Here is a 59,597-nt window from a genome sequence, read left to right as displayed (position 1 = left end):
GGATTGTTATGCATGTATTTGACAGCTCGGTGTTCTTCGAATGTGCATCCTCTGTTTTGACAGTCTATCAGTTTTGCCAATTTTAATGCATGTGTACTTTTTAATTAAATATATTTATTCTTGTATTTTATTTTTATTTATGTTAATTATATTCAAATTAAAAATTATATGGCCTGGCTAAAATACATAATAAATATCATTTTCAAATTTTGAACTACTTCTCCGGTCCTATTTATAAGGCACTTCCAGCATATTTCACACAGACCAAGAAAAACCTTAAACTTTATTAACTCTCATTTAAAATTTAATGACTTTCTAACTTTATACCTATTTAATATACATTATACCTGATAAAAACAAAGTCAACACAATAATAAATGAGGGGTAAAATTGTACATCTATATAAAAAATTTCTCTCAATGCCCTATAAATAGGACAAAAAAATATCTTCTCTCTCTATCCTATAAATAGGATCAGAGGAGTACTATTTATTTTTCACTTTTTGGTCAGCCACACCGACTACACCCAGCTCAAAGCAAAGTCTAACTACTCTCTATGAAATCATTACTTCAAAAGTATTGACGGCAAAGGGGCCCTCACAATTTAGTTGCTACGTTCATAAGAAATCTGAACCTTTGGCGTAACCACTTATTTATATGAGAAGAGTCCTTGCTCTATACTGACGCCAATCTAAATTGATTGTTGTTTTCTGTTTTGATGAAAACATTGTTATTCAAAATTTTTGTATTCAATCAGTCGATTATATATATTACAAACGGTCCTTACTGTAATAATCATTTTATGAGTTAATTAACTCCTATGTTATTTGTTGTAGCTTGTAACTGAAAAGAACTGAGTTAAGTGGTGTAGATGGCTGTTGATGTCGTCAAAATTTCGAACCCCGTCTTGGGCAAAAGGAGGATTTTTCTTCTATTCATGCAATGAAGTTGCTATAATGCCCTTTTTAGCAGTTCAAATTTCCTTTATCAATATTCCCCGAATAAGGTTTCTAAAGCTGTTTTGTTATCTCCGCAACAGTGGCATCTCTTTCTTATTTATTTACTTGAATTCGCAGCTCAAATAATTAAATCATCAAGAGATAATTAATATGCAAGTCCTTATAGTTTCAACTAGTTTTTAATTAGCTCCCTATGATTTGTTTTCTTTTTATTAGGTTCTTATCATTTCATATATTTTTAATCAGGTCCTTATAATTTTTTATCTTTTTATCAGGTCCTTATTGTTTTACCTTATTTTTAATTAGGTCCTTGTAGTTTTTATTTTTTATTCTATAAATAATAATATTCTATGAATAATAAATTATTATAATAATCTTATGTTAATATTCTTTTAAATTTTTAGTTAAACATATATATTATTTATTTTTCAATTTTAATTTTTATAATTATGAAATTCAAATTATAATAATAAAATTTTCTAAAATTAGAATATAATTATAATTTATAGTTAAGTATAGTCGATTATTCTGATTAATTATTAATTACTAAATGATTATACTAATTATTTTGTCTAATTATATAATTATTAATTTAAAAATAAAATTAATTTTAAAGAATAAAGTTAATAAATAATTTTTAAAAAAACTACAAAGACCTAATTAAAAAATAAGTGAGACTATAAGGACCTGATAAAAAGAAAAAAAATGGAGGGGCCTAATTAAAACTACGTGAAAGTAAAAAGATCTTATAAAAAGAAAAAATTTTATAAGGACCTAATTAAAAGTCAGATAAAACTATAATGAGCCAGAGATTAATTATCCTAACCATCAATAATAGATCATTTTTGGCATTCAGTAGAAGTTGACCTACTGCTCCTGTTGATTCTTGAAGCTCACCTGGGACAAGAAGCTTTATTTTTGGACTGTTTCCAGTTGATGCAAGTATTTGACTACTTTTGGGCATTGCAGTAGAGTCGCTCCACGTACCCTATAGGCAAGATTCCGACTACTTTTATTATTTTGAAATATATGTATATGCATATTGTTAGGGAGTGGAGCTCCTTATGAAATGTGCAGGTTGTTGTGGGATTTTCGGGAAGCCCACTTTGTAGAGAAGATTCTACCAAAATTTTCACAACAGGCCTACTATTTTGATTAAAGAAATACGTTATATGTATATATCTATTTATTCGAGCCACAAAAGTATTTATATGTTTTATGCTATAGGTTGCTATGAATGTCATAATTGTATTTTTAGGCTTTAGGAATATGTGTTTTGTTCATATTCCATCTCGGTCAGCCCTAAGTTCAAGGCGTGACACTTAATAAAAAATTAGTTTAGTTAGTTATTTGTAATAAATATGTGTTAGCTTGCTTAAAGTATCTTCTTTAATCATATGAATTGGAACCATCTTTTGGTAGAAAGCTTTTACAATCGATGATGATATTTTCAGGAAAAAATTATAAATTTAGGGGGATGCACAATTGGACCACCAACGCTTTTCTATCAATAAAACAAAAAATTATGCAAGTTAGCTACTTTACAATACAAAACAAATGAATTATATATATGCGGCCTTTTGAATATTCATACATATTTTCATGTGGAGTGAAAGAGGTTCATTTGCATTCTAAAGATCCACCATCAAAATCATCTAATTTTTCCTCCCTCCAGTGCAACATCTTTTGAAGTAAGTTTATACTTTATTGCCTTATTTGGATTGACTAATGATAGACGTTAAGATAGCTTGAAAACACATGCATGTGAATTCATCATGTTTTTGAATTCCCGGGTAACATTTGCACCCAAAAAAGCTTGCAGGTACTTATCGCTCATACGTAAAAACTTTCAGGACGAATCTGCATATTATCTTTTTTTATTTATTTATAGAGTAATTTTTTACTCGCCAAGTTTGGATTCCCCTGAGCATGCAAACTGGATCCGTTTTCTTTTCTAGCCAATTTGAAGAATACCTCATTGCTGGCTTGACTGTTAGAACTGTTGTTTAAATATCTTTTCTCAAGTTTAATCGGTACATTATTTTGCTTCAATTTCAAAGGTCTCTTCTGCCCCAAATAAACACCTAGAGTCCGATGGCCCTCTCCCAACTCAGACCACTCTAATCGAAGAAATCAAGGACGAGAAGAGGCTGAACGGCTTACCTCGGTTAGGATCTAGCGTTGCATGTGGAATCCGGCCACTCTTCTCTCCTCCGTCGCACACTCTGATTCTTCTTCTCTCAATCTCTCTCTTTCCTCCCCATCTATGTCGCACTCAGTCTCCCTGCCTCCATTAATATACTCCCTTAGGCTTCTTGGATGCGATTCTTGTTAAACAAGAAGAGAAGCGTGTTGAAGAAGATCTGATGCAAGAGAAGAGGTGGCTGAAGGTGGATCCAGTTTGCATGCTCAGCGGAATGTGCTCAACACTTAAATGCGGCGTTTAACTTACTTCCCTCAACATTTGCCCCCTTCTCCCCACCCAGACCCCTCATGTCTCCTGAAGGCTGAATGAATCATTAATCTTCTTTCCTACCTCATCCAGCCATTCCACTACCTCCAACGTCGGCGTCTTCCCCGTCGTCAACCTCACATATATACCTCACTGCCATCAACGTCGCTACTCCTTCCTTCATCATCCGATGCCGCGGTCGAGTTCCCCCTGTGCCTCTTTGTCTCTCTCTTGGATCTAGGTCGGCCCCCTCTCAATTGTCGAACATCTCTATCATTTGGGTTTGTTGAAGCTCGCTGTCATCAGAGGTTAACCAGGAAGAATCCGACACTCATTTTGACGATTTGACCAGTCTAGTTCCTCGCGAAGCTCTCTCTGCGAAAGCTTTGCTCAATGATAATGTCACTAATGTATTCACAAAGATACGACTATGATTTCCTATTGTTAATACACCTAAATCCGACTATGATTTCCTACCTTTACCAATGCTTTACCTCAGATGCACTCTCCGAATGCATTTCAATTCCAGACTCGGTTTTACGAACTTTTTTCACCATTTATTGTTATCATTGTTGCCTTCGTGACAAGACATTGTGCACCTTCTTCATCCATCTTTACATTGGCTCATCCCGGCATCAGGCTCTGACACGCCTGAGTTTGGTAGGGGAACTAGCGGAGAGAAAACGGCGTCTTGATGAGAAGCTCTGCTGGAGACTGGACAAGTAAGTTGAACGGAGCAAGGGGCAGAAAGAGACTGTGCCTAAAGGGACTTTGCGCGGAGGCAATTTCCTAATTACGCAAAAGCCAGAGAAGAAGAGGATCGACGGCCAGGATCATTCCTAGCTTTAATGAAACGGTGCGTAGCGATGATGAACTTCTTGTGCTCAACAGGCCGCTGCGCACCGAAACTCGTTCCGGCTGAAGGCAGGGAAAGGGAGGCAGAGAACGTGACCCGGAGGGAAGGATTTGGGAATGAGATAGCTGATGCCATTGAAGGGAAAGACACGCATAACTTTTTTTTTTTTTGGGGGGGAGTCAAAAGGCTATTTATCTCAACTCTTCCTTTTTTTTTGAACTTTTACTTTAATCCTAAATAATTTTCAAAATTAATTCTCAACATTTTATATGAATTTTCTTTTTTATATAGCTTCCTTAGCCCACCAAATAACTTTCTTAAAATTTGCAGGCTAAAAATTAACCTATAACTATTTTGCTTGAATTTCTCAAGAAAATAAGCCTTTAATTTAGAAAATTAGATTTTAAATTATCTCTATCCTTTATATTCTTCCATAAACACATTTATCTCCCAAAATAATTATCCATAATTTTTCTCAGTTATTTTGGGCCATTATATATTTTTAATAATTATTCCTTCTTAATTTTCTTATATTTCTTACTCAAAAATAGTCTTTTATAGAATATTTATTTTTCTGAGGCCTTGACTAAATATTTATGCCCCTCAAACGTCTTATAAGTTTATAGCTTCAAAATTTGGGATGTTACATTATCAATGCGACTGTTAGAAAAATAGGCGGTCTGAAACTGTGATGAACTGGAGCATATAGTGATGGAGGAGGTAGATAGTCATCATTATATGAATGCCCACTCTATCTTTCCCAATTTACACACCATTCAAATCCAGTTATGTGACGAGTTGGAATATGTGTTTCCAGCTTCACATTCTACAAACCTTGTGCTCTTGGAATCTATTGATATCCGGAGGACTGGAGAGTCGAAATATGTGTTTGGAAAATCTTGTGGTGATGATAAGTCACCTCAACAGAATCAGAATATTATGATTCATGTCGCCGCTCTCAACACACTATGCCTTCAAGAGGCACCAAAATGGTCAGCATGTGCCCTGAAAACTATTCTGCTGAAGCATCATCTCTAAAAGGTATCACTTTGAATGCATGTCCAAAACTTCCTATAAGCTCTTTTATAGACGTATCAGTCGAGAGGCATAAAGGACATGAACAACTCGCAAGAAAAAAGGTAATTAATTATTTTCCAACAGTTAGTTTATGGCTATTGATTTTTTGCTTTTTTTCTTTGATAATACTCCTATGATCTTTAATATAAGACCTATTTAACTAATTTGATTAGATTAAGGAAGTTAGGTAAGTTAGTTAATTATAAGAAACATGACATTTTTTCCTAAAACACCATAATCATCTTCTTTAATATCCTCTCTCCCTCTTCTACTTGATTATCATTGAGGGAATATGTAAAGAAGTAATTTAGAAAAAATTGATAAATATGAGAAATATGTCTTATATTTAGGACTAGAATCAACTCTATAATTAGGTCATATATTAAGGATCGGAGTAGTAAGATATACTACCTCCAATTCTTAATATAAAAGCTTAGTTGACTTTTATTTTGATTTTAAATATAAGACCCCAATCTACTTTATTTCTCATATTTATTCAATTTTTTCAAGATAATTCTTGTAGTAATAGTAGTCCTAGGTAATACATTTGATTAGCAAGGATATTTTAGAAAAAATAATAACTATTTATTATGAATAACTAACTTAACTAGGTTTCTTGATCTACCCAAATTAGTTTACTGACTCTTATATTTTTGAGGACCAAATGTAGCATATATTATGATATGATCCAGTTGATTGGGATAGACTTGTGCAATTTGAAGCATCTTTCTTTGGCATCCTTCAACATGGAAACAATTTATGATCTTGAAAGACTTCAAATTGCAAGTCCTGTGAATTCAAGCTTGAAAATCCTGATTTTACAAAGATTGGATGGGCTAAGAAGCATATGTGTGGGACCAAAGAATCTTCATCTCAGCTTTCAAAATATTTTCAAGCTAACAAAAAGTAGATGCAATCAGCTGAAATTTATTTTGCCTGCGTCTATCTCGAAAAGACATCCATGTTTAAGACACCCAGAGGTATCAAATTGTGAAGAGCTAGAGCACGTTATTGAGGATGATGATGAAGAATGTTGCTTCCCAAATCTCCATTGGACTATGGTGAATAATTGTGAGAGGTTGAAAAGCCTATTCTCTATCCCCACACGTGGTAGCTTTCCACAGCTCTCAGTGTTGGTTATATTTGATGCCCTAGAGCTGGAGCAAGTATTTGGAAGGAAGCAAAGCACAACACAAGAGTTGCACATCAACCATGTGTTTCCAAACCTATTTGTGATAGATCTTCACTATCTTCCAAAACTTCATGCCATTTGGCCTGCAGTTGATTCCTAGGCCATGATATACCGCCAAGTCGAGGATCGTCCCAATATTTCTTCAACATCAACTGATAATGAGCCCCGAGACAGTAAGCACATCTGAAAGAATTAATTAATTATTTAAAATAATTGCTTTATACTTGCTATGATTTTTCTCATTTTAATATATATTTGGAATTGTTTGTTTGGTCAGGATATGCGCGATGGTTTGGAGAATCCGAGAGGAACAAGGGCAACATGGATTACGATGATCTTTATGAACGGTGTATTAATGTATGTATCAAAGTAAAATGGGTCAATCTAGAGAAAGAGAAAGCATGGGAACACAGGACAATGAACGAAGCACACAACAAATTAATAAACTTAATGGGCCTGCTGTTGTCGAACCAATAGGCTATCATTACACCTTTTTTATTCTTAGTTTAAATGTTTTATCATCTTTTCAAATTCACCGCGCATTGTTTGGGACAAACTGTTTTTATGCTGGCCCTTCCATCCTTAATATAAAAATTAGTTTAATATTTTTAAATAGATTAAACAAATTAATTAAGTTAATTATTTATAATATATAGATGTTGTCTTCTCTAAACTACTCTTGTTAATCATGTATATTAGTTACAATTACTATTTGATAAAACATTTAATATGTGCAACTACTACAAGAACTACTTTAGAGAAAAATGGATAAATATAAGAGACAAAGTGGATTGGGATCATATATTTAGGACCAAATTGAGTGTCAAACTAACCCTTATATTAAGGGCCGGAGGTACCTCTAGTCTTTAATATAGGACCTAATTAATTAATTTGAGTAGATTAAGAATGTTAGTAAAATTAGTTAATATTATGTGTTTTTTCTAAAATACCATAAACATCCTCTTTAATTTCCTCCTTCCTTATCCTACTTGATTATTATTGGAAGAATATCAATAAGGTTAATTTGAAAAAAATTAATAAATACATGAAATAGGTCTTATATATAAGACCAACATCAACTCCCTAATCAGCTCTTACATTAAGGACTGGAGGAGTATTTTTTTAATCAATTCTATAAAAATTTTGAATAAACAATTTGTCCGTTTGATTTAAATAGTAATCATAATAGAAAATCGTGTTTATAAAATTATCTTTATTACAGTACATTTTAATTCATAATAGTTCGTTGACAGAATTTTTTTTATCCACAAAATGTTCACTAAATCCACGTAATGATGAAGTAAACAATATGTTGATAAGTTGAATTGCATCATTTTTAAGTCAAATTGGTAAACATTTTTTTAGTACCTAGATCTCTGATTTTTTTACCTGCACCATTTCCTGCTCCTTCACAAATTGAATCGCCACAGGTAAGATTATCATATTAGACTTTAAAACAGCTTGAAAACACACATTATGAATTCGTCATACCTTACATTTTCCTAAAATAAAACAGTCTTACATAGACATTTATCAAACAGTACAGTTCCTCTCTCTACCATAATTCTATGGCGCTTCTTGCATATTTATGTTGATTTAGGGTTGAAAGGATCGCATTGTGGGCGAGGGCAAGAGAATCACACTTGAGCAACAAGCACTACAAGAACACGCTATGCGTCTTGGTGACTCACAGGTTAATTGACAATCTACAGCCAATTATATGTATTCCAATGCTTTATTATCACAAAAACAAGAAACTAATGTCATTCAATACTATGCAGAATATTGAAGCAAGTGTTGGGGGAGACATCAAATACAATTGCAATGGCAATTCCATCCCCTACGACTGAAACAAGCTCTCCACTGGTAAATAATTACTCTTCTCATTTACCCTTATTTGATTTTTGCACTATTGGTACTTTACTAACTTGCTTTGACTTTAATTTTTCTGATTTAGGATCCCTTAAATCTCTACTCCCAACAAGCCTCAAATAGCAACTTCAAATAGTATTCAAGAGCAATCAGAGAGCTCACAATCAAACCATTTAGATATTTACATTACTGAATCTGCATAAATTTGTTTATGGTCTATTCATTGCTTTTTGGGCAATAAATTTGTGTTGATTGCCATTTGGAACTCCAGTTTATTCATTAGAGTCCTATATGTTTCAGGAAAAAAAATATCATATTCTCTTATTGGATATTATTAGTAATATCCAATATGATATTATAGTAACATGAAAAATATATCTCTAACAATGTTCGCATTGAAAAGAAGCAGTCACGACTCTTCTGTATGAAATCCACAAGAAGCAAAATTCTATGGTTGAGGCTCAAACAAGGGGAGCAAAGTTGAAGGAGCAAACCTCTAAGTTGCAGGCTAAACAATATGACAAAAGAAAAGAAATCGAAGGGTTTGAGATCAAATTGTCGTCTCTACAAGAACAAAAGAAGAAGTGTGTTTTAGACATCGTTCAATTCACAAAGGAGTTGGAAGCAATGAAGAAAGAGAGGTCTTGCATAGTGGAAAATTTAAGAGAAAAGAAAAGGGGAGGAGAGAAAATGGAGGAAAGATAGAACTTAAGAGAAAATGTTATTACCTATTCTACTTCGATGAACAAGAGAAAATAGGGAGAAAAGAAAATGAGTAACTATATGAATGACTAGAGTACCATTCTATGTAAAAATATATTGTATTTAAAATAAAATTAAATACTACAATAAAAAATCATATTAACATTAGCATCATCGAATAATTTAAAATTAATTTGATAGAGATATATTTTTCATCTTAATATATCTTAAATAATTTAGAGAAAAATGTTATTTTTCAAGGTAAAAAAATAAAGAGTGGATAATTTTTTGAAATTATATATAATAAAAGGAAATAAATGAATTACATATTATTCAGTGTTATCAACAAATTCCAAAAATATAATATCAAAATGAAAGATGGAAGGCATGAAAGAAAAATGAGTTTATTTTCTCCTAATTTTCTCTCCATATGTGGAGAGAAAAATTAGGGGGGAAAACACAGCAGGTCTCACACCCCATTTTCTCTCTAACTTTTTTCTTCCACCTTTTCTTTCCTATCAAAACGAGAAAAAAATCATTTCTTCTTCTATCTTTCTCTCTAGTTTTTTTCCTCCCTTATTTTCTCTCCATCCAAACGAGGTAACTGAAATTAGATTAGATGCTAGCATAATTTATATATAGAGGTAATTTGATTGACACAAAATTTGCTGACTTTATTATAGGAAGTAAAGGAGTTATTTATTTTCCCATAAAAGAGCGGCTGCTTTTATGTGGAGTCAAAGGTCAGCTTGCATATTAATTGCAAGTTCATTTTGATCACAAAGTTATATAAATAAAGCATCAATGTGGAATTGCCTGACATCATTACTGTCAAAATTGTGAGTTAACTTTCTGAGTTTAATATTTTTACATTTTCAATTTATAAAATCGTGTTGTCACTCTTAAACATGTGTTATTTGCAAACTCTGTTAAATTCATGAGTTTACTAATTGAGTAGAGTTTTCATATTTTTAGTTTACAGAATCATGTCAACTTGCTCTTAAACTTGTATTAAATTTTTTGGATTTAATTATGATTAGTGACTTTATATATGAATTAAAAAAAAATTTCTCTGTTGAGTATGATAAACTATATGTGCTGATGGATTTAATTTCATTATTTAGATTTGAGATGTATTTAAATAAAGTTATTATCATTTTCTCATTTTAATTATTTAATTATATATTTTTAATAGTTATTTATTGGTAAAAACAAACTGTTGCGACTTTAGATTTGAGTTTAATAGTCGAGTTTATATATATATATATATATATATATATATATCCTTATTAGGAGTTTACTTGAACTTATAAGTTTGACAACCTCGAGATGGTAGGTACCGTGACTCCTTAATTATAGGCATTGGATTTAATTAATTGCTAGGCATGAAAAAGATTTCTAACTACTGCGACCCGCTTCAAATTAAAGAATTTAAATCGGATCGGATCGAATTAGTCGGGTTTCTAATAATAGGGTAATACAAAATTCACCTCTGCTATCCTCGATCTTTGACAATCTCTATTGTCAATCCTTTTCATTCCACTTGCATTATGTTTAAGGTCTTCTAGGATTTTAGCTGACCAACTTTTTATTGTTTTCAAGATCTTTTATTTTGTATCTCTCGGGTTCCTAGATGAATCCATGTCACTTTCATTAGTTACATTGATAGCCCGTTGGTTACGCTGAAAATTTTGAGAAGGAAAAGGAAAATCATGATTTTCCATTGGGAAAATACGTTTGGCAGCAAAATCTTCCTAGAAGCAATTTTTCGGCGACGGAAAATTTTATGTTGCTGAACTATGAGTGAACTATGGGGGAGGAAGATTATTGCGTTACCCAACTCATCAACAACGACAAGGTGTTCAATGTTGCTGGGTTGGTGGCTATATCCTTGCCTGTGCTATAAATGAGCAAATTCAAATTTGATGCTTACTTCTTTTCTTGTCATATCTTAAATTTTATTAGACATAACTTTCTCAATTTAACTTCAAATTGGGCAAATGACCTATCATTGGAAAAATCTGAGTCTAGTTTCTACTGAAATAAAACCTATTCAGAAATGTTTATATTTTTAAAACTATGAATAAAATAGTGAAAAAAGGTCATAAACGTTTTAGATATGAAATTTGTTGAATTTTATTACAATGTCTCACAAATTATAAATATTTTCGAAGTGAAACTTGCTATATATAAATATAGACTCAATAAGCTTTTCAATAACATCTACTTCAGCTGGTAAAAAAAAAAAATCTACTTCAATAAAAAATGCTTTCATATGAAATAGATATGATTTTTCAAATCTAGTAAGAAAAACATTTCTGACTCTTGTTCACTATTTTGATTATAACTTTAGATATAAGTAAAAAAATTAATCTGGGTTTGCTGATTACTTTTTTTAATGTGATTTTCACAGTCTTACCTAAACCATTTTGTTTAAAAAATTTAAATTATTTATATAACTCTCAAACTTACATCATTTAAATTATATGATAAAAATGCATTTAAAATTTTTTTTAGCCATTTAAAGAAACCTAAATAAATAGATTTGAATTGATGTGATAGAAAATTAAAATTATAAAATTTTATAATTTAATCAAAATTCATAAATTTTATGACATATTAAATAATTGTTTAATAAATACATCATTTAATAATTGTTTGTTGTATAAAAAAGTAGTTTTTTTAACAAAAATTTATGTTTGGCATAAAAACAAATACAAATGTTTAAATAATTCTTATGTTAATGTAAGGTATTTTAGTAAAAATAAAATTTCGAGAGTCAAAGAAATGGAATCCCAAATGGATAAGGAATATTTGAGTAACATATATTTTACTTTTAAGGGAGGTCAATATAAGTTTTCAAAATAGAGGAAAAATTTTATAATTCAGATAAAACAGAGGGGTGTTAGAGTACTTTACTCAAAAATAAATATCTTGATAGGAAATAGATTTAATTTTATGTTTGTCAAATTTTTCTTGTAGGGTAGAGTTTAATTGGAAGCATATTACACCTTTCTATATAAATAATATTTTCTATATCCAAACATCAATATTTTTGAACATTTGAATCAAAAAATATATTTTTTAATTATCAACAACAAATGTGTATGAGGTAAGTAAAATATCTTTTTAACAATCTTTAGTCTAACTTTTTACACCAATTATAATTAGTTGAATGTATAAAATATTTTTGTTCTGGCCGGTTAAAATTTTAACTGATGTAGAACTCTCACACCAAAAATGTTACCGGTTATATTTTTTACCTTGTCTTCGCAACAATCACTATATTATTAGTCTCGCTGTAGAAATATTATTTTGCACTAATCTAAATCTATGAGTATTAGAAAATCCATACACTTTTATGGTAATACATTGTTTTCGTTGTAGCAAATACCCATGTATGTTGTTCTCACTGTCCAAAAACGTCCGGCTTTTTTACCGTTACATCTTTGTGTGTGTGTGAGGGGGATTATTAGTTCCTGATTTATTTATGCTTCAATTTTTAATACTACCTCTGGTCCTATTTATAAGAGCTAGTTGACTAATTTGAGGAGATTAAGGAAAGAAGTTAAGTTAGTTGTTTGTAATAAATATATATTGTCTTTCCTAAAATATCCTTACTAATTAAGTATATTGGCTAGAATTATTATTGTTAAAAGGATTAGCTTGGAAAAAATATATAAATATGAGAGACAAAGTGGATTGGGGTTTTATATTTAAGACCAAAATAAAAATCAAACAAGGTTTTATATTAAGGACTGAAGGTAGTATTATGTTTAAATTGAGAGAAAATCAAGGGACAAATTGTCATGTAAGTCAGATATATAATTCTGAATCAGCCTCAAAGCTTCCTGTGAGTCACTCTTAAGCAGAATTTTCCGAAAACCTCCATCCCAAGCCCTCTTTAGCCCCACATGACAGCCCCATGATTCCGAAGTAAGGGCGTCTCCATTTTGTAGGCGTAGCTGGAAGCCTTCCAAAATGTTGTCAAGACTATTGAGTAAGATACCTCCACAAGCTGCATTCTGAGTAACATAAGAGAAAGCCCCGTCCACTTCAAGGCATGCGTCATAGCTATCAGAGGGAGAGCCGTTCATTGTGTGAACACCCTTGCGATTGTTAATGTTTACACTTTTCAACTTTTCATGGGCATTTATGATGCTACCCATAATAGCCTCTCGTTTCTACGTACCCCTCCCAATTAGCCAGCAAAGAATGGTGAAGAGACCTTTCCAGTGCCCACTTCTAGTGGACACTTTGTGTCTCATATTCAACTGAAACCAATTCGACATGTAGCGTGATACGATGGTTTAAGCCATTCCCTGCCAACTTGCATTTATTTTTGTGACTACTTATTTTTGGTGTGACCAATGCCTAATGGTTATCCGTTCTCAATATAAAATGTCAAATGATGGGCCTTGTGAAATGTGCTACTTTGAAACTGCGTAGTATTAGCACTAATTAATTATAATCCGGCTTCAGATGTCATATGGAGATAAAATAATAAATAATAAAGGCACAGCCTGTCATGGGGTGGCATGATAAAAGATCTATATATATATATATATATTAATGAATCCGAAAGAAAACAAAGATGAAAACATATAAACAGAGAATTTAGAGCTTACGTCGCTTTTAATACGTAATAACAAGAGACTTATAATCAAATTAATTAATGCTTGCTACTTATATATGCCAATGCCCCCTCTACTATTGACCAAACTAGCTGGTTTATCTGCGCTTCTTCTCTCTGCAATTTCTGTGCTCTTCTTGGCTTCTCACTTTCCTTTCTCTCTTCAATCACAAAAAGCTTTTGAGTTCTAGCTGGCTTCTGTTTGGGAGTTTGTCTACCTTATTTCCTTACATTTGAATATATCCTTCGTTTGCTTTGCTCTCCTTAATTTGTTGCCCTTTTCTCTCCATCTTTGTGTGCTCTTCTACCTGTCTTCTTGCTTTTAGTTTTTCCTTGCCGTCGTCACTTTTTCTACTTCTTCCTCTTTCAAAGCAAAAACAAAATTCCTTATCAAATCATTAAAGCAGTTCGGACTTTTTGGTTCTTTGTATCTTTAAATCTTTCCTTTAGATCTTCTCTTCATTGATCATCGTTGTTACTGTTTTTCTTCTAAAAAAACGAAAAAGCAAAAAATAATTTGTGTGCCCAACTTGGCTTCTTGCTTTGTCTTTCGTTTTCTTCTTGCTGCACATTTCTCTCCAGTCACTATATAGTTTCTATATATTTACTTTATCTTCTTGTGTTTAATTTTTTTTTTTCTTTTACTCTCATCTCTCTTTATGGTGTTGTTATTGTTGTTCTTCTCCTTCTTGTTTAGAGAAAACTAAAAAAAAAAAAATTGTTAAAATCTTCTTTCTGCCTACTGCTTTACACCTTTTTCTTTGTATTTAAGTTTTTCATTTGACTTTTCTTTTCACTATTGTTGTTCTCATAATTCCTTCTCTCGAGAAACCAAAAAAAAAAAAACCAAGAAAAAAAAAAGGATTTTATATCAAAGACATTGAAGCCGTGTTGCATATAGATATCTTTGAGAGGTAAAAATTTCTACTCCATGATACTGATGAATTATGTTTACATCTTCTTATATGTGTGTGTTATCTCTTATAACTTTCTTTAACTTATTTTTATTTCTCAGATCTCAGATCTTGGTTGGCCACGTGAAACATACTTGAAGATTCCGATTCCTATTTCCAGGTTAGTATATATTTGGTTTTAATAGTAAATTTCATTTATTCATGGAAACTGTTTTAGGTTTCTTAAATTATATATGAACCAGGATGGGTTATGTATATGCTACCTGAGGTCCTTAATATAAAAATCAGTTTATTAATTTAAAGAAATTAAGAAAGTTATTAAAGGCTTGTTTGGATTTTTGTTTTGGAAACAATTTTCTGTTTTTAAAAATAAAAAAAACATGTTTGGTAATTTATTTTGGTTGGTTGTTCTTAAAAAAAAACAGTAATATGTTTTTAAAAACTACAAAACCAAAACAATTTTTAGATTTTTTTTGTTTTTGCTTTTGTATTTTGTATTTTATGTTTTGAAAATTGAAGGAGTCTTCTTTTCTTCTTACTCAACCGCTTGACAAGTGTAAACTTTTTCTTTGAATGTGATTTTTTTAAAATAATTATCTAAACTTTTTTTTGTTTTTATATTCTCAAAACTTGTTTTGAGAAACAGTGTTATAAAATTGTTTTGAGAACAAGGAAAAAAAATAGAACTAAACAAGCCCTAAATTACTTGATGCCTGATCTCCCTAAACTCTTATGTGTATCATTAAATTATATATCAATTTGACCAAAAAAATTATAGATCAATTTATAAGTGAAGTAAGTTAGTTTGAAAAAAAATGATAAATGTACATACTTTAAGATAATTTAATAATTTTCTCGATATCCTCAAATTAGTCAACTAGCTCTTATATTAATGACATAAACAATTAACTGTATTTTCTACAGCATTTGAACAGTGTGGCTCTCTATTTTCAATATCTGATATGAATGTTTATTCTTCCTATATAGAGAAAGTATATATATTCACATGAATTGAAGTTTGAAATTAGTTGTATTCTCCGCAATACCTGCTCGCCCTGTACTTTTACAGTTTTACTACACTAGCGCGTTGATTGTGATTATCTCCAAATAAAATTTCATTCCCCAAGAAAATTGTTAAAATTAACTTTGATTGGTTACTTTTCTCACTAAGAATAAGATAATTGTATTATCATGGTTTAATTTGTAAACGCTAACCCGACCGGCTGGGTTGGCTCAAGAATTGGCGCTATAGGCACTTATTAGCCAGACCATCCAAGTTTATTGATACAAAATTAACTAAACATGCACAAAACTCATCCTTTGATGAGACGAATTTTGCATCATGTACAAAACTGAAACTAAATAAAATAATTAACAATTTCAAAATGGGTTAAGCGTCATTATCATTTATCACTTTGAATTATTTTCCCAATGACACTCGGTATGATAAACTAATTCTTGATACATTTTACATTATAAAACATATTTTATATTAAAAATTGGTTAACTAGTAGTTAAGGTATCGAAGTATTTTTTAAGTAGCACTTAATAGCGTAAATTAAATTTTTTGTGCATATGATGACACCATGGAAGGTATTGTTATATTGGAGTCGGGGTGATGGGAGAGAGAGGGTTTGCAGCCCGTGAAATATACTCCTGCCACCATTTTTATTAGAAACTAAAAAAAAAAAAACAATGATGCATCATGTTTATTCAAAATCACACCGATCAAGAACCATTTTTTTATCGTAATATTTAATAATTTTCATTGTGTAATATAGTGGTAATACTTTTTTATACAATTTTGCTTAAAAAACATCTTGGGGGAGTAAGAAATAATAAGTTGCAGTAATGCACACTACTCCCTCCCATCCTATTTAAAAGACCCAAACTAACTAATTAGGAGCGAAATTTAGGTTATATTTCCAGATTATAGATAATTCTTGCAGGAATATAATAGGGAAAAAATATCTCATGTTGATGATGAGTAATTATTCATATGTATTGTTGTGTACTTTATATATATATTTGATTGACCTTGACACTCTCAAATATAAATGTTGGGTTACTCGTGTGATTGAATTTGGAAAAAAAAATTCTAACCTTAATCTTTACATTCTGGCTTAATCGCAGTAACCTTTCTTTTATTTTAGAAGCATACAATTAAGTTCAAATGGTTAACTCCGTCAAGAATATTTCAAAAAGATTCTTTTTTTTAATTATAATTTGTATTAAAAAAATTTACTTACTATTTTACCTTGCATCATACCAAATCCCTAATTTTGACTAAAAATTATTTTGAAGAATATTTCAAAGTTTACTCTTTTCCTTAATTATATTTTTTATTTTTAACACTATTTATTTTTATAATGTTTTCTGGGACAAAAGCTTAAACAACTTAATTAATGTAGACCTAAAAAATTTGATTAAGTAAATATGTTTATAAATGTTCGTAAAAAAACATTTTGTTTAAAAATTTTAAATATCAAATTTTAAATTATTCATATGACTCTCAAACTTACATCATTTAAATTATATGATAAAAATGCATTTAAAATATTTTTAGCCATTTAAAAGAAACCTAAATAAATAGATTTGAATTGATGTGATGGAAAATTAAAATTTTATAATTTTATAATTTAATCAAAATTGATAAATAAAATTAAAATTTTATAATTTTATAATTTAATCAAAATTGATAAATTTTATGACATATTATAAGGTTTGAAAATATATGTATTAAAATAATTTTTGCTGCATAAAAAAGTAGTTTGTTTAGCAAAAATCTATGTTTGGCATAAAAACAAATATAAATGTTGAAATAATTCTTATGTTAATGAAAGGCATTTTAGTAAAAATATAAGTTTAAGAGTCAAACTTAACAATCAACTAACATTTATATGGATAGAAATGGAATCCCAGATATCCAAGGGAGGTTTGGGTAACATATGTCTTAGTTTTAAGAGAGGTCAATATACGTTTTCAAAATAGAAAAAAATTTATAATTTAGGTAAAACAAAGGGGTGGATATTTTACTCAAAAATAAATGTCTTTATAGGAGACAGATTTAATTATATGTTTGTCAATTTTTTCTTGTAGGGTAGAGTTTAATTGGAAGCATATTACCCCTTTCTATATAAATAATATTTTCTATATCCAAATATCAGTCTTTTTTGAACATTTGAATCAAAATATATTTTTTTAATTATGAACAACAGACGTGTATGAGGTAAATAAAATATCTTTTTTACAATCTTTATTTTGACTTTTTACACCAATTATAATTTTAGTTGAATGTATAAAATATTTTTATTCTGGCCGGTTAAAATTTTAACTGATGTAGAATTCTCACACCAAAAATGTCACCGGTTATATTTTTTAACTTGTCTTCGCAACAATCACTATATTATTAGTGTCGCTGTAGAAATGTTATTTTTGCACTAATTTAAATTTATGAGTAATAGAAAATCCATACACTTTTATACTGTTGTTCTCACCGTCTAAAAACGTCCACGTTTGTTACCGTTACATCTTTGTGTTTGTGTGAAAGAGATTATTGGTTCCTCATTTATTTATGCTTCAATTTGTTGGAATTGAGAGAAAATCAATGGACAAAAAAATAGAGGGGAGAAAAAATAGGGAGAGGAAAAAAGTGAAGAGATAACATTCCTCCTTGTGTTTGGATAGGTGTTTGGATAGATGAGGAAAAATGGAGAGAAAAGCAAATGCATGACATTTATAATGACAATAATACTTTTATTTAATTTTAACCAATTTTTTTTCAAGTAATGGTATGAAAAATGAATTCAAAATATTTTATTTCAAAATTTAAATATTTAGTTAAATATATTTCTTCACGAGTTAAATTAATAAAAAGAGAGTTAAAGCAAAAATAAAGATGTAAGAATGACAATATTATACTTTTTTTTACATTTCAAGCTTACAAAGTTGTATTAACTCATTTTTAAACTCGTGTTAGATACAAATTCAATTGGTGCAAATTCAATTGAACTGACGAGTTTATCATTTCTATGTTTTAGCTCACAAAATTGTGTTAACTCATTTATAAACTCGTACTAAATTTTTTAAATTTGGTTATGATTAGTTATTTCATATATAAATTTATAAAAATTTCTCTGTTGTTGGGTTCTTGATAGATTTAATTTTATTATTTGGATTTAAAATAAAAATAAATAAAATTGTCATCATTTTTTATAATTTAGATTTAATTATATGCTTTTAATAGCTATTTATTAGTAAAAACAAACTCTTTTATGTATAATTTTCAAGTTTATGATTTGAGTTTACATCCCTATTAGGAGTTTATTAATTAAAGGCATTGGTCTTAATTAATTGCTAGGCATGAAAAAAAATTCCCCACTAGGAAACTTCCACTCTCTTCAAAGGATTTAAATTGGATGGGACTGAATTAGTCGGGTTCATGATAATAGTGTAATACTAAATTTATACAAAATTTCCCTAAATTTAACACTATACACAACTAATTTTCTTAGCATTTAAAACTTAATAATAAAATAGACCGCCATACACTTTTAAGTCTGTGCACCCTTTTAAATTTTACTTTCGTGTACATATAATCCCGACAAAGTTTGGGTTATATTCAACCCTCTCAACCTTTAAATTATGTATAGATAAATTATATAATAGTGGAGGAGTTATCTTCGTAAATGTAAAAGTTTAGGGAGATTTATTATAAAATTTTCAAATATGAGAAAAATTTTCAAAGGTTTATTGTAACGTAAGGTACGATGGGCAAGGTGCGAAGAAATCAGCGAAGAGTAAATAAGGTACTAGGAATGAGGAAACAATAACATTTTCTTTTTATCGATCCTTTTCATGCCATTTGCCTTATGTTTATTCGGTGAACTCATTTTGTTAGAGTGACCAAGGCCTAATGATTATGGCTTCGGATATAAAATGTAAAAGTATTATTAGTGGTCCAAAAAGTAAACATAGTATATGGTATTATTAATTAGCACTAATTAAAGTATAATCAGGCATTAGATGTGTCACATCGAGATCATAGAATAACAAATGTAATAAAGGCACAGAGTGTCATTGGAGGTTACAGAAAAGATTAATTAATAATCAAATTAATTGTTGCTAATTATTTAATGCCAGTACCCCCTTCATTATTGAACACACCAGCTGGTTTCTGCAAATTTTGTCCTCTTCTTCGATCGGTTCTGGCTTTCATTTCTCTCTTCGATCACAAAAAGCCTTTGATGGTTGTTTTCGTTCTTCCCCAACAAAAAAAAAAGACCTGTTTATTTTTGTTTTCTTGATCTCAAAACAATTTCATAAAATTGGTTTTTGGAACCAGTTTTAAAAAACCAAAAACAAAAGAATTTGTTTGGATAATAATTTTAAAAAATCACGTTTAAAAATAATTATAAAAAATTACATTTGACAAGTAATAGTTGTCACTGGTAGTGATATATGGTGGATAATAGGTGAGAAAAGAAAAAAATTTCAAAATTTTTCAAAAAAAAATTAAAATAAGAACAAGAAAACATGTAAAAGATGTTTTTGTTTTTATTTTTTAAAAACATGTTACTGTTTTTTTTTTAAAACAATCAAGTAAAAACAAATTACTAAACAATTTTTTTTATTTTTCTGTTTTTTAAAAATAAAAAATTATTTTCAAAACAAGAAACCAAATAAACCTTTAGAGTTTTGACTTTTGTTTCGGAGTTTCTCTCTGTAGAGGGAACCTTTCTTTCTAGTTTCTTGTATTTAAATTTTGTTTTAACTCTCACCTCATCTCTGTTGATCATTATTCCTCCCCTTCTTCTTTAGAGAACCCCCAAAAAATAAAAAGTTGTGTTCAAATCTTCTTCACTTTCTACGTTTTTCCCTTTGTATTTAATTTCCTCATTTGATTTTTCTCTCTATCATATTACTGTTTCTCATGGTTCCTTTTCTTAAAAAAATCCACAAAAGGGGAGAAAAAACAAAAATAAATTTTTATATCAAAAGCATTATTGCAGCCGTATTCCGAGAGGTAAGGATTTATACTCCCTGCACTCACATTTCGTTCTCTTAAACTTTTTGTAACTTATTTTTATTTCTTTACAAATCGGTTGGTCGCTTGAAGCATGCTTAGCTTGAAATTTTCAATTCCTGTTTTCAGGTTAGTATAAGCATAGTTTTAATTGTGAATTTGATTTATTTATAGAAACTTTGACAGCTTTCTTAAATTATAAACCAAAGTGGGCTAATTATGTATATTTGCAGAGTATAAAACTAACAACATTATATTATTTATAATTTGTGAGCAATATGACTCTTATATTTTCTATATTTCATATGAATGTTGATATGAATATGGTCTAGCTTTTATATCTAGAAAATTTCTTGTTAATTTATATCACTGTGTAAACAAGAATTACGTGCATGTTTTTAGATTTCTTTTTATCAATGGTTTAGGTAAGGCTCTAAATACGATTATATTTAAAAGTTTTTTTCAACAAAGCTGGCCAGATATGCTTACTTCCATTCACATATTTAACTCGTACAACACAAAATTACTTAAAATAAGTTAATAAAATGCCCACTATAACTTATTTTAAATAGCCACTAAAAAAGAACTAATTTTTTTTAAAAAATTTTATTTTTTATATAAAAGTTTTAATAAACTATAAAGCATTGAAAATAAAGACTATGAAGATTCATTAATGATCAGCAAAGATACACAAGAGATTAACCAAATCCCTTTTTAAAAGATAACTAACAACTTAAAACTATTAGGATTAAGGAGGGAGAGATAGGTTATCATTCCTCCCCCCGCACAAAAATAAAGAAAAGATTGCCATTACCTGTTTTTCATATCTTACTTTAATTATAATTTAAGGAAGGCCTTGTATATGTGTATTTACATGCAGTTTTAAATTAGTTGTATTTTCCGTAATATTGCCCTCACTATGCTTTTACTAAACTAGTGTTTTGATTGTGATTATCTCCGAATAAAAATTTATTGTTGCCAAAGTTTATTAAATATAGTTCTAACTGGTTGCCTTTTTTTGCCACCAATGATAATCGGTTGCTTTTCTCTATTAGAGTAGCAATATATTTCGTGCCGCGATGGCTTTGTAAATTCATATCAAACAATTTCAAATCCTCGTTCTGTGAAAATTTTATTCTTCCTATGTTCTTTTAACTTTTTAAAATTAAAAAATCTGTTCTTATTTTTTCTAAAATACTTTAAATTTAAAATATATTTGTCAATTGTATTTAATGTATATTTATATCTTATAAACATTGTAAAAAATAAAATATTTAATTTTGACGGTGTGCAATTATTCATATATATATATATTTATTGAACGCGGCAGTATTAAATATAAATATTGGCTTGCTCTTGTTCTTGAATTTGAAAGAGGAAGTAAATATCTTTATATGAAATAGACTTAATGGTACATCTGTTAATTTTTCATACAGCTATGTGCATCGCAATTATGCACAATCTAATTTCACCTTAGTTAAGCAGCTATCAGAGGGTGAATATTAGTAGCAGAAAAATCGAGCTTAACCAACAGCAACGCTAGTAACTTTAATGAACGGCAAACAATTAAAGGCACTTTAGGAATGCTACTCCCCTTAAAACAATAGAATTAATTTCTTTTTGAAGTAGTCAAGTCGAGCCTTTTTAAATTAGGTAGAAACGTCTTTTGATGCACTCAAACTATGTCAAACTCTCTATGATCAATTGCAACAATTGTGATGTTACGATTTAGAATTACCTTTTATTTGGTAATGGATTGTTATAGTTGATTTTAGAATGCATTCTTTAAAACGTTACACACACATGGGTTACTTAGAGAGATGCCATTCTTTCTATAATCTCTCCCTACAATTAATAATATGGTTTAGATTAGTATATTGTAATCTTAGGCATATATAGTTGGCATGTACATAGATATTATAATCTTGTAACCGTAATCTCATATGCATGTTAGATGGATATCGGTAGCAGTGTTGCAACAACAGTTATCCCCTGCCTGGCATGTAAAGCATGGGAAGAACTTCGGTACCTGCGTAAATACAAGAGTTATGTTCGAGACTTTAGAAATGAACAAGGAAAGTTGTCAGCTGAAATGAAAAGAGTAAAGCTGAAGATAGATGAAGCCAGCAAAAGAAATGAGACTCTAGTTGATCCTAGAGTTGAAGACTGGCTTAAAAGAGCCAATCAACTTTTACAACAAGACACTAAACCAACTAAATGCTTTGGCTTGTGTGTGAATTGCTGCTCGCAAACTGCACGAGCAAAGGAGCTGGAAAGTTTGATCAAAGAGGTAATTCCAAAATTGATCACTGAAGTTCAAGAATTTGATGCATTTGCACATGCAGTTGGAGTGCCAGGCATGGAATTCCATTCACAAAACTTCATGTCCTTTAAGAGTAGAAAGGCGAAATTTGAGGAACTCAAGAAGGAATTAGAAGATGACAATAACTATATGGTAGGATTGCAAGGGTTTGGAGGAACGGGGAAATCCACAATGGCAATAGAAGTCGGGAAACAAGTTGAAAACACAAATTCCTTTGATAGAGTCATGTTCATTAGTGTGTCTACCCCTGTGGACAAGAAAAGGATTCAAGATGACATTGCAAAGAAATTGGAATTGCAGTTAGAAGAAGAGAAGCTATTGACCCACGCAGAACAAATATGGAACAGGATTGCTTATGCAAGAAAGGTGCTCATAATACTTGATGATGTCTGGGAAAAGCTTGATCTTAAGAATTTGGGGATTCAGCCAGGCTTCCATAGAAAGGGTCGTTGCACTGTTTTGCTAACCACACGTTATGTGAATGTTTGTACTGACATGGAATGCCAAAAGAAGATTAAACTAGAGGAGTTAGATGAGAACGATGCATTGAATCTTTTCCTTTATCATGTTGGTCAGGATTGCCGCGATGATTTGAAGAAGGTGGTAGTGGGTATTGTGAACGAGTGTGGAAGATTACCAGTTATAGTTGTCGCAATGGCAAAGTCCTTAAAAGACTGGCCTAAAAAAGATTGGCACCGTGCTTTGATAGCATTGAGAAGTGCGAATGAACCCTCAAGTCGTGGGATTGTTGATGAAAATATGACGAAGTTTTATAATTCTTTGAAGTTAAGCTATAATTATCTGAAAGATGAACAAGCCCAAGTTCTCTTCCTGCTGTGCTCTGTATTCCCAAAAGCTTATGAAATACCCATAGAGCTTTTAAGCAGGATTGCTATAGGATTAGGGCTATTTGGAGAAACTGAATATGATGCAACAAGAAGTCAAGTGTGTGTGAAGAAAAACAAGCTCATAAATTCCTCTTTATTGTTGAAGGCTGGTGAAGAATGTGTAAAGATGCATGATTTGATTCGTGAAGTGGCCATGGAGATAGCAAATGAAGAGATTCAAGTGATCATGAAATCTAATATGAATTTGAAGGAGAATATGAAATATTCATCTTGGATCACAAATGGCTTTCCCAATTGTTTTAATGGTAGCAAACTTAAGGTTCTCTTAGTATGGATAAATGCAAATGGTTCTTTAGAAGTTCCAAATACAGTCTTTGCAGGGATGAAGAGTCTTAGAGTTCTGCTTTTGTATTCAAAAATTGAGTTTGGCAGAACTTTAGCCCTCTCACTACCCAAATCAATTCAATCATTGAAAGATATTCGAACACTGTGTCTAACAAATTGGGAGTTAGGTGATATATCTATGTTGATAAGAAACTTAAAAGATCTTGAGTCTCTAGAATTGACCAATTGTTCAATTCTTGATTTGCCAAATGGAATTAGTGAGCTAGGCATATTGAGATTTCTATGCTTGATGCGTTGTTTGCTTGAAAAGAACAATCCATTTGAAGTGATTGCAAGTTGCTCAAAACTGGAAGAGTTGTATTATATCTCGAATGATGATCATATGCCCATCGACACACAGGTTCCTCAAATAAATATACCCCTTCCTCAATATCAAATATATCATATAGATGGTAGTGGGTTCTCTGCATTTGATTCTTGTCAGTTGGACGCTTCAATAAAAACGAGTTTCAAGCCAGCCAAGTTACAAAGAATGTTCTCCAGAGAAATAATTAAATCCTTGGCAGCAAGAGCAGAGATTTTGGAGTTAGAAGGAGATGATGAATCTAGCTGGGGCAATCTTATTCCTGATGTTGTTTCAATTGAAGATGAAGCTACGAGAGACTTAATCAAGCTTTCATTGAAGAAATGGTCAAAGATGAACTGTTTGATACATACTAAACTTCTTCAACTTACACCTGGTATGGCTATCTTCAGGAAGTTAGCTGAACTGCAACTTGTTGGAGTGGCTGTGAGAGAAATATGTAGTGGTCCTTATCCTGATGGCTTTCTCAAGCAACTTGAGAAGTTAGAGTTAAGGGATTGTGAAGAGTTGGAAAGCACATTATTTAAAGGCAAGCTAGAGCTAGGTAATCTTAAGTCCATAGAAGTAAAGGATTGTTCAATGTCGTGCCTTTTTCATCCATCCACTGCCCAAAGTCTAAGAAAGCTAGAAACTTTGAAGATTACTAGATGTTCTAATCTGAAATACATAATAAGGGATGAGGGATTATCAGGAAAGGTGAAAGCGGATGATAAAGATCCCAATCCAAGGAGTCATGACTCAATGTTTCAAAAATTGAAACTCTTCAGTATTAAAGGATGTGACGAATTGGAATTCATGTTGCCAATTTGTTTTTGTGATGACCTTCCTACACTTGAAAGTGCGAAGATTTCTGAGTGTGAAAATCTAAAATACATGTTTGGGCAATATCCAGAAGAGAGAGGGTTGCATCAAATGCAAAAAGAAAACATACTCTGTTCGTTGAAAGTGCTGTCTATTCTAAAAGTTCCTTCATTCGTCAACATATATCCAGATTGTCATCTCCCACAAAAATCAGAAGCAAATACAACTGAAGGGTCAAAGGCAAAAGACAAGAGTCCAGGTCGCAATGTCTCTTGTGGTTCTTTATGTTGTTTTATGCCAAAATCAAAAGCTACAAATGAAGATGAGTCATCCACTTCCAAGGCAACTCAGCCGGACCACACTAGCCCACAGGTACATATATATGTTCCTCCCTCGCACTTTTTATCAGTGCTACAAATGGTTATTTGCATTGAGGGAATTAAATAGAGTTGCGTTAATTTAAAAAAGAGAATTGTTAGAATAAATAATTACTCATTACGTTCAAAAATTGTGTTGATCAAATTTGTTATAATGCTTAGGACAAAATAATATTAAAAAAAACCCAACATTTAAGTCATTTATAGATGACCTCCGTATAGCAATTCAAATTTTAAAGTTAACCTCCCTATATTTTTTTTTATCTTTTCACATAGTCTAGAGAAAAATTCGGGAAAAGTCTCCCATTAAAAAATTTATTGGTGAGGAGGATGGACATAGAATTTGGATATTTTGTATGTATAAATTTTACAGAGTATTAAAAGCTTTTGTATATAAAAGTTTATCAAATACTTCTCACCAATAAAATGAAGGGTCGTTGCCTTTTTTGATAAATTCCTTTGTCTACTTTACACTGAATATAGAGTATTTCTTTCTTCCAAAAAAATCATAGTCAGCAATAACACCAAAATTTCTAGGTTTGTATGTGCTTGTGACTTTTATGCCACAATTGTTGGTTTTTTTAACTGAGAAATAGGTCGGTAATATAAGGAGGGGTTTTCTGGGTATTTTACTTCTGGTGGAAAGAATACTTTTGCAGGTTTAATCTAAAAAAAAAAATCTCATTTGTTGAGGATAGTTCGGGACTGAATATGGGGAAAGTTTTTTGTGCGAAAACGGCATGAACTATTTATATCAAATATATATATTGTTGTAGTATTTGTGGCTTTTGCCAAAAGTATTTGTCTATTTTTTTTTTATACAATTCAGAGACTTGCCAAGCCACTTTGAACTTGAGTCTTCTCGCGATTTGAACTTATGTTCTTCTTCTTACGAGGCTTAGACTATTTACCATAACAATCAATAGCTTGTTGGTAAAGTATGTCTCTTTATTCATGTTGCAATCTATATAATTTTATTCTCAACCTCACGGTTGATATCTATTTAGTACACATATAAATCAAATTACAAAAATTTGTCCACGTACATGCCACAGGGTGCAGGGCATTCACAGCAAATTACTTATCCACATCAAATTTACAATGGCTTTTTTTTTAAACAATCAACCTTTTAAATTTTGCTTCATTGTTTCATTAATTAATTGATTCAGAAGAATTTAGAACGTGAAAAATTAAAATTTTTAATAATTTGTAACATATTGGCTGAGATGTAGTAAAGATTAAGTTAGATAAGATGTGAAAAAAAATCTTTGGTTATACTTATTTATTTAAAAAAAAAAATTGAACCCGCTTTCCCGTCCATTCTCTGAATTGGCGCTACAACTCTAAGAAGATGAACCAAATTGATGTATTTGTTTGAAAGGCAGGATACATATGTTGGCAATGGAGCAAATGGAATTTTTACGCCACCGTTGTACCCGGTCAATTTGAGAGAGATGAAAATCAACAGAATTTCAAACTTAAGGTCACTATTTTCTGTATCCATCGCCTCATCAATGTTAATGTTAGAAAAATTGGAAGTCGTCCTCTGTGATGAGCTAGAGCATATAGTAATGGAGGAGGTAGACGGTCATCATCATCATATGAGTTCCAACTCTATCTTTCCCAATTTGCGCACCATTGAAATCATCGAATGTCACAAATTGAAATATGTATTTCCTCTTTCTTGTTCTACAAACCTTGTGCTCTTGGAATCTATGCATATCCGGGGGGCTGGAGAGTTGAACTATGTATTTGGAAAATCTTGTGGTGATGATAAGTTACTTCAACAAAATCATAATACTAAGATTCATCTCCCAGCCCTCAACAAACTAAGCCTTAGTGAAGTACCAAATATGGTTATGTGCCCTAAAAACTATTATGTGGAAGCATCATCTCTAGAAGGCATCACTTTGAGTGAATGTCTGCAACTTCCTATAAACTCTTTTATAGAAGTATCAGTGGAGGGGCATACAGGACAAGAACAAGTCTCGAGAAAAAAGGTAATTAATTATTTTTCAATAGTCAGTTTATGATTATTGATGTATTGCTTTGTTCTTTGATAATTATATGTGTGTTTGTTATGACATTATATAGGTAATTGGGATGCGCTTGTGCAATTTGAGACATCTGTCTTTGGCATTCTTGGACATGGAAACAATTTATGATCTGGAAAGACTTCAAATTGCATGTCATGTGAATTCAAGCTTGAAAACCCTGATTTTGGAAAACTTGGATGGGTTAAGAAACATATGTGTGGGACCAAAAAATCACCTCAGCTTTCAATATCTTTTCAAGCTAAAAATCGACGGGTGCGATCAGCTGGAATTCATTTTGCCTACATCTATCTCGAGAAGCCTGCCATGTTTGAGACACCTACAGGTATCACAGTGTGGAGAGCTAGAGCGCATCATTGAGGATGACGATGATGAAGAATATTCTTTCCCAAATCTCCATAGGATTATTGTGCAAGACTGCAAGAGGCTGAAATGCCTATTCTCTATCCCCACACGTGGCAGCTTTCCACAGCTCTCGATTTTGCGCATATCAGATGCCCCAGTGCTAGAGCAAGTATTTGGAGGGAAGCAGGGCGCAACACGAGAGTTGCACATCAAGGTTGTGTTCCCAGAGCTATTTGTGATATACCTTGGAGATGTACCAAAACTTCATACCATCTGCCCTGCAATTGATTTCCAGACCGTGATATGCCGTCTAGTCGAGGGTTGTCCCAAGCTCTCTTTAACTTCAACTGATAATGTTGACTTCATTAATAGTAAGTATCCAAAAGATTATTTAATTATATATTTACGATTCCTATTAATTGCTATGACTTTTCTCATTATAATATATTTTTGGAATTGCTTTGTTTGGTTAGGTTATACGAATTGGTTCCAAGAATCTGAGAGTAAGAAGGGCAACATGGATGAGGATGATCTTTTTGAACAACTTATTAATGTAAGTATCAAAATAAAATGGGTCAATCTAAGGAAAGAGAAAGCAGGGGGAGACCGGACAACAAACGATGCATATACCAAACTTAAATAAACTTGATGGGCCTCTTCTTCTTGAACCAATGGCCTATCATTACACCATTTTTATTTTTAGTTTCAATGTTTTATTATCTTTTCAAATTCACCATGCATTGTCTGGGACAAATTGTTTTTATATTTTTTTAATCAGTTCTATAAAAAAAATTAAATAAACAACATGTCATTTCATTCAACCCATGGAATGGTGATCGAAATAGACCATATTTTAGCTTGGAAAAAAATTGCTTATAAGTCTCATCAAGAAAATTAAATATACAAATGTCTCTAAAAATTTATATTTTACAGATCTGACTTGTATATTCACAAATTAAATTTAATCATTTATGTTTACAGATCAAACTTTTATTTTTACAAGTTGAATTGCATCATTTTTAAGTCAAATTGGACAAAAAATTATAGCATCTATATATCTGAGATTAATTTAATTAAATGAAAGCCTAAGGTTATTTTGTTAATGGAAATATTTAAAAAAAAGAGTAAAGATGCAATTTTGCCCTTAAATTTATTTCTCAAGTACACCACGCACTCTGTTTCTTTTGTAAAAGTGCTAAACAAAAGATTATTGATAAAATTATACCTACGATAGGGGGTAAATTTCAATCTTTTTTACCCTTTCAAAAATGGCTCATCTCATATACTATCTAACCATGTTCACGGATATGTTCCAGAGGGTAAGAGAAGTAGTAGAGAAGGTTACAAAGAGAGATCGACCAGCAGCACAACAAACCAATGGTTCATCAAATGTATGTGTACTGCACTTTCCTATAATCTACCACACCTAAGAAGCCACCAACTATATTCTTCTCTTACTTATTGCCTTTCTTATTGCTTATAAATTTTTGGCGCAATATGAACAAATTAAATCCATAACTTTTTTATAAATTTTTGGTGCAATATTAACAAATTAAATCGAGAACTTTTTAATTCCTTTGTGGTCTCCTATATGTTGCAGATTAAGGAAATAACAAAGGCAAGTGTTGAAGACGGTCCAAAAGCAGAGGAGGCTGCAGAAGCTGATGAAGGGAAGGATTCAGAACAAACTAGCAACAACCCTGCTCCTTCACAAGTAACATTATCATATTTTTAAAATACGATACCATTTGATTTTTCCTCCAACACAGCATCTTCTCAACTAAGTTCATACTTTATTATATTACCTTATTTTCAGTGACTAATGTTAGAAAACACTCATTGTAAATTCATCATACTTCACACTTTTCTAAAATAAAATAGTTTTACATAGACATCAAACAGTACCACATTTTATTAACATACTGTAAGTTCAGATAAACCAAAGCAGTGAAAAATGAAATTGTTAAACAAGCTCTTCTCTCTGATATAGCAGCAAAAACAACACCATTCTCTAATTCAGATATTTTAAGAGAAAATGCCCACAAACACCTTCACTTGTTTTTATATATTGTAAAATTTAATTAGCTAGTAAAGAATATTGTTGATGAAGAGATGACCAACATGTTTATAAGTTGAATTGCATCATTTTTAAGTGAAATTGGCAAAGCTTTTTCAGCACCTAGCTCTCTGATTGATTTTATTAATTGAAGCCTAAGGCTGATTTTTTTAAAAAAAGAAATATTTAAAAAACATCTCATCTAATATAGCATCTAACCCATGTTCACGGATATATTCAATTATTGTACAGAGGTTAAAAGAAGTAGCAGAGAAGCTTATAAAGAGAGACCAACCAGTAGCAGAACAAAACAATGGTTCATCGAATGTATGTATACTATACTTTTACCTTTCTTATTGCTTATAAATTTTTGGTGCAGTTTTAACAAATTAAATCCAGAAGTTTTTAATTTCTATGTGGTCTCCTATGTTACAGATTAAGGAAATGACAGGGGCAAGTGTTGAGGACAGTCTAAAACCAGAGGAGGCTGCACCGTTTGCTGCCCCTTCACAAATTGAATCTCCACGAGTAAGATTATCAGTTTCAAAACCATTTGATTTTTCCTCCAACACAGCATCTTTTCAATGAAGTTTATACTTTATTGCCTTATTTTGAGTGACTAATGTTAGATTTTAAAACTAATTGAAAACACACATTATAAATTCATCATACTTCACCCTTTCCTAAAATAAAATAGTCTTGCGTAAACACCAAACTGTTCCACTCTTTAGTAACATATTGTAAGTTCATGGAGTACCAAAGCAACAATAAATGAAATTGTTCAACAAGTTCTTATTTCTGATATACCAGCGAGAACAACACCATCCTCTAATTAAACACCTTCACTTGGTTATGTATTATAAAATTTAGTTAGCTAGACAAGAATATTACTGCTGAAGATATGGCATTAGAACTCACTGCAGGCTAAATAAGTTCTTTGTGCTGTGCAACAAATTATAAAGGAAACATTGAAGTCAACCTCTCAAGAAGGTTCTAAATCAGATGAAGTTGTCAGAGCATATCAAATCATGAGTCCAGAATCAAGCAAGCCATCCCCAAAGGCATTTGTTGTTCCTTTAGAAAAAGAGCATCCACATGTAAGAATATAGTCCTTCCTGATGTATATAAGTTAAATTTTTGGTAAATGATACAATTTTAGGGTGCTTTCTCCATATTTATGTTCATTTAGGATAATAAGAATCGCATTTTGGGTGAGGGCAAGAGAATCACACATGATGCACTAAAAAAAACAGAACGGAATACACATCTTAGTGATTCACAAAAAGTTAATTAACGCTCTGGATGATTTTTTTCCTCACTAATCGTGGAAGATAATTCATGAGTTTTTAAAAACCACTCTAGGATTCAAATTAACTTGATTTAGAATAGCGATAAAAGTTTTTAAATTTTTTAGAAAATACTAAAGTTATTCTTATTTTTAGTTAGCCACAAGGAGTAGTGGCGTTTTAGCTACTTGTTTGGATGACAAGAGTCGTCTTACTCTATAGCGATGCTAATGTAAATTAATTTTTATTTTCTATTTTGAGGAAAACATATATTCAAAATTTTTGTATTCAATTAGTCAAATTATATATATATTGCTTATATTTGGTATGCATTGCAAATCAGAAGCACACTAAACTCTGATTCAGATATGCAAAAGACATCAACAAATATATTTCTCTCTCACTTACTGCCTTCTTGATTGCTTCCAAATTTTGGTACAGCATCACTGCCTTCTTGATTGCTTCCAAATTTTGGTACAGCATCATTAAATTAAGTCCAGAACTTTTTAATTTCTTTGCGGTCTCCCGTAATGTTACAGATTAAGGAAACAGCAGAGGTAAGTGATGAAGACACTCCACAACCAGAGGAGGCTACAGAAAGTGGCTCAGAACAAACCAACAAACCTGCACCATTTGCTGCTCCTTCACAAATTGAATCTCCACAAGTAAGATTATCATATTTTACAATACAAAACGAATAAATTAAATATATGCAGCTTTTTCAATATTCATAAATATGTATATTTTCATATAGAGTGAAAGAGGACTACATTCGCATTCTAAAGATCCCCAATCAGAACCATCTGAACTTTCCTCCAATATAGCATCTTCTGAAGTAAGTCTGCACTTTATTGCATTATTTTGAGTGATTAATATTAGACTTTAACAGCTTGAAAACACATGCATTGTAAGTTCACCATACTTTGAAATTTCCTAAAATTAATAGACTTGCCCAAACATCAAATAGTACTTCTCTCCATTACCATATTGTAAGTTCATGGACTACCATAGCAAGCAAATAAAATTGTTAAACAAGATCCTATTTCTGATGTACCAGTGACAACAACACCAGCGTCTAATTCAAATATTTTAAGGGAAAATTCCCAAAAATACTCCTTCACTTGGTCATGTATTGTACAATTTAATTAGCTAGTAAAGAATATTGTTGATGAAGAGATAGTGTAGAACTCAAAGCAAGCTAATTACTTTTTTAATTTGTGCTATGCAACAAATTATAAAGGAAACATTGAAATCAACCTCTCAAGAAGGTTCTAAATTAGATGAAGCTCTCGGAACAATGCAAATCACGAGTCCAAAATCAAGCAAGCCATCACCAACAACATTTGTTGTTCCTTCTTGATATAAGATGAATTATTATGTTAACTGATATAATCTTATGGTGCTTTTGCCATATTTATGTTCATTTAGGACAATATGGATCGCATTGAGGATGAGGGCAAGAAAATCACACTTGATCAACAAGCACTACCAAAAACAGACCCCGATATGCATCTTGATGATTCACAAAAGGTTAATTAACAATCTACAAAAGAATATACTACCTCCGGTCTTATTTATAAGACCTCATTTGTAGACTACAAACGGTGTCTTATTATTAGGACCAGAGGTAGTATATACGTATTCTAATGCTTTACTGTCACAAAAACAAGAAACTGATGTCATTCGATGCCACGCAGAATGCTAAAGCAAATGTTGAAGAAACATCAGATAAAGTTGCAATGTCAATTCCATCAACTACTGCAACTGAAACAAGCTCTCCATTGGTAAATAACTACTCCTTTCATTTACCCTTATGTGATTGTTACACTATTGGTACTTTACTCTCATTGGTTGAAATTAATTTTTCTATCTTTCTGGTTTTAGATCCCTTCAATCTCTACTCCCATGAAGCCTCAAATAGCAACTTCAAGTACTGAAACAAAAGCAGAGAGCTCACAATCAGACCATTTAGATATTTCCATTACTGAATCTGCACAAGTACGTTTATAGTTTATTGCCCTGCTTTTTGGGTATAATGTTTTCCCTTTAAAACAATTAATAATGAATATTGTGTTGATTACCATTTATAACTCCGCTTTAAGAATTCAATGTGTTTAGAAAAAATATCATATTTTGTTACTGGATTCTATTAGTAAGAATAATATTTGTCCATTATCCATTTCAGGATGAAAATAAGGTCACTCAAGCAGGGACTTGCATGCCTCATGTATCTAAACAGCTTGAAAATGATGATCTAATGATATTATTCCAAATAATGGAGGAAGTTGCTGACATCGAAGTTCACATGCCCTATGCATCCCAAGTTATTGCTTATGAAGATGATAGTGAGGTAGCTAAGGCTCTTGGTGACTTGGAAGCCTCAATGAAGATGGGTTTGGAGGAAATTGCTAGCTCTGAAGAAAGCAAGCTTTGCCTTGAGAATGCTCTTAACACCTTGTCGTCTCATTGTTCTGATGATGGCCTTAAAGCTATAATACACTCTTTGCAACAAGAAATCCAAAATGTTCTATCTTCCTTCAAGCTTCAACAAAAACAGAAGCTAATGACTGAGCAATGTTTGCAACGAAAAGGAGCAGCCATGAGTCTTTTATCTGAAATTCAAAAGACTCAGAATTCTATGGTTGAGGCTCAAAAAAAGGCAGCAGAGTTGAAGGAGCAAATCTTTAAGTTGCAGACTGAACTAGATAGCAAAGAAAATGAAATCAAAGAGTGTGACAACAAATTGTTGTCTCTTGAAAAGCAAAAGAAGGAGAGTGTTTCTGACACCATTGGATTCATAAAGGAATTGGAAGCAGTGAAGAAAAAGAGGTCTCAGCTGGAGAATATGGATTTTAAGTGGTCTTCTTGTTTAGCCAACTTGAAGAAAACTTCGTTGCTGTTAGGAGTTCATCTTAAGCAAAAACTTTGACCATGTGAGACTGCCATTTAAATTTCCAAAAAAATTATTTAAAAAAAAAAAAGTTCATTATGGAAGTTGGGTTGTAATGTATCTATCCCGTGTTTTATGTACTGTCATTGTGGTTCGTTCTCAATGTTGACTGTGATGATTGTTTCTCCTATTCATTCTCACAAGAAGACCTACTTTAGTTAATAAATAAATCATGTTATTTATCCTCTTTTTTGGCCAGCATGTTATTTATCCTTTTATATCATAATATTAGTTTAAATTAAATATGTTGACAGTCAATAAGTTTTCCCAATTTAAATGTGTGTATACTTTTTTTCGGCTAAAAAAAAATGTGTGCTCTTTTTAATTGAATATATTGAAGCTAACCCTCAGGACCTTTTTTTTTGTTCCCGGGAAGATAATTCACCTTTTTTTAAAAAATCACTTTAAGGTCCGAATTAACTTGATTAAAAATAGCAATAAAGTATTTTAAATTTTTTAGAACATATTAAAGTTATTATTGATCTGTCAATAATTTCACTTGAACAACCATTGCTTCAAAATTTGTGTTTATTTTTTTATATTATTAAATTTTGAAATATTATTTTCTTTTTTTTTTGGTGAGCCACAAGGAGTATACCTCGCTCACCATCACAGCAGTGTCGAATCACCCCTGAAGTATTGAGGGCAATGGGCACTCACAATTTAGTTGTTATGTCCATATGCATTGAAATTCAAGCCTAGTTTAACATAACTACTTGTTTAGATGATGTGAGTCCTTAATTTATAACTCCAATCTAAATTGATTTTCATTTTCTATTTTGATGAAAACACATTGTCATTCAAAATTTTGTATTCAATTAGTCAATTATATATATAAATATATATTTTTTCGGTCTTTAATATAAAACCCATTTAACTAATTTGATTAGATTAAAGAAGGTAAGTAAGTTAGTTAATTATAAGAAATATGACACATTTTTCTTAAAACATCATAATCAACTTTCTTAATACCACATCTCGCTTTTCTACTTGATTATAGTTGAGGGAATATCTATAAGGGTATTTTAGAGAAAATTGATAAATATGAGGTATTGATTATTGACTATTGATTTGGTATTGATTGAATATCAGAATCGCACTAACCAATGGTCTCATGTTCGAGTCCTGAATATGTAGCCGTGATCATTACTTAGAGGTAGCAAGGTAACCCCCCATAGTGGCCACTGCTCCCGCAAACTAGATTATTTGGTTACTCGGATACTTAGTAATAAGATTCAGAAAAGGAACCGGATACCAATTGATAATAATTAAAAAAATTTGCAGACAAACTTCCTAATAAATAATTGAGGACTTGTTTGGTTTTTTGTTTTTAAAACAATTTTTTGTTTTTAAAAACAAAAAATAAAAATACTTGTTTGGCAATTTATTTTTAGTTAATTGTTTTAAAAAAAAATATGTTTTTAAAAACTGGAAAACCAAAACAACTTTTACATGTTTTCTTATTTTTGCTTTTGTGTTTTTTATTTTTTTTTTGTTTTGAAAAATCAGAGAAACCTTCTTCTCTTCTCCTCTACTACCTACTATTTATCACTATTAGTGATAACTATCACTTGTCAAAGTGTAATTTTTTACATTTTTTTCAAATGTGATCTTTTAAAAATTATTTTTCAAACAATTTTTTTTGTTTTTTGTTTTCAAAACTTGTTCTTAAAAACAATTTTATAAAATTATTTTGAAAATAAGAAAACAAAGAACAAAAACAAACAGGCCTTGAGATTCTTTTGCACAGAGTGAAACCCCACTCTCATACCCAATTTTGGAAATCAAAGCACTGTTTTATGGAAATATACCTGTTTGCTTTTGTTCTTAGTTTTTTGTTCTCAAAACAATTTTGTAAAATTGTTTCTTAGAACTATTTTTGAAAACAAAAAACAAAAGAATTTGTTGGGATAATAATTTTAAAAAATAATGTTTACAAGAAAAAATGATAAAAAATTACACTTGGTAAGTGATAGTTGTCGTTGGTATTGATAAGTAGTAGATAGTAAGTGAGAAGAGAAGAAAATTTTTCAAAATTTTTTAATCAAAAAATAAAAAACACAAAAACAAAAACAAAAAAATATGTAAAAGTTATTTTGGTTTTTCAGTTTTTAAAAACAAATTACTGTTTTTTTTGTTTTTTTAAAACACTCAACTAAAAACAAGTTACCAAATAAGTTTTTTTGTTTTTCTGTTTTTAAAAACAAAAAATTATTTTTAAAACAAAAAGCCAAACAAGCTCCTTATTGCTTCTGTCTTCACTTTACCCACACAAGCCAACCATAAAAATATGGAAACATTGCTCAGACATACTGACACACCCTCTTGACCCAGAAATTAGGGTTTCACCACTGCGGGAAGCCATTATTATTGGCGTTGTTACACACAGCTAGAACGCATGCAACAAATATGGAAATTAAAGGCCAAAAAAACCATTAATATTTGAATCTGATAAGGGACAATGACAAAAAAAAGAGGTTGGAATTTTGTAAATACTAAATAAGGAATGTCAACAAAAATTTGTTGTTATCTGTAAATTCAGACTTGTCAATACTAAATAAAGTTGTGTTATCAAACCTAATTTAAGATCTGCAATTTTCAACTTCTTTTTTTTGCCGTTCTTCCATCTGATTTTGGATGATGTTAATTAATTAGTGAAAAAAGGGGAGCAAAAGATCATAATTAAGGAATAGTTGTAGAAAATAAAGCTGATAAACCCCAATTACTGCATATAACTCTGGGTTAATTAAAAGGCCATCGATCGATATCTTCCAACCAGAAGCTTTTACATGCTCCATATACATTATTTCTTCACATGCACAGATCACTAGAGAAGTTTTTCTTTTCTTTCCTTTTCTTTTCTTTTTCCTGAAGTGAAGGAGACAAGCGAGAAAAGGCGAAATGCAGAGTACTGTACTGAAAATAACGACAGAAAGGGGCTGCATGCATGCATGCATTGTTAACATAATAAAACCGTCGACATCGTCAAACCTTATCTACTGTACTACAGTCTTCTCACCTGTAAAGTACTGTACCTCTTCACCCGCACTTTTCTTTCCTTTCTCTACGTACACCATCATTATTGCAGGCCTAGCTCACTTGGTCCAAGTTAGGTCGATCTGGGCATATGTATGCATACAATGTATAAGTTCCATGCATTACATGAAATTTGAGAATTATTGGGCAGAACATGTATCTATTCATATAAACATAACTATTTAGTGTGCATAATTTTCCCATTTATAATAGTTGGACTTGGACTAATTTAATTAATTAAAATACTTCTGATGATTTCAGGTTTTCAACTATATATTGATTTCTATATATTTTATCTGATCAATAAAATGAGGTTAATTTTGTATAAATCCGTAAGATAAACCCTAATAAATTAGAGTGGATTTTATGCATTTTACATGTGACTTAAGATAATTTTTGCAATATTCATCAACAACATAATGTAACTCCTCACGCTATATGTCTTGCGTTGATTTCGTAAGCGAATTTGCTCTGAATTGTATTGTTATTATCATATGCATGTTTTAATCGCAAGATCAATTAAATCCACAATCTCAATAGACTGGGAAAATTATTTACACATATATACACAATTTTTTTTTTGGTGAGCACAAAAAGTATAACTAGAACCGATAATATGGGTTGGACCTGCCAACCTGTCAAAAATAACAAATTAGAGTTGGCTAAAAGTCAACCCACTAGCAAACAAAATTTAATCACAACCCGCTATGGGCTAGCCTGCCAACCCACGGGCTAATCGTATTTATTTTTTTGATATTTTTAAATTTTATTAATTATTATAATTATATTATTATATTTTATATCCTATATAAAAAAGTTTAAAAAATACCAATATCATTTATTTGGTGTTTTCAACCAAATTTTTGAAGGAAAAGTAAAATTTTCATTATATTGTATAAGAAAAAAATATTTAAAAAGAAAAAAAGCAAAATAATGTTGGCGGGTTGGCAGGCCAACCTGTCAACCCACCATGACAGGTCAAGGTTGGCTAAAAACCAACCCGCCATTACAGGAGTTTTTTTCAACTCGTACTGCTTAACTCTAGCTCACTTGCAGGTTAGTCTGTATTATCACGGCTAAATATAACCTCCCGACAACAAAGATACTGAGGATTGAATATAGACACTCATTCTACCGAAGTTGTTTTATATATATACATATACATATACATATATAAAGATTTAAAGTCCTAACCCCATACGCAAATGATAAGAATCTCTACCACTCCCGTCAACTTGAATTAGTTACACACAAGCAATATTTTGTATATAAAAATTGAATTGAATTAGGGGCTTACTAGCTATATAACCTCTTAGAAACCAGTTATTAAGAGGTTCCAATTTCTTCACTTGCTAGTGTAGGACCTTTGGCACTTGTGATGGACATAGTGAATCTCACAATGAAGCTCCAACAGCCACTTGTGATGGCTTGACCTTGGTAATGCCAGCTATACTACTTTTTATTCTTAATATAATATAAGAACTAATTAAATATTTAATTTGATCTTAAATATGATTACACATGTAAAAAAATTTCATTAAAATATGATTCTTAACTAATTTTTTTAATATTCACATATTAGTTATCTAGCTATTTACTTCTTATAGTAAGTACTAGAGGCAGTATTTTCTTCATATGTCAAAGGCATTTTTGTAGAGGACCTCTAAAATTTTTTTTAATTTCAGTCAAATTCTCAGGGTCTGTGGTGAAATTCTAGGAATTTTTTTAAAATTCAGTCAAATCGAAGTGTAAGTAAATCTCTTATGAATTAAGGAATTGACTGATGGCAATAAAAAATTAAGGAGCTGATTGGGATTCTCTCCTTTTTTTTTTATTATAATTTTACAAATTATCTAACTTCATATAATTCTTACATTTTTCACAAAACATTTTCGTGTCAACATCAATATAAAATTTGTGGTAAATTATATGATTAAGGATAGTTGCATCAAGTGAAAAAAACGTAATATCCTTTAAATATAATTCAAAACCCTGCAAATAAAGAAAACTGAGTCATTGTTGCTTAAATACTTCCTTCGTCCGTATTTATTTGTCCTCATAGAAAAAGAATGCATAGATGAAGAAGAAAACAAATTATTATCTAAAGTTTAATTCTTTAAAAAAAATTTCCTTTCGTTTAATGCTGTACTATTTTTAAATATTAACTATCTTTAAAATTTAAATATTACTTTCTAATGCGGTGTTATTAAAAACAAATAACAATTATATCTTAAGAGTTAGATTAAAAGAACAAAGGATCTAAATAAGCACTTATAAATAGAATGAGGAAGTATAAATTAGTGTTAATAATAACGCATTTTAAATATAGGGTATAATCATAGTTTCTCGAATCCAGCTGGCTACTATATTGTTTTTCTCCTTTTATCTATAATATAAGACGTTGATAATAAAATTATAGTTCAAAATATAAAATATTATCAGAATAATTAATATAAATTTTTACTTTCGTTTCTTTTAAATATAAGAGAGAGAAGAGATGTGAGATATAACAAAAATGTAATATTAAGATCTGTTTAGGGGATGAAAAATTTTGATGAACTCTTTTAAAAAAATTGGAAAAATGAAGTTATAAGATTTTGATAAAAAAAGATGTAATATAAAAAATAAAAAATTAATTAAAACATTTTAACAATATTTTTTAATTTTTTCAAAGAAACTCGTTAAAATTTTCTCTCCTTTTCCTTTTCTTTCATTTTCCTTGTACTAAACAAATTTTAAAGACAGCTTTATTCACAAAAAGGACTACTTTATCATCTTTTAAAAATAAAATGAAAAAAATCATATTCTCTTAGGATAAATTTAATGACTAATTTTTTAGTTTTTGATGTCAATTTTTTATATCATAAACTTTATCTCCTTTGAAGAATCAGGCAAACAAGCGAACCGCAAACCCCAAAAAAAAGCCATCCTTTGGTAAACGAAGGACAAGGCGGTTCATATGTGATAGGAATACGATAAAAGTATAAAACCTGATTTCTTAAATAAATGTCACAGAATCCTAAGTGTTGATGTTAGTCTTCTCGTGCGGTCATGTCCAACCCAGCTCTGTCTACCATAATGTCCATCCTCTGTCCTATTCTCTATCTTTATCTCTTTTGTCTTTATTATTAATTATTTAATTAATAACGATTCATATTAATGTTTCCTAATTGCTTTGCCAAAAGAAATTCTATTTTTTAATTGTTCGGCCGTAAATTCTGCAAGAATATTGAGGTGTCCTTGAGGGTTTGTAATTCTTATAATCACAATGTTGAGTTTTCTCCGTCCTGTACGAATGATATACGCAGATTGGTCCATACATTAATAATCCTCCACCATGCTTCTCATCCATTGCCACTTTTTTATCTTCCTTTTTTTTTCCCAAAAAAAAAAATCTTGGACTCACTTAAAACGTGCCTATTATCTCTACATCCAATCAGAATTTATTTCTTGTCTCCCTATAATTTCTTGCGTCTCAGTCAAAGGTCAAAACATAACTGGGTCCTTTTTTTTTTTTTGCAAATTGAAGTAACTAATTTTGTACCACTCCTAGGGAACAATGCCGCTAGCCATCCTCAGGTAAAATCCTGAGTTGCAACTAAGCATTCTCATATTTGTATGCAGATGCGTGCATTTAAGTGTATTATATTAACAGGAAAAAATAACCACTTCGATTACATGATTACAGCTTGCAAGTGACGATTTATATGTCATCTAATAAGGGAAATGCCAAAAAACACATTTTATGTGGTAAAATTTTTCTACTTGTTTATTCTGTTGGATGTCATAGATAAGGATAAAATATATTATTTTAATTCTAAATATAAGATTTTTAATCTATTTTGTTTTTATATTTATATTTTTTTCAAAGTAATTCTTGTAATAATATAGTTCTAACCAAAATATTTGACTAGTAAAAATATTTTAAGAAAAATAACATATTTATTACAAATAACTAATTTAATTAATTTTTTTAATCTATCTAAATTAGTTAACTAGTTATTATATTAAGGACAGGAAGTAGTAATTAAATTATTTATGACTCTTCTTCCATTCTTTTCAACCAAATCAAACGAGATAAGCCCTTTCCTCCCCTTCACTTAAACCAAACACAAATGGCAAAAGAAAAGACTCAAAGATGAGTTTTTTGCCCATTTGTTTTTTGGTTTTTGACCATGCTGAGTTTTTTCTGTTTTAAATAATAAGAATGGATAAAACTGTGATAGGTTCTGATTGCAGATTGTTTCCAAGAACCCAAGACAAAGTGATAAATTTGGTTTGCCGACTTGCCGTACGTGACAGAGGGGAGAGAGGGAGTATTATTTTGGGTCCGCTCCTTCCTTGTCTGAGTAGGGAAACAAGGGTGACGACACCTGTGCTTCAAAAGACTGCTCATTCAGCTAAGCCCTCTCTGCCTTCTCTCTTTATGATACTATCCTCTCACATTCCTAATGTATAACCAACGTCCCAACCTGAGGAACGATCAATCCCTCAAAAAGTTTGCATCTTTTTTGACCCCTTTGGGCTAAACCCTCAATTCAGTGATGGGAGATGGTTTGGTGATTCAGGGTCTCAATGATTCCAAAAACGATACGAAGAATAAAAAGAAGAAGAAGAAGAAGCGAGGCGGGGGCAATAAGAAGAAGATGACCACTGAGCAGACTCTCGCCTTCGAGTCTGTGAGTGAATGGGTTTTCCTGGATCACCCTTCTCGTTCTTCCGATTCATTGTGCTTGGACGATGATGGTTTTAGGTTGCAGATTAGTCCAGTGGGAACAGGTCAGGAAGAGAAGAAGGTGGTGTTTGAATTGCATTCGCATTCCAAATTCAGCGATGGGTTCTTGTCTCCTTCCGAGTTGGTCGAGAAGGCTCACGAAAATGGGGTAGCTTTCTTCTTTGTTTTTCTTCTCTTTTTGTTTGCTTTGTTTACATTTTTTTCCCGGAAGGTTACCTACGAAGTGTGATGCTATGTATGAGATGAATTTTACGTGTATAAATGTTATGTAGTTTCTGTTTGAGTACTAAATTTGCTGCTTCGAAGCTTTAATGTTATATTCTATGTTTTGGTGAAGTAAATTTTACTAGCTTTGCGCGATGAAAGAGGTTCAATATAGATGTTTTAAGGTGGTCTTTCGTAGTTTGCTTATCTATTTACTGTCATGAATGAACTCTGGAATCTAGATAGCAATGTTATGTTCATAGCATGTCAGACTGAGAAAGGTACCAGAAGAATATGCCTTTCTCTTGGTTAATTTGTTTTTTTCCACCGAAGAACTCCTAGTTCTCACCCAGAAAGGTTAATTTGGGAAGTATGAATCTTGCTCGGCTGCTCCTTCAAATTTTGACCTTGGTTTTGGTAAAGTTGTATATTTGAGACTAATCAGATTTTTCTGGGACTAGGAGCCATAGCATATGATCTTCCATCTGTTGTCCTCTGCTCTTTTATGAATAATGTGATGTGAGATGATTAAAGTCGCTCCCCCTTCTATTCCTAAAATGTATAAGCCGTATGTGTCTTGAGAAGGCTCTTCATCAGTTCATTGTTAAGGTTGTGTTGGCACTTCTTTTTAAATATGAATACCGTGATGTAAGAAAATCAAAGTAGCTTTCCCCTTCTATTCCTAAAATGTATAAGCCTTATGTGTCCTGGGAAGGTTCTTCATTGTAAAGGTTGTTTTAACACTTCTTTTCATGGGGGCAGGCTCTTTCAGCATATGGGATTCACTGAAGTGTATCCTTTTTCTGTTTGTTTGTTAATATATGGTCTAGTCTGCAGCAAATAGACTTGAAATTAAGATACATATCCATTAACAGATTGGCTTGTCATGAAGCTGAACCCGATACATAGCTGACCGCTTATGTTTTATTATGTTGATCAAAGAATTAACTTGTTCAGAATGAATAAATGCATGTGTCATCTTTTTAATGTTTTCATATCCTGGCATTTAGCTGTACGGCCTTCTTGAAAATTAAGGAGTCTATAGCATTTTTTGTTCTTTTTGTTGCCAAGGAATTTACTGGTCTCGGGTTATGAGGAATCAGAAAAATAAATATCTACAAAACTTGACTTCGTTTTGTACTCTGTTACTGAGGAGAGCTAGAAGATTGATATCAAAGAAAAGGGAGCAGTTGAGCAAGATACCCTCTAGAGGGTATCTTATCAAGGGATGATAAGACCCTCTAGAACATATGGGTCAACAGTATTATGCTTAAAGCGACTTTTTTCATAGATTTCTACAAAGCAAGAGGATTGTAGGTTGTGCATACGCAAGATAACACGAAGAATATGTAGTATCCTACTATCTTCAAGACTATTGTTTATACCTTCTGACCATTGCTCTAAGACCTATTTTCTCAAATTCGGATGGTTTAACTTTCCTTGTGTTACTGGGCTGTGGTTTGTGTTTTAAAATCTGAATTGACTTCTCAGAAGAAAATCCCGCACTTAAAGTGGTCATGCGTATGGAGCTATGGATGCTGTCCAAGTTAACTTGAAAGACTCGTTACCTATGATAGCAAAATATGATTGAATTAAACTTGGGGTACTTATGGAGTGCACTTTCCTTTTTAATATATTGTGCGCATTTTTAATCAATATTACTTGTTCGTAACAGGTTAAGGTTCTAGCTCTAACAGACCATGACACAATGTCCGGCATCCCTGAGGCTCTAGAGGCAGCTCGTAAATATGGCATCAAAATTATTCCAGGTGTTGAAATTAGTACGATATTTTCTCCAAGGTAGCTTTCCAAAATATTTGTTATTCATGATTATTGCTGTTACTTCAGCTGCTTGAGAGAGAGTTTGAAATTCTCAAATCTATAGTTTTTTTTCTCTTTTTTTTAATCAGTTAAGAGTGTAAAACAAAATAAATCCTTCCTATGTTCAGAACCACTCTTTTCTTACGTATCTGATTTATGGCCATCTACTTGCAGAGGAGACTCTGAAGCAGAGGAACCAGTACACATTTTAGCATATTACAGTAGCTGTGGACCAACTAGATTTGAGGAGCTGGACAAATTCTTATCTAATATAAGGGATGGCCGTTTTCTTCGTGCAAAGAACATGGTCTTAAAACTGAACAAGCTCGAGTTGCCTCTTAAGTGGGAGCATGTTTGCAGGATTGCGGGCAATGGGATTGCCCCTGGGAGGCTTCACGTAGCTCGGGCTATGCTTGAAAAGGGTTATGTAGAAAACCTAAGACAGGCCTTTGCTCGGTATCTTTTTGATGGTGGACCTGCTTACTCCACGTAATGTCACAGAACTTTATCTTAACATGTTATAGTTTGCTACTGCTTTAGGAAAAAGATGAAAAATATGGTATTATGGTATTTATGTTTCAGGGGAAGTGAGCCTTTAGTGGAAGAAGCAATAAAGTTGATCTGTCAGACAGGTGGTGTAGCTGTACTAGCTCATCCATGGGCTCTAAAAAATCCCGTTCCCGTCATCAAAAGGTTAAAAGAAGCTGGCCTACATGGAATGGAGGTATACAGAAGTGATGGAAAATTGGCAGGTACTCTATTACCACTTGATGATTTGTAAATTTTAATCCCTTTTTTTTTTTGGGTCGCTGAAACCATAATGTAACTTCATAATTTAGGATTACTAGTTTCCCTATAAAGCAAAACTAGATTGGTTGTGCATTACGAATAAGTGAATATTAAACACCAAGAATGGTTTGCTTGATGTAGGATTGAACTTGGTAAGTATTTGGTTCAACTCTTGCTAGTGATTCTTTTTTGTTAGGCATCTATCGATTGCAGTTTACACTGCCTTTGGGATGGAATGATCTATCTGACTGTAAACCAGAAACGGGTTGAATGATACGTCATTTGAAATATTCAATTCTGTTCCTTCCTCCGCTTTAGTCTGACTCCTACAGGAAGATGTATGTCGTCTGTGGAAGAGAAAAATAACTTGTGAAATCTATTTGAGAATGAGTATGGTGAATTATTCCTTAGTGTGAATTAGGTAATGAAATGAAACCATGAAGGCTACCTAGAACTAGTTATTACAAATTCTGCACTTTGAAAACTATGTCAAAGTTTTTTTAATATTTCAGTTTATCCAAATCTTATCAAGTATTCCTTATGAAATCACTGCCAAATTTTGATGGGAACACTAACTAGATAATTCCGATTGACTTTTGCATGGAGATAATTAATAGTCATTGTGATTGGGCACGATTAAGAATTTCAAATCACATTTTTCTTTCCTCTGAGCCTAGGTTATTGAAGAGGAAACTGAAGTAGGAACTATCCTAGCCTATTTTTACTGTGGGATGTCTCATGATGTACGCTGCGTAAATAGAAGTAAAACTTCCTCGTCATTTCTTTCCTTGGATTATGATATGTATAAATCTTGGCCTGCAGTATACGATGACCTGGCAGACACTTACGGGCTTTTCAAGGTTGGTGGCTCAGACTATCATGGGAGGGGAGGGCGCAATGAGTCCGAACTGGGAAGTGTGAACCTTCCAGTTCTAGTTTTGAATGACTTCCTTAAGGTTGCTCGGCCGATCTGGTGCAAAGCAATCCGGGAAATATTTGAGAGTTATGCTGAAGAGCCTTCTGATTCTAATCTAGCAAGCATTATGAGGTTTGGGAGAACCCTGATTTTTAATGGAGGTTCACCCTTGAGTCGTGGAAGGGACTTGATTGATCACTATTTGCCTCTTTGGTTAACTGGTGAAGAGATAGAAAACTCCAAGTTTGAGGCCATAAAATTGAAGCTTTCCAATATACCTGTAAGCCAAGAAGGCATTCAGGTCCTCATAGAGACCAAATAGCTGTATGTTTGTTGATATGTGTTGACCACTCACCATTCAAGTAAGGCAATCATAGTATTCATTTTGTTAACTATGTTTGCCTATTGATTTTTGGAAAGTTTCTCTAATCAACAAGCAACAAGTTATCTTATCATTGTTCTAATCTGAAGTATCAAATGTACGTTTGCCTTGTTTGATGCTTGAATTCATGAGAAATCCAGTTTCATTTGTCCGGAATCTTTTAACCAGATGTTCGCATGTAGCAAATATAAAGGATTTATAATTTCTACATCATACCTGTGTAGGAGCAATAATATCTTGTACGTTGAGTTTAAACACCAATTTATATCGAAAGTTTGGAGCGATGTTGTTCGGAAGCGTGTTTTGGAAGTGTTTTTGGATTTAAGGTTATTTCGGAAGTGTTGAAATGAAATAATATTGTCTCATGTTATTAAAAATGTTAATTTTTTAATGGTTAATGTAGCTTTTTAATAGAATGGGTAATATTACCATGTTTTGATATTTTTGGGGGGTGATGTGAGAAAAACTTTGGACAAATTTGTACGTTATCAGAAAGTGTACTAATCATGCTATAATGTTAAAATAGGATTATATGGCTTACAGAAAAGAATGTAGGCTACAAGAGAGGCTGAGTTCTAGGGTCACCATTCAAGAGCATCAAATGGGATCATTGATGCGCGTTGGGCTAAGGAGTTCAACACTCGCTTTATTGTGAATTCATTGGCATTTGTATTGTGTTGGAGCAGAGCCTAAACTCGTAAAACAGCTATTATAAGCGCTGTTCTACGCAAGAGAACATCCCTAGACATGATCAAGGTCTTTAGGTTTACTGCAAAGTCGACGTGGATCGTCTTGGGCCATATGTGTCTCATTGTTTTGTGAGCAATCTTTCGTGCAAAGCAAGCCATAGGTAAGTATGGATCGCTGCGCTTTAGGCCATTTCCAAACCAAATCCGATTTGGGGTTTGTCATGCCAGTGTCAGATATTTAGCTTTTTTTTTTCGGTGAAAATATTTGGTACACAGAAGAAGTGTTTTTGAAGAAAGAAAATGAAAAATACACCTAAAAAGGACGTAAGTAACTTTGACGTATTTATATGGACATTTTAGATGAAAAGGTACTCCTCCGGTCCTTAATATAAGACCATTTAACTAATTTGATTAAATTAAGGAAGTTAAGTAAGTTAGTTAATTATAAGAAATGTTACATGTTTTTCCTCAAACACCATAATCATCTTTCTCAATACCCCCTCTTTCTTCTCTACTTGATTATGGTTGGAGGAGTATTCATAGGGGTAGTTTAAGAAAAATGATAAATATAAGAAGTGAGTCTTATATTTAGGACCAAAACTAATTCTATAATTGGGTTTATATTAAGACCGAAGGGTATTTTCCTTACTTCATGTGCACTTGGCTTCACCACAATATTCTTGAGGTGAGGCTATGGTTGCAATCTCCTTTACAAATGATGCAGGCCGTCAAAACATTGGTCTCAATTCCACGTCCGGGTAAAATCTTGCTAGTTCCTATTAAAAACTTCGTGAAATAAAACATAAGATTTTATGAAGCATGATTTTATTTAAAACTGAGGCATAAACGCCACTTTACTCGGTCTTTAATTTTTAAATTAATTTGCAAAAATGAAAGACAAGAAGAAATTTGAACATGTAATGACAAAGATGGGCACTATTAGTAAGGCCGGGAACTCAGGGCCATACCCGTCGACTCATTTAAGTCCGTTTAACCATTTAAAATGAGAGCCGCCCTCATGAATTGGGTTCTCCAAATTGTGAAAGGCTGAGCTAACCTATTTTTCCAGCTCGTGGTTGGTAAATTGTGCGCTGTACAATGGAAAGATGCCATATCTAGCACATTTCGTGGAGACTTATTTTTGGATGGAAAGAAAACTACTAACTCCAACTCTCATGTAAAATCTTATTTGATTTTTATTTTAATATTGAATAGAAAACCTCAATCTACTTCATCTCCCATATTTATACATTTTTTCTCAATATAATCCTTTAATAATAATAATTGTAGCCAATACACTTGATTAGTAAAGATATTTTAGAAAACACAACACATTTATTACAAATAACTAATTTATTTTCATAATCTCTTCAAATTAGTCAACTAACTTTATAATTAAGACTCTATGTAAAATATTAAAATATTATTATAACCACCACGTGATAAAAGGTGCCGACTGAGAAGACGAATAGATAAACAACAGTCACAAACTTTAATACAAATAAATCTGGTATACTCAATGAGCTGAAGCACGCTTAGCAGCTAACTTATATTGTGATTATCAGCAGAATATACATTAATGCCAGTGCACAGGGCTAAAAGGAAAAAAATGTAAATTAGGCGTCTCAGTAGGCCCCAAATATTAGTACATTTTCATATATACTTGAAGCTACACATTCTACACAAAAATAATGCCAAAGCTGGTATCACTTTTCACTAGGAGGCATCACTGACGAATCAGTAGGTCTGTGAAACAAAAAGTGTGCTATAGACCGATCAATAGGATTGGTATCAGTTTCCATGTCCACAAACCCAGAACACCTGAAAAAGAATTTTGTTATGCTTGGCTAAATGACTATCAACGACATTATTTTCCATGGATATGCAAAGTGTGGAAGGTTTTTTCAGAACCAACAGAGGAGTTCAACGCAGAATTCTCTGCACTCATCTTTCCCGTTACCTTGAGAAACACGTATCACCCCAACACACACAAATGGGAATAATGTAGATACTTCTCTTCAATTAGAGTCATTTGTAAAATGCTTCCCTCAACTTCGAAAATTGGAAAATTGAGAATTTATCAAAACTTAGGTCTTTCGTTTTCTCTCTCAGGCTACCCCCCCCCCCCCCAAAAAAAAAAAAAACTTCTAAGCAGCATTCCAACAGCAAGGGTAATTGCCTGGTAGTCAACAAATGTAGAAATGTAAAAAGGATTAGAAGAATGCAAACAATTACCCGCTCACATCTTGAGTCATCATCGCTTTGCAGGCCTCAATATTCTCTCCAATGCTACCGTTTCCTTTGGCATAGTTATGTCTTTGTTCAGCACTCCTAGCCAGGCGGTATAGACTGTCCCTTATGCACAGTTTGGTCCTTATGTCTAACTGCAATCCAACAATTGTTGTGTACATACAGTAATAAGTTTCATGCATGTAATCAACTTCTGAATGTCTCATCAACTCTTCTATTTTATTGAGCAAATAAAATATGAAATTAAGAATTTTACAGACTGAGGATAAATCCGATAAATATAGAAAACCTAAGTAAACAACTGAGGATATGATAAGAAAGACGATTTATCAACTTCGTAATCACGATAAACATTACACCATGGGGCAAGTAACATTTCCCTGTGGGCAAAATAAGCTTCTATGGCTTCCATTTAAAAGCTCAAATCCCCCATGGGTATCTTCACAAAATAACCCTCATTAATGGCTGGCATTAACTGGGGCAAGGCTGCTGTGCAGCAAATATGATCTCCCTTTAATTACTTAACCGGATAGAGCTACTGCACCGATTTAGCTGAGCGAATAGCATTCAGAAAATGACAAAGAAATCCCTTAATGAATTGAAAATAATAATTAATAAATACTTCATTAAAAATACTCGGGAGCCCTGAAAGCTATTTTGAGGATTGTGTTCTATATTATGTAAAAGACTTCTAAAATGAACGCCTCTTAAAGCCCATCTGTTCATGCTGCCATTTCTTCCATTATCATACTTTTCAAACGATTTCCATGGCCCATCCAAATATCAAGCGTCAATCAACTGACCAGAGCTTCACATTTAGTCTGACTAAGATAAACACAGAGATGAATTTTTTTCATCATGCCTGAAACTTACATGGCGTCCCATATTCAATTGCATTAAGAATTTTAACAGACTCCTACTAAACCATACTGATTGGCACATAAATGATAGAGAACCAAACGTGCAGTGAAAGTGTGGAATTGAATCAAGCTGATTTTATTTTTTAATATTTATTTTAGTGGGTTTAGTAGTGGTAGTGCAGCACAAGTTCAGGACCAAACAGAGTCTGTTAGGATTGGGATTATTTACTGAGTCAAATATTTCTATCAAATCTGTTATTTTCCTAAGTCGTGTTAGTGGGCCTAAATCTTAGGGAGTCATAGTTATATTTCTGATTATAAATATTGAGGCTCAATATATGTAAATGTCATCTAGAAATAAAATTAGTATTTGTTTTATGAGTGGAGATTCTCCTAAGGCTTTGTTTGGTTCAACACAGGGGAGGGGAGGGGAGGTCATTTAAAGGAAGGGGAAAAGAGGAGAAAGGAGGTCACGGGTTTTGTTAGGTTGGAGGGGACAGGAAGGGAGGAGAGATTTCTTGTTTGATTCATAAAGAAAGGGAAGAGGAGGTAATTGTAAATTAACAAATATGCCATTATCTATATATTTAGACTACTTTATTCTTTTATTACAATATTTATATCAAAATTATTATTTCTTAATTTATCGATTTCAAAAAAAACCAATTACCTCACATGTGATTAAAAAAAATAATAAAACAAAAAAAAAAAGAAATATGATAATAAGTTTAACATTCTCTCTCATTAATTTTATAATTATAATACACACGCATGTGTAATAATATATATGATATGTATATATTATATCATTATAATACACACACGTTATGATATGTATATATTAATATATATGCATGTTTGCAACCTATTTGAGATCATAATACACACACGCCATGATATATAATTATAATACACACATTGTGATATGTATATATCAATCGGTGTATATGAAAAATAATTCAATTGCTCAATACATGATATTTTTATTAGTTTCACTCTCAAAAACTGATTAAAATTATTCTCAATTTGAGTATTTTCTTCCTATTCGTTTTCAATTTATGCAAAATATAAGCCATGCATGCTACACTATTATATCAACACAACAAAGTTGGAACTTGGAACTTAATAGAAAACAATCATACAGCGTGTAAAGCCTATATATATAAATTAAGTATGCAGGCATACTGACGATTGCAAAGACTTTAGCTTTTCAAACAGCTAAGTGGTAAGTCGGTAACCTCCGTTACAGTATAATAATACTAGCCAAAAAGAGAAAGAAAGGAGAAAAAGGTTTCTAATAAGAGAGGCAAGCTTGGAATATTAAAAAACTAATATGGATAGTTTAGTCAATATTAGACATAATATTTCTCTCCCCTCCAAAAAACCCCAAATTTGGAGGGGAGCAAAAAAAGACAAATTTCTTCCCTTCCCTCCTTTTTATTTTTCCCAACCAAACACACTTATCTCATCCCCTCCTCTCTCCTTTTCTCCCCTCCCCTCAACAACCCTCCAACTAAACACACTTATCTCATCCCCTCCTCTCCCCTCTTCTCCCCTCCCCTCAACAACCCTCCAACCAAAGAGAGCCTAAGGTTTTGTTGGTTGTGAGCCAGGATTCTTACTCATTCCAATGAAGATTTTCGTTCAGCTTTATTAATTTGTGAAGTTAGATTCTGATTTCATAGTTTTATAAAGATTTTTCTTCCTTGTTTCTCCCTACCAAATTTGGATCCTATCAATAAAGCATTGGGATCAAGACAACCAACTAATGCACTAGAACTTTTAGGCTGTAAAATGTAAGTAGTAGTTTAATGTTAAACTCTTAGTAACTGATTGCACATTAAGGCCAAGGAGGACTATAGGTGTGGTGTTAACACAGTCACATGGAAAAAAATCACCGTGACATGTTAATTTCAGCTTCATAGTCTGACAGACACAAATAAAATAAAGCAGCAATATAATTTTTGATCTCTCAAGTTTGTCCTTATTTTGGTTTAGTCCCTCAATTTTCAAACTATAAGTTTTGATCCTTCAAGGGGCAAAATAGTTTAAGCTTTTATTGGATTATAGGAACCAACATTTTAAATGAAAAGAAACTTGAGGGACCAAAACCTATGATTTGAAATTTCAGAGACCAAACTAAGATGAGGGTAAACTTGAAGGACTAAAATTTGTATTAACCCTGAAACAAATGCAACCAAACATGAATACCATGGATGCATCCAATACCTGATCCATGACCAATTGCAGTTGGCGAAAGCTTGCTTCAAGTGAGATTTCATCCACTGAGCTCATTGATGAGATTTCCTGTACATTTGAGGACTCTGTTTCTTGTGAAAATCCTACACTAACTCCATCAACTTCACTGTGGCCTTCATTCTCATTTTCAAACTGATGCACTAGCTGCTGAGCTGAAACTGGACTTTGACATGGCAATGAACCTGCCATATTTTCAATTTTGAAACTCTTAGTCAATGGTTGTGCAGCATTGGGATGATATAATCTTTCTCTCTTTTCATTTGCTATCAAAGCAGCAGCCTCCAAAGAATGAGCTTGAGAGCTCTCCACATTTGAAGCATAAGATGATTCTATAAGAGAAGGAGATGGAAGGCTATTGTGTTCAGATCTGGATCCGGATGGAGCTGGAAGGAGGGCAGTATTACTTGAAAAATCAGTATACCCTGGGTGTGGCCGGTTAACATGTGTTTGTAAGCATCCTAATGAATCAGAATCATTGTTTGGTTTACGTTTCTGGATGCTAACTTGAGAACTAACTTTGCCAGAAGATGCTCCAAAAGTTTCCTTTACATCTCCATATTGCTTTAATGGAGCACAAGGATAAACAGCATTACCGTTTTCTAGGTATTCGCTTTTCCTTCTTCCTTCTGATGGCTTTGACAGTTTCCTCTGCATCAGCAAAACAAGTATATTATTTGAGATATACAAATAAAGAAACAATTTACTTCGGTTAATGGATGGCCACAATATTTACACAGCAAACCAGATGAATGCAATGGATAATAAAACATATGGGAAAAATACAGCACAAATAACTAACATGAAAACCTTGGAGAAAGAATATTTGCTTGATTGGCCCCAAATACACCCTCAATTATTACTTGTAATTCTGATTATAAGGATAATGATTAGCAGTTCATGGATAGATCACAGCATCATCATAGAATGATATAATATATATGATCTAGCACCATCATAGAATGATATAATATATATGATCTTGATTTAAATTTCTAAACCCTCAAGTTTCAAGAATCTGTGTTGTCTTTTCGCTTTGGGGGGGGGGGGGGAGGAATCAGTGTTGTCTCCAGATGGTGACATAGCTATACAATAACTTCAATAATTTAATTCACAATTTACATAAAACCAGAGGCCTAAATCAAAATTATTATATCATATGTTTCCAAAAGAACTATTACTGGAGTGTGTATTTTGAGAAATGAATCCACACAGAACCGTTGGTCCATAAGTAGAAATTCAAGAAATCATAATCGAGGTTGTAAAATGAAAAAAGAGACACATTATGACCAACCTTTTCTTTAGGCATTGAGTCATCAATGCCACCAGATTTAATGTCTGATTCACTGAGCACTGATGATGAAGCAGGGACTGAATCATCCACATCCATCCGGGTCCTCGATTTTTTATTGAACGAAGATGCTTTCTTATTGGAATCATTGATTGACAGACCACCAGTACCGGCCTTAGAGTCTGTGTCATTATCTGATGTATTTTTTAATAGGCTCGGTTCAGCTCCTGATAACTTAAATGTACATTTTGATACATCATCAGATCCATCAGTGCCGTTTGAGGAGGAAAGCCAGCAGAACTCCTCTTCATTGTTTAGACTTCCCATTCCAAAAGTAGAATCACAACTCCTGCAAATTTAAGCCATATATCATTATGATAAATAGATTAGCATTTCAGAAAATGGGAAAAGTGAGGAAATTCCATTCAAATGAAACAATTCCTCCCTACCTAAACATCCTGTCAACGTCTTCAAAGTTCCCTATATCCAGCCACCCATCATTGTCAAGAAAGCTAAGTTCATTGTCAGCTTCGGATATGTGGTTGATTGGGTATTCACACACACTATCATCTTCCACCACACACTTATCTCCGAGCACAGTGTCATCCATGCAAAGCTCACTGTCAATAGAATCTATATTGCTACTCTTATAATGATGACCTGACATCCTTGTATCATCTGATGATGGTCTTTTCACTTCTTTACATGCCTCACTATCACGTGAAGGAAAGACACCTTCACTTTGATGAGACCATGACCCCTCTTCCAGCATTATTTCTTCCTGAGTAATAGTTGGTGAGTAAAACTCTTTCTGACCGTGAGCATCATAGGTGCTTAAATCAGTACTTCTAGTACCATGAAATTCCAGACGTTGTTTCTTACTACCGTCAGCCTCTATTGCAAACTGATCCGTATGTTCATCACCAGATAAGGCCACTATATGATCATTTTCACCAAATCCATCCCACACGTTATCTTCAATCTGTGACAACAGAGGTATTTAGAAAGTAGCAAATTAGCAGGTTTTTAACAGTATCCAGGCAACACGGAGAACAATAAATTCTCAATAACCTAATAAAGAGAGAAATGAGAGATTCCAAAACGTTCAAACTCATTTTATAACTAGCTACACAAGTTTGCAGGGAAAAGAGAGGTGATCCAAACATATGAAAAACGAGGGCTTGCTGCAGCAGCAGTTTCAATTAATATAATGCTAGCAACCTCTAGTAACGGCTCATATAGATTACTCGATAATGAGTTCTGACCTCTATCACATCATGCAACTTTCCAGTAACAAACCCAGGAAATCATTGACAGCAACTAGGTTCTCACACAAATAATGCTAGTTTAGCTAAATATGACAAACCAAGCACATTCATGTAGAGTAATAGCTTCCAAAAATTTTCATAAGGAAGCAAATTGCTACTCTATCAACTTGAGATAGCAGCTATTCATTGTTTACTTAATAGTTTGAATCAACGGAGGTAAACAAAACAAGCAACTGGGGGCAAAAAAATTGAATCAAGAAAGTTCACTGGGATAGACATCGAAAGAAAGGTTTGAACCACACATCAACACATATCATATGCATTCATCTGGTTGGATAGGAACAATTGAGAAAATTTGTTACAAGACTATGGTCATGTAAGGAAAGAAAAATTGCTCAGATCATTAATCCCACTATTTCTTCGACACTTGATTGAAATTTTCCTCTTATGCAAAGGTCCAATGCGTGATGAAGTAGATTTCGTCTATATCTTTCTAGTTTCTTAAGCGAGCTCATCAAATTACTCTTGCAATAACAGATAACCCTATACTACCTCCATGCCAGCAATAAACATCGCAATTAAGCTGTAAGCATTACAATGCTCTCAAATGGGGAAAAAAATGGGACATCTCAATTCAGGAATAAAACAACATTATTATAAGCTACAAAAATGAAACATAGTGCCACAAGTTGCCACAAAGGTTTGAATTAGAATTTTGTTCAAGCTCACACGTATACAAGCTATCACCATGGTAAAGAAGCAAGGCACATAAAGCCCATAAGTTCATCTGTAATTATAAAAAATATAATCCACTTTATCTACATCAAAGGGTCTTAGAAGAACCTCAGCTACAACTCCACCTCAAGAAACCTCAACCATGTAGTTACACTATCCATATAGGGAAAATTCGAGGGAACATAACTTAAGCATGACCAGTTGACAGTTTCTTAGAAAGATAAATCTTTCAATGCAAATAAGAAGAAAAGGGAAATCATAACAAAGGGGGGGAAGGGGGGGGAAGAAATATTAAGTTTAAGTTTACCATTTAACGTGTACTGTAGCTTCACATTGACAGTAACATCAGCCACACTCACCACCAATCAACAACAAGCTATTCAAAGCGTAGTGACTCTGGAGTCTTATTAATAATTACCAAGGCATTTCTTCACCCCTAGCTCTTTTCAACTCGGATTGCGTAATAGCCTGCTTACAAGATTATGCTACAAGGACACACCAAAAGTAGATTTGTGTACGAAAGTGAAACTCAACCAGAAATAACATCTAATATGGCGATGAAAACATCAAACAAAGTTCAAAAAGTGATATCATCAATACAGTATAGAGTATTTCACATTATATGAAGGCACATTCTCCACTTATCACCAAGATCTGCCACCAACCATGGTACTGGATACTTGCCACATTTCCTCCAGCTCACCTTAACTGCTCAATGTTAACCTCATAACTTCAGGATTTGGTCACTTATATAGTAATAGAATTGATGGAATTAATGGAATTACATGGAAGAAGCCCAAAGACATGAGATTTCTAGGAGTCCATAAAAAAGAAACAACGTGCTACCAGTGCAGCTAAAATGTATCATAATTTTTCTAATATGCATAAGGCTCCGGGAATGAAGGGGGTATCTAAAAACAACAGAATTATTCAGTCAGTCCAGGAATGGTACTAATGCTCTGTATAGACAAGTGCATTCACATTAAAACACCTAATGGCAAATTCTGTAACAAAATCGAACAGAAATATATAGTACCTCAAGCATGCAGATTTTTGACATTGCTCTGAGATATTTTATCCACCATTGAACGCATACGCAACCGCTTGATCTAGTGTCATTTATCCTTTGCAATATATCTCCTCAAAATGCTTCTCTGCAGACCATATACACAAAAAAAGACATACCTCAAGTTATATGACCGCTTTTATCTGCATTGAATGTTACAGACACCAAGTGTAAATACTCGCAACTCATGCATAAATCTAGCACTGAAGCTTTAAAAATAAATGAAATCCAAAATCTACTCAACAAAAAGCGTTCATTTTTCTATGTCAATCAGCAATTGCAGGTCCTAGCAAATAATAGCCATAATCTACCATGACGACAGCAGCCATTAGTCAATTCCTTTTGAATAGAAACCTCAGAAATCGTCAGGTGTTAAAGGTTATTATGAAGTGAGTCTTGTGACCACATAATGCCTCAAATAGAACCACCATCAGATGATTAAATATAAACTTCACATAACTTTTTAAGCTTGTTACCATTCACATGACTTTCTAAGCTTGTTACTATTATTCCCCCTGGCCTTGTTTATCACTAGCATCCACTTTCCCAAATTTGAAAATTTTTATATAGAAGCACTTTATCAAATAGTAGACTACAGTACCTTTCTTTAGTTTTGCTGAAAAATTACTTGAACCTCTCCCCCATTTCCAGAATACACGTTTCAGTTCTTAAAATATAAGATTGTGCCACTATTCAGTCCAACTTGATTTTTTTTTTTTAAAGCAAAACCCAGAGAAGATCAATGCAATAAAAAAAAATTCAAAGAATTGAGAAGTTCAAAGAAGATCAATGTAATTTGTCTTCTCATCAAAAAAAAAAAAAAAAGGTTCCCAGCTACCTTTTCAGTTCAAGAATTACAATGCTTACACTTTAACATTTCAAATTTTGGAAATCACTGTTAAAGTCAGTAAACTCTCTCAACAGTCCTTCTACGAAAAATAAAGATAACCTTTTTGTGTTAATGTGCTAATTATTGAAATCATTTAAGTAATCAAAACCTACGACTACCTGGTGCTGGAAAAGAAACAAAGATAACCGTATTAATCACCTATCTAAAATAACTAAAATTCAATTTATTGTTAACTTTTAAGAAAGATCAGAAGTGTACAAGAAAAACGGTCCTCTATTTCTAAACTTTAAGCATAAACCAGAGCCCTTGGATTTTTAAAAAGTTTAATTTCTCCTTAGAAACATTATTTTTTGTGAGAATGGCTAGAAATCACCTCATAAGTAATAAAGAAATAAAAAATAAAATAGTCAATGAGCCAAACCTAAGCAATTTACGCTCGAAATGCACTAGTTTTTCCCGAGAGTACTAAACACCAACATATATTACCAATTTGATATCTAAGTTATCAAAAGATAGAACATTTAAGCTTCAAAACTTCACTTCAAAGTTCATTTCTTCTATCTTTATCTTCGTTTTTCTGTTATCTAAAGATTGGCCAGATAGTTTGCCAAGGGCAAATTGAATAAAGCTTGCTAAAGATAAGGGAGATGACTAAAAATAGATTATGCACACTGCAGAATCAGTAACAGTAATAGAATCAATCAACCCTAGCTAGCCAGGAGCAACCAAGAGAAGGAAAAAAGGTGTAAATCTCTCAGAAATGACTATTAATCTTCAATATTAGCCCATGTTTATATTTTTTTGGGAAAAAAAAGGAGAGAGAAAGAAAACCAGAAGGAGAAGAATCAAATTAATCCCAATCAGAATACTGTAAAGCTCAAACTGGAGTTGCAGATCCTTTCCTACTTTCAGCCTAACTTCTACCATCTTCAAGTAATCTCAAACCCCACAAACAAACCAGATCAAACTTGCACAGCCAAAAAGAGGGGGGAAATTGAAAAAGACTAAACTAGACATCTGCAAACATACCTGAATAACAAATTCTCCGGGAAAATCCGAAAGTTACCGAGACAAAAATCCAGCCGAGAAATCTCCAGCCACAGCACTGAAATTCACCACAACAGAAGAACGCAGTTCAGGCTCTTTCGCATCTCACAGTTAGGAATTCAATTCCTAGGGGCTTCCAGAGCTTTCTTTTTTTCTGCGGAGAAGAAAACCAGCAGACTTTTTTTTGGCTTTGTTTAAATTTTTGTTTTTTTGGTTTGTTTTTCTTGGTGGAGAATATTTTATTGTTTTTGTATAATAATAATCTAAATGAAAGGAATCACGAATGAGATGCCACGTGGCGATGAGATCATGGCGTAGGGAGGCGGATATCAGAATTCGTGGACGGGAGAGAGGCGCTCAGATCCGATCACTTACTGCGACGCTATTGGTCCACGTATGGCGCAACTAGCGGAGAGATCAACACGTAGGTGTGGGACCACTGAGAGAGGACGTTGGAATCCACGCGGTTGGCGGAGTACGTGTCATGCGCGCGGCTGCTTGTGCTCCTGCTTTGCAGAATTTAATGGTTATTAATCATAATTAATTCTTAATGTCAAACTTAAACATGGCAGCCACTAGCTTTTATTCTCTCCCCTCTCAAAAGTAATAACTGCCACTTGGTTTCTTTGTCACCATTATTCCGATTTGTCCTTTTTCCCTTCAAGTGATCTCATGATCTCATTTTCGAGGGGCCAGAGAAACAAAATATCACCCATCCTAATTTATTGCAAGTCATTTGGTACTCATACTGGCATACTAAAGAAGCCATTGAATATATTCTAGGGACCCTTCAAAGTATTTTTTTTCCACTATTTTATAGTACATTTAATATTTGTCAAATTTTTTTTATGTATCGAATATCTTAAAATATTTTTTTACATGTATCTAACATACTAAAATATTTTTTGATGTATCAAATACTAAGGCCATAAAACTACTTAAAAGTTCTAGATGCACTTGAAAAATCTTTCA

At 32.4% G+C, this 59,597-nt stretch overlaps 4 protein-coding genes across 9 annotated transcripts; 3 read left to right on the top strand and 1 right to left on the bottom strand.

Annotated features, from left to right (window-relative positions):
• The first annotated feature begins 22,635 nt into the window (after window positions 1-22,635).
• Window positions 22,636-25,809, top strand: LOC114712748 (probable disease resistance protein At4g27220). Its single transcript, XM_028897291.1, has one exon. The coding sequence runs from the start codon at window positions 22,636-22,638 to the stop codon at window positions 25,807-25,809; it is 3,174 nt and encodes a 1,057-aa protein (XP_028753124.1).
• A 2,290-nt stretch (window positions 25,810-28,099) lies between these two features.
• LOC114712747 (eisosome protein 1-like) lies at window positions 28,100-34,409 on the top strand. Its single transcript, XM_028897290.1, has 14 exons — window positions 28,100-28,118; window positions 28,210-28,509; window positions 28,612-28,691; window positions 29,455-29,529; window positions 29,739-29,852; window positions 30,447-30,521; window positions 30,630-30,722; window positions 31,157-31,291; window positions 32,020-32,145; window positions 32,235-32,315; window positions 32,909-33,010; window positions 33,151-33,264; window positions 33,365-33,478; window positions 33,666-34,409. Exons 1-14 carry the CDS (start codon window positions 28,100-28,102, stop codon window positions 34,407-34,409), a joined length of 2,172 nt encoding a protein of 723 aa, XP_028753123.1.
• A 7,523-nt stretch (window positions 34,410-41,932) lies between these two features.
• LOC114712705 (3',5'-nucleoside bisphosphate phosphatase-like) lies at window positions 41,933-46,477 on the top strand. 2 transcript variants are annotated; one of them, XM_028897248.1, is made up of 6 exons: window positions 41,933-42,145; window positions 42,227-42,349; window positions 44,081-44,205; window positions 44,401-44,715; window positions 44,809-44,978; window positions 45,838-46,477. In XM_028897248.1, exons 1-6 carry the CDS (start codon window positions 42,011-42,013, stop codon window positions 46,251-46,253), a joined length of 1,284 nt encoding a protein of 427 aa, XP_028753081.1. In that variant the 5' UTR covers window positions 41,933-42,010; the 3' UTR covers window positions 46,254-46,477. The 2 variants fall into 2 exon arrangements, with proteins under 2 accessions (XP_028753081.1, XP_028753080.1); XM_028897247.1 differs by having other exon boundaries at window positions 41,933-42,349.
• A 1,994-nt stretch (window positions 46,478-48,471) lies between these two features.
• On the bottom strand, window positions 48,472-58,832 carry LOC114712792 (protein LNK1). 5 transcript variants are annotated; one of them, XM_028897331.1, is made up of 9 exons: window positions 58,608-58,832; window positions 56,699-56,871; window positions 56,280-56,370; window positions 55,970-56,147; window positions 54,109-54,641; window positions 53,663-54,008; window positions 52,342-53,019; window positions 49,238-49,386; window positions 48,472-48,823 (listed from the first exon to the last, which is right to left on the bottom strand). In XM_028897331.1, the coding sequence occupies exons 4-9, from the start codon at window positions 55,970-55,972 to the stop codon at window positions 48,709-48,711; spliced, it is 1,824 nt and encodes a 607-aa protein (XP_028753164.1). In that variant the 5' UTR covers window positions 55,973-56,147; window positions 56,280-56,370; window positions 56,699-56,871; window positions 58,608-58,832; the 3' UTR covers window positions 48,472-48,708. The 5 variants fall into 5 exon arrangements, with proteins under 5 accessions (XP_028753164.1, XP_028753166.1, XP_028753165.1 ...); XM_028897333.1 differs by having other exon boundaries at window positions 54,109-54,440; window positions 54,515-54,641; window positions 55,970-56,370; window positions 58,608-58,831; XM_028897332.1 differs by having other exon boundaries at window positions 56,699-56,816; window positions 58,608-58,801.
• Between the last annotated feature and the right edge of the window lie 765 nt (window positions 58,833-59,597).

This window comes from Neltuma alba, unplaced genomic scaffold (assembly GCF_004799145.2).
Source record: "Neltuma alba isolate B1F8T4 unplaced genomic scaffold, ASM479914v2 tig00011396_pilon, whole genome shotgun sequence".
In the NCBI taxonomy this organism is placed as follows: domain Eukaryota; kingdom Viridiplantae; phylum Streptophyta; class Magnoliopsida; order Fabales; family Fabaceae; genus Neltuma; species Neltuma alba.
This window is presented reverse-complemented; position numbering and strand designations above follow the sequence as displayed.

Excerpts from the sequence above, each read along its gene's own strand:
- LOC114712792 (XM_028897329.1), bottom strand. The coding sequence starts at position 56,722 with ATGTCAAAAATCTGCATGCTTGAG. Across the intron at positions 54,009-54,108 it reads GACGTTGACAGGATGTTTAG|GAGTTGTGATTCTACTTTTG; the intron begins GTAGGGAGGAAT and ends TTAAATTTGCAG. Across the intron at positions 48,824-49,237 it reads ATGACTCAAGATGTGAGCGG|GTGTTCTGGGTTTGTGGACA; the intron begins GTAATTGTTTGC and ends ATTCTTTTTCAG.
- LOC114712748 (XM_028897291.1), top strand. The coding sequence starts at position 22,636 with ATGGATATCGGTAGCAGTGTTGCAACAACAGTTATCCCCTGCCTGGCA.
- LOC114712705 (XM_028897247.1), top strand. The coding sequence starts at position 42,011 with ATGGGAGATGGTTTGGTGATTCAGGGTCTCAATGATTCCAAAAACGAT. Across the intron at positions 44,206-44,400 it reads AGTACGATATTTTCTCCAAG|AGGAGACTCTGAAGCAGAGG; the intron begins GTAGCTTTCCAA and ends ATCTACTTGCAG. Across the intron at positions 44,979-45,837 it reads AAGTGATGGAAAATTGGCAG|TATACGATGACCTGGCAGAC; the intron begins GTACTCTATTAC and ends CTTGGCCTGCAG.
- LOC114712747 (XM_028897290.1), top strand. Across the intron at positions 28,510-28,611 it reads TAATGTTGACTTCATTAATA|GTTATACGAATTGGTTCCAA; the intron begins GTAAGTATCCAA and ends TTGTTTGGTTAG. Across the intron at positions 29,530-29,738 it reads AAACCAATGGTTCATCAAAT|ATTAAGGAAATAACAAAGGC; the intron begins GTATGTGTACTG and ends TATATGTTGCAG.